The sequence below is a fragment of the Conger conger genome, chromosome 14 (genome assembly GCF_963514075.1).
Source record: "Conger conger chromosome 14, fConCon1.1, whole genome shotgun sequence".
In the NCBI taxonomy this organism is placed as follows: domain Eukaryota; kingdom Metazoa; phylum Chordata; class Actinopteri; order Anguilliformes; family Congridae; genus Conger; species Conger conger.
In genome coordinates this window covers 5006012-5075277 of record NC_083773.1, presented here as the reverse complement: position 1 = coordinate 5075277, position 69266 = coordinate 5006012, and the positions used below count along the sequence as shown (strand labels likewise).

Genomic DNA, 69266 nt, shown 5'->3' with positions numbered 1-69266 from the left:
GGCAGGGAGGTATAACATTGGGTTGGGAGGTACAGCTTTGGGGCAGGTACGTACAGCTTTGGGGAAGGGAGGTACAGCTTTGGGGCAGGGAGGTATAACATTGGGTAGGTACAGCTTTGGGGCAGGTACGTACAGATTTTGGACAGGTACGTACAGCTTAGGGGCAGGGAGGTACAGCTTTGGGGCAGGTACGTACAGCTTTGGGGCAGGGATGTACAGCTTTGGGGCAGGGAGGTAGAACATTGGGTAGGGAGGTAAAGCTTTGGGGCAGGGAGGTATAACATTGGGTTGGGAGGTACAGCTTTGGGGCAGGTACGTACAGCTTTGGGGCAGGGAGGTACAGCTTTGGGGCAGGTACGTACAGCTTTGGGGCAGGGAGGTACAGCTTTTGGTCAGGTAGGTACAGCTTTTTGGCAGGGACTTACAGCTTTGGGGCAGGGAGGTAAAGCTTTGGGGCAGGGAGGTATAACATTGGGTTGGGAGGTACAGCTTTGGGGCAGGTAGGTACAGCTTAGGGGCAGGGAGGTACAGCTTTGGGGCAGGTACGTACAGATTTTTGGCAGGGACGTACAGCTTTGGGGCAGGGAGGTACAGATTTGGGCCAGGTATGCACAGATTTGGGGCAGGTAGGTACAGCATTGGGGCAGGGACATACAGCTTTGGGGCAGGTACGTACAGCTTTGGGGCAGGGAGGTATAACATTGGGTAGGGAGGTACAGCTTTGGGGCAGGTACGTACAGCTTTGGGGCAGGGAGGTACAGCTTTGGGGCAGGGAGGTATAACATTGGGTAGGGAGGTACAGCTTTGGGGCAGGTACGTACAGCTTAGGGGCAGGGAGGTACAGCTTTGGGGCAGGGAGGTACAGCTTTGGGGCAGGTACGTACAGCTTTGGGGCAGGGAGGTACAGCTTTGGGGCAGGGAGGTATAACATTGGGTAGGGTGGTACAGCCTTGGGCAGGTACGTACAGCTTAGGGGCAGGGAGGTACAGCTTTGGGGCAGGTACGTACAGCTTTGGGGCAGGGAGGTACAGCTTTGGGGCAGGTACGTACAGCTTTGGGGCAGGGAGGTACAGCTTTGGGGCAGGGATGTACAGCTTTGGGGCAGGGACGTACAGCTTTGGGGCAGGGAGGTACAGCTTTGGAGCAGGTACGTACAGCTTTGGGGCAGGGAGGTACAGCTTTGGGGCAGGGAGGTAGAACATTGGGTAGGGAGGTACAGCTTTGGGGCAGGGAGGTATAACATTGGGTAGGGAGGTACAGATTTTGGGCAGGTACGTACAGCTTTGGGGCAGGGAGGTACAGCTTTGGGGCAGGGAGGTATAACATTGGGTAGGGAGGTACAGCTTTGGGGCAGGGATGTACAGCTTTGGGGCAGGGAGGTACAGCTTTGGGGCAGGGAGGTATAATATTGGGAAGGGAGGTACAGCTTTGGGGCAGGTACGTACAGATTTTGGGCAGGTACGTACAGCTTTAGGGCAGGTAGGTAGAGATTTGGGGCAGGGAGGTACAGCTTTGGGGCAGGGAGGTATAACATTGGGTTGGGAGGTACAGCTTTGGGGCAGGTACGTACAGCTTAGGGGCAGGGAGGTACAGCTTTGGGGCAGGGAGGTACAGCTTTGGGGCAGGGAGGTACAGCTTTGGGGCAGGGAGGTATAACATTGGGTAGGGAGGTACAGCTTTGGGGCAGGTACGTACAGATTTTGGGCAGGTACGTACAGCTTTGGGGCAGGTAGGTACAGCTTTGGGGCAGGGACGTACAGCTTTGGGGCAGGTAGGTACAGCTTTGGGGCAGGGATGTACAGATTTGGGGCAGGGAGGTACAGCTTTGGGGCAGGGAGGTAGAACATTGGGTTGGGAGGTACAGCTTTGGGGCAGGTACGTACAGATTAGGGGCAGGGAGGTACAGCTTTGGGGCAGGTACATACAGCTTTGGGGAAGGGAGGTACAGCTTTGGGGCAGGGAGGTATAACATTGGGTAGGTACAGCTTTGGGGCAGGTACGTACAGATTTTGGACAGGTACGTACAGCTTAGGGGCAGGGAGGTACAGCTTTGGGGCAGGTACGTACAGCTTTGGGGCAGGGATGTACAGCTTTGGGGCAGGGAGGTAGAACATTGGGTAGGGAGGTAAAGCTTTGGGGCAGGGAGGTATAACATTGGGTTGGGAGGTACAGCTTTGGGGCAGGTACGTACAGCTTAGGGGCAGGGAGGTATAACATTGGGTAGGGAGGTACATCTTTGGGGCAGGGACGTACAGCTTTGGGGCAGGTACGTACAGCTTTGGGGCAGGGACGTACAGCTTTGGGGCAGGGAGGTACAACATTGGGTAGGGAGGTACAGCTTTGGGGCAGGTACGTACAGCTTTGGGGCAGGGAGGTACAGTTTTTGGGCAGGTACGTACAGCTTTGGGGCAGGGAGGTAAAACATTGGGTCAGGAGGTACAGCTTTGGGGCAGGGACATACAGATTTGGGCCAGGTATGCACAGGTTTGGGGCAGGTAGGTACAGCTTTGGGGCAGGGAGGTACAGCTTTGGGGCAGGTACGTACAGATTTTGGACAGGTACGTACAGCTTTGGGGCAGGTAGGTACAGCTTTGGGGCAGGGATGTACAGCTTTGGGGCAGGGAGGTACAGCTTTGGGGCAGGGAGGTATAATATTGGGAAGGGAGGTACAGCTTTGGGGCAGGTACGTACAGATTTTGGGCAGGTACGTACAGCTTTAGGGCAGGTAGGTAGAGATTTGGGGCAGGGAGGTACAGCTTTGGGGCAGGGAGGTACAGCTTTGGGGCAGGGAGGTATAACATTGGGTAGGGAGGTACAGCTTTGGGGCAGGTACGTACAGATTTTGGGCAGGTACGTACAGCTTTGGGGCAGGTAGGTACAGCTTTGGGGCAGGGACGTACAGCTTTGGGGCAGGTAGGTACAGCTTTGGGGCAGGGATGTACAGATTTGGGGCAGGGAGGTACAGCTTTGGGGCAGGGAGGTAGAACATTGGGTTGGGAGGTACAGCTTTGGGGCAGGTACGTACAGATTAGTGGCAGGGAGGTACAGCTTTGGGGCAGGTACGTACATCTTAGGGGCAGGGAGGTACAGCTTTGGGGCAGGGAGGTATAACATTGGGTAGGGAGGTACAGCTTTGGGGCAGGTACGTACAGATTTTGGGCAGGTACGTACAGCTTTGGGGCAGGGAGGTACAGCTTTGGGGCAGGGAGGTATAACATTGGGTAGGGAGGTACAGCTTTGGGCAGGTACGTACAGCTTAGGGGCAGGGAAGTATAACATTGGGTAGGGAGGTACATCTTTGGGGCAGGTACGTACAGCTTTGGGGCAGGTACGTACAGCTTTGGGGCAGGGACGTACAGCTTTGGGGCAGGGAGGTACAACTTTGGGGCAGGGAGGTATAACATTGGGTAGGGAGGTACAGCTTTGGGGCAGGTACGTACAGATTTTGGGCAGGTACGTACAGCTTAGGGGCAGGGAGGTACAGCTTTGGGGCAGGTACGTACAGCTTTGGGGCAGGGAGGTACAGCTTTGGGGCAGGGAGGTATAACATTGGGTAGGGAGGTACAGCTTTGGGGCAGGTACGTACAGATTTTGGGCAGGTACGTACAGCTTAGGGGCAGGAAGGTACAGCTTTGGGGCAGGTACGTACAGCTTTGGGGCAGGGAGGTACAGCTTTGGGGCAGGGAGGTATAACATTGGGTAGGGAGGTACAGCTGTTGGGCTGGGAGGTATAACATTGGGTAGGGAGGTACAGCTTTGGGGCAGGTACATACAGATTTTGGGCAGGTACGTACAGCTTAGGGGCAGGGAGGTACAGCTTTGGGGCAGGTACGTACAGATTTTGGGCAGGTACGTACAGCTTAGGGGCAGGGAGGTACAGCTTTGGGGCAGGTACGTACAGATTTTGGGCAGGTACGTACAGCTTAGGGGCAGGGAGGTACAGCTTTGGGGCAGGTACGTACAGCTTTGGGGCAGGGAGGTACAGCTTTGGGGCAGGTACGTACAGCTTTGGGGCAGGGAGGTACAGCTTTGGGGCAGGTAGGTACAGCTTTTGGGCAGGGACGTACAGCTTTGGGGCAGGTACGTAAAGCTTTGGTGCAGGGAGGTACAGCTTTGGGGCAGGGAGGTATAACATTGGGTAGGGAGGTACAGCTTTGGGGCAGGTACGTACAGATTTTGGGCAGGTACGTACAGCTTTTGGGTAGGTACGTACAGCTTTGGGGCAGGGAGGTACAGCTTTTGGGCAGGTACGTACAGATTTTGGGCAGGTACGTACAGCTTTTGGGTAGGTACGTACAGCTTTGGGGCAGGGAGGTACAGCTTTGGGGCAGGGAGGTATAACATTGGGCAGGTACGTACAGATTTGGCGCAGGTACGTACAGATTTTGGGCAGGTACGTATAGCTGTGGGGCAGGTAGGTACAGATTTTGGGCAGGGACGTACAGCTTTGGGGCAGGGAGGTATAACATTTGGTAGGGAGGTACAGCTTTGGGGCAGGGACCTACAGATTTGGGGCAGGTACGTACAGCTGTGGGGCAGGTAGGTACAGATTTTGGGCAGGGACATACAGCTTTGGGGCAGGGAGGTATAACATTTGGAAGGGAGGTACAGATTAGGGGCAGGTAGGTCCAGCTGTGGGGCAGAAGGGGCAGGGAGGTCCAGGTTTGGGGCAGGTACGTACAGCTGTGGGGCAGGTAGGAACAGCTTAGGGGCAGGGAGGTCCAGCTGTGGGGCAGAAGGGGCAGGTAGGTCCAGGTATGGGGCCGGGAGGTCCAGTGCTAGTGTTTTGGGTTAATACTCTTCCTCTCCTTCCTCCCGCTCGTACTCCACAAAATCAGTGGCCACCTCCTCGTAGTCCTTCTCCAGGGCGGCCAGGTCCTCCCGCGCCTCGGCGAACTCCCCCTCCTCCATGCCCTCCCCCACGTACCAGTGCACGAAGGCGCGCTTGGCGAACATCAGGTCGAACTTGTGGTCCAGGCGGGCCCAGGCCTCGGCGATGGCCGTGGTGTTGCTCAGCATGCACACGGCCCGCTGCACCTTGGCCAGGTCGCCCCCGGGAACCGTGGTGGGCGGCTGGTAGTTCATCCCAACCTGAGAGAGAGGCAGCACATTGAACGGCCAAATATGTCACTGTTTCGGCTTCAAATACTTTTGTGTGCTCGGTTGACCTCGCCTGGTGCAACTGAGGCGACCTAGGGGGCCAGAAGGCGGGGGTTTCTCTTCTTGAGAGTATTCCATAGGTTCCAGTACACACGAAAGAAAGACAGACAGACGGACGGAAAGACAGAGACAGACAGACGACTCGCCTTGAAGCCGGTGGGGCACCAGTCCACAAACTGCACGATGCGCTTGGTTTTGATGCTGCTGATGGCGTCGTTGACGTCTTTGTGCACCACGTCGCCGCGGTACAGCAGGCAGCAGGCCATGTACTTCCCGTGGCGCGGGTCGCACTTCACCATCTGATTGGCCGGGTGGAAGCAGGAGTTGGTGATCTCGGCCACGTTCATCTGCTCGTGGTAGGCCTTCTCGGCGGAGATTATGGGCGCGTAGGCGACCAGGGGGAAGTGGATGCGGGGGTAGGGCACCAGGTTGGTCTGGAACTCCGTCAGGTCCACGTTCAGCGCCCCGTCGAAGCGCAGCGAGGCGGTGATGGAGGAGACGATCTGGGCCACGAGCCGGTTCAGGTTGGTGTAGGTGGGGCGCTCGACGTCCAGGTTGCGCTGGTAGATGTCGTAGATGGCCTCGTTGTCGACCATGAAGGCGCAGTCGGAGTGCTCCAGGGTGCTGTGGGTGGTCAGGATGGAGTTGTAGGGCTCCACCACGGCCGTGGACACCTGGGGCGCCGGGTAGATGGAGAACTCCAGCTTGGACTTCCTGCTGTACTCCACGGACATGCGCTCCATCAGTAGAGAGGTGAAGCCGGAACCAGTTCCCCCGCCAAAGCTGCGGAAGATCATGAATGCCTGACGACCACAGGTCTGCTCGGTCTGAGAAAAAGGAAAAACAACACCAGCGTTTTATCTCGGTTTCCGTTTCAGCAGAAAAGGTATTTCTCCCAAAAAAAGTCCTACATTATTCAGTCTCCCTCCCTCCCTCTTGCTCAACAAGAAACTTTCTTGTTGTTTTTTTGTTGGTGATTTGACTCGGTATGACTAATCTGATTTTACACTACGGCCCTTCTTTGACGTTTAGTTAATTCAAGGGTTTTTTAAGTCATAGTCAATCCCCAAATGATTGCGTGTGCTCCCGTTTGTTTTGACAGGTAGTATATCACCGCACAACCGGAACGGAACGACTGCACGTCGTCACTATTCAGCGATTGTGAAGTATATGCGGTGTGTCGGAGACGCAAAACGGCTAATATCACTCACCAGTTTACGGATGCGCTCGAGGACTACGTCGATGAGCTCTGTCCCGACCGTATAGTGTCCTCGCGCGTAGTTGTTGGCTGCATCTTCCTTGCCCGAGATGAGGTGATCGGGGTGGTACAATCGCCGATAACTTCCATTCCTGACTTCATCTGTCAACGAAAAAAATATGAACTTGCAATCACAACTTTTTAAGACGTGAAAATTTACATTTCTGAGGACTGACTTTTCAGCCCATTTGAATTTTAAGTTCCGTTCCGAATTTAAGACTATAGACTATAGACAGTATATTTAACGTTCGAGCTAACGTTACACTAATAGCAATAATACTAATAATAATAATAATAATAATAATAATAATAATAATAATAATAAGCACTAACGCAATTTAACGTTAGTTAATTCCTGTGAGATTTAGAGTGACCAGCTAAATGGTACATACCCACGACTGTGGGCTCTAGGTCCACGAAAATAGCCCTGGGGACATGCTTTCCAGCCTGCGTCTCGATGAAGAACGTTTTGGAGGAATCGTCCGATCTGCCAGCCACGGCCTCGCCCGGTATGGTTCCATCGGCCTGAATGCCGTGTTCCAGGCAGTAGAGCTCCCAGCAACTATTACCGATCTGCACTCCTGCCTGACCGATGTGAATGGATATACACTCACTCTGCAAAACACACACGTGGTGGATGAAACAGACGGGGATGGCCAACTCCAGTCCTGGTGCGCGGGAAAATGGGCAATCATTTTGCCGAAATCCAGAAGCAGATTCGGTCCGCCTTGCTTATGTCAATTTCTAGCTAACTTTACAATACTTCTGTCGTGTCCGCGATATGTGGTCACGTAAACCTGTCGGCAGAGCTACCGGTAAGTGTTAACTTACTCGCGAGATGCAACAAAATTAACTTACAGGTTGAAATAAAACCCCCCTAAGTTTAAAGGGCGCTTACCATTTCCTCGCTGACATCTCTTCCAAATAAACAGTGTGCTGGAAATAAGTTCTGTGACTAAACTTTTCGTTCCTGTTGCTTAAATACATATTTTCTGCATTCGAAATACCTCACAGCACTCGAATTATGAAATCACTGCGATTGGTTAGACAGGACAGAATCTTCATGAACTCATCATAATAGACCAGACACGTCACAGCCATAGCCACGACCCTTCTTGGGGGTAAGAATTACATTCCGTGAATAGGATATTTTATAGGATATTTTTTATTTTATGTCGGATTTTGCTATGTCTTTTGACAACAAAATCCGATGATTTTTAACATGTCCGACAAGGTGAAAGTATTTTGAGTATTTCAGTCCCATTGACATTTTTACGATGAGCACTTTTTGAGAACGATTGCTTTGTTTGACACCTGTGCCAGTCTCTAACGTTAGATAGCTAGCTAGCCCCGTGTCTTGTATATAATTTGTATAGATCAAATTAATTTATAGATAGAAAGAAAGAACCAAGCGAACCAATCCACTTATACAATTATATATATATACAAACCTGTAAATGTCTGCTAGGCCTATATACTATCCAATATGTGTATTAATAAATAATCCAACCTGTCAGACCTGTCTTGTAATTTATTAGCTATAAGTGATTTCATACATATTCATACAATTTAATTAATTTAATTATTATATTATATTATATTATTATTATTATATTATTATTATTATATATATATATATACACACATTTCAATAGTAAAGCCTGGAAACTGATGAGATTTGTGTCATGGACAGAACCATTTTTTATTTATTTATTTTTTTACACTGATTTCTACATATTTTTTTTAAAATGTTGCACAAATAATCTGATACCTCATCAGTTTCTAGGGTGATCTTTATTGTTTAAAAATGATATATATTCAACATTTTTTGGGAGGTTTTAGTCTGTATGAATAAATAATCGCAGAAGCAGTAGAACACCAGAAGCTGGTGGTGTTCCAGCCAGTCTTCAAAGCAGCATTGTGCTCTGATGAGAAGCACTGGATTCTGTAAGCATCTATCTCCAGCTTAGCACCGGCACTTCAGTTTTCCAAAAAGCTTACAAAATAAACATCTGAAATGTGCCTCAAATTGTGCTTATGAATATTATTCATAAGTCTCCCTTCAACACAGATAGAAACTTTAAACAGCCTTTTGGTGTATTGTGTTTTGCTTACATTTGTTGATTGTTGTTTTCAATGCAGCCAGGGCAAAGCACAAAAGCAAATGTCCAGAAATGGAGAATAACATTTCCTATTCTATGAAAAATAACAAAGCCAATGCCTCCGATTTTAGTGAATTTGAATTTTATTCCAGTACAGATGGTGTTACACAACATGAGTTCATCAAGAGGTGAGTAGCTTTCTCACTGGTGGGAGTGGGGCCGCGGGGGGGGGGCTGAAGTTCTTTGTTTCAGTCAAGGCTAATAAGGGAGTGCACCAATGCATCATTACAACAAAAGCCATGGGCTAATGTTACATCAGCAATAAAGTAGCGACACCCATGCACACATCCCCTTATTCCCCATATGACAAACACAACCTCCTTTTATCCAGGGTATTCCAAGTTATATATTATAATCAGTTATACGCACAGATACGTTTAATGCACTTCCTGGCAAATTTTCTCAAACGGGTTCCATTTTCTGCTTGCAAAGCTGTCAGGGCCAGGAGAAACCCAGAGGGATGATTTCTGATTGGACAGTGCCAGGCCCACTCGACAGACGAGTGGTGCTGCCCCCTGCCAATCATGCACAGGGGGGAGGGGCAGTGAACAGTGACAGGAAAGGTACAGACACAAAGGCTAAAATCAGAAATGCAGGCCAAGAAACAGGGTTAGTTACTGGAATTAATTTCAATTAATTTCAAATAGAGAATTGTAAAAAAAAAAAAAAAAAAAGGAAAGCCAGTCAGTCAGTTAACGCCTTTCCTTAAAAATGGACGACGGTTTACGTGAAATGTAAAAGCAGCAGGCAAAGGTCCTGCCCGACAACCAAAAGGAACAGGAAAGAACACCTCGAGTCCATCAGCAAATCACAGGGACACAGGTGGACCCAGCCTAACAAATCCCCGCCCCCCTGCCCAAAAAGGATTGGCACAAGATCTTCTCTCGGGGGGGGTCCCTCATTCTCCACTCTCATTGGTGCCGCCCGCTGTCCGTCAAGCGTGGTTGACCCTCTCCAGTGCTACGTAGAACCTCTTCTTCTCGTCCAGGCAGTGCCAACCAATGGGCCCAATCTCACAGTCCGCGCAGATCAGGTACTTGACCTTGCCCACGTCCTTGGTGAAGCCCACGTTCTCGAAGGTGTACATGTCATCCACCAGCCAGTGTGACGTCAGTGTGTCCCCATCCACGGTCCCCTCCCCCTGGGTGATGCCAGTCTTCTTCCGCATGGAGGGCAGGAACAGCTGGTTTGGCACAATGGACTCAATGAACAAAAATGCCATTCATAAGGGAGACCCTATATGCAATCAATGCATTTTTATTTGTATTGAGACATGAGACGCCTTACAGAGTAACAGAAGCGCAAATGCCATAGCAAGCACATCAAAACCATAAGGGTTAGTAGTTATACACAAAGAACCAAAGGAAAGGAATACTATATTTAATGGTTTACAAAAGCACCATACTTTTAACCAATCACCGCTATGTCTAGCCTATGTGCTACCCAGTGATGAAATTATAAATAACTTGCGGTTTTTATTCATATGAATAAATAAATTCAACCCTGCGAATGAGGAGTTAATCTTACGGCATTGAATGGAAACATTGACATGTTTATAAATTGGGGGTCATTCACTTTTGTCTTGTATCTTGAACACTAAAGAGGAAACTGATTGTACAGGGTAAATAATAGCACAGGACTATCATCGCGAATATCCACTTGTCCTGCAGATAAGACGACAGTTGTAGAGCCAGCAGATCGCATTTCGCATTTGGCTAGAGCTACAGTAAGCAAGCTAAATCTTGCAGAATTACAAACTGCCACTTTACACAGTCAAATAACTTCAAGATAAGTACAAAGACAGTTTTCACATTGTGTTTTTAACAGAACAGCGAGATACAGGCAGTCTAGCGAACTGGCTGTACCCACCTCCTTCTCAGCAAGTACCGCCATTCCCGGACACAGCACTTTTGAGCCACACCGCTGGCACAAAACAGACTTGGCATTTTTCCCGTCCTCAGACACCAGAGTTGATAAGTCGACGTGCCCGTCATCAGCCGGAATGTTTTCACTGTTTTCCATTTCAGTTTGCGTTGTTTATCGATGGGTAATTATAAACGCCAACCTTTTTTATTCAAGGGGAAGAACTGCAGCTGCCCGGCTAGCTAGCTAACGTTAACCGAAACCGACGGCGTTTAGCTCTGGCTATTTCACTAATAAGTCTGTCCCGGTCAGTTAAACCGTATGTTCGAGTTAAATGCTGCTATATACAAGCACTGCACTACATCTCAATAACTTTCTGGTTATATTTCATACAAATATATATGCCGTTTCGTGCGTGGAGCAGCATCGCTAGCCTGGCTGACTGAACTATGCTAGTCGGTCTAAAAAACGCACAGCTCTTTCCTTCCGTCTGGAAACGAATCCTATTTTATTATCGGTTCCGCTGTGGTGCCCTCCACTTTAGTTTCCAATGGAAGCACACCACATTGATTTGTCCCGAGAGCGAATTATAAGAAATACATTACACCTTGTGCAGTGCACTGTATATTGAATACCACACTCCGGATGTTCTATAGGTAATAAAAAAATGCATTGGTTATAGGGCTTGTTCATAACCTTATTCTATGGTCATTGCGGATGACCACAATTACAGCAACTGCAAAAGAGCCACCCAAAGCATGACTGAAACCAGAACACAGGCATTTTACTAATGCGTTTCACATCCCCTGAAGGATCTGTCTGAGGGTCTGGAAATACTTGGAACAGGAGCAACTATATCAGGGGCGCACAGCCATGGCCGACCAGTTTCAGGATTTTGTACTTCTGCTCTTAATGATTTCATTAGCTAAATGTCTTCAGTAGACATTTGTATATGGACCAGCTACAGCTGTAGACTGCGAGCGTATCCTAAAGATTGTACTGTGCTCAAGTACAACAGTGAACCAACATAATTTATAGAGCGGTCAGAAAAATAAATGTAATTGGTTGGGAGAAAAAAAGCTTGCAGACCGGCCGTCCAGGACCGGAGTTGTGCCCCCCTGAACTATATCAAGTAGTGACCTTTCATTGGCTTTTTTATGCTGGCAGGTCCAGATTCTGTGGTAGAATCAATCTAACTTCCATTCGAGCGACTACGACGGCAGGGAGGATGCGTACACTGTACTGCAATAGATCATTTTATGGTACGCCTTTGGTCAGAGAAATGTAACGGACCAGTCCTGAATATATGGAATAGAGTATGTATGCATAATCATTGTGCACTGGCGCCCTCTAGTGCTTGGATTGACATGACACCGTCATCATTTATAGCTCATCCATTTTACATTACATTACATTAATGGCATTTGGTACACGCTCTTATCCAGAGCGACGTACAGTTGATTAGACTAAGCAGGAGACAATCCTCTCCTGGAGCAATGCAGGGTTAAGGGCCTTGCTCAAGGGCCCAACTGTTGTGCGGATCTTATTTTAGTTGCAGGGGCATTTCATTTGAAAAATAAACAATAAGAATTCAGACTGACATGAGTGGCTGTGGCTGTGATTGTTTTTTTTTGGTTGTTTAAAAAAAAAATACATTCCATGCATAGCTGGCTGCCCAAATATTTCCTAGGAACAGTTTTTTTGCTCGGTCTTGTCCTTTTAAGGCTGGTGGTGAAGACGATGCAAAGACTCGTGAGAGGCACATTTTTCACACAGCGTCACCAGATAGTTTCCCAGTTTTGCACTGATAAATATTTATTATAACATAGTACATTTAAGTGAACAAGACTTTGATATATGACTGTGCAAAAGGACCCACTCAAATGTTTGATGCCTTTGCCAACACCCAACCTAAAGCAAACAAACTTGACACACTGCAATTGAAAAAATTCTTATTGATGAGGTTGAATACAATTGACCCCGTTTTTGTGCCAGAGTATAAAAGGATAAAAAAAAAAGGAATGAAAGAGAAAATAAAAGTTTAAAACATTTTGGACCTGGCTGTTACAATATTAACCCCCTCCCACTACCACATTTTTATTATTCTTTTTTTAAAAGCTATTTCTACTGGCCTGAGTAATAGGAATCTTAACAGAAATAAATATTTATTACATACTACATGAAATAAAACTTGCCAAGACTTCAGCCATTTTGTTCATCGCTTCATTATATTTAATGATACATAGTCATAACTTCACTATGGATGAGCTGAGCAGAGAGGCATTCAGAATTACAGTATAATGATGATGTCCATTAAACACTACTACTGTGCATATGCACAAGAAAATCTTAAAATCTGTCAAATCTGCTAAAATATGTAAAAATCTTCTAAAATAATTATAATGCCAGATTAGTGTGACTTGTGCCAATTCTGACCTCAAGTTTAAATCGGACAACATGAGCTTATCATTTCACAATACTCGCTTCTCCACACAAAATGGAGTCCCTCCCCTACACAAGCTACTCGTGGGTCCTGGCTCGCATATTACCGCTCCGATACTCCAGAACCCGTCCACACTGCCCTCAGGACCGCCACAGTGAAGCGCATTAAAAAGGATGAAGGTTTTGGACCGTAAATGACTCTGAACTTTTTGGCAGGTTAGAGGGCCAACCTTTGTGTCGCCAGGCCCCCAAGCAGGAGCTGGGTCGTTAGAGCTGGGTCGTTAAGAGGGCGTCTCTCATTAAGACCGGTCAGTGCTGCAGGAGCTGGGTCGTTAGACGCCGTCTCTCACCAAGACCCGTCAGTGCTCTGCATTATTCAGCAGAGGTCCGGGGTTTCTTTACAGAGCTCGTATTTCACATATTCTCATTTTCCACCACTCGATATTTACTGGAGGAATATTGCCCTCAGCACCGGGTCCCACCAGTAACTGCAGTTCCCCATGGACAATGCCACTCCTTTATGTCATCTTACCTACGGCGATGGTATTATTATTAATAATAATAATATTGTTATTATTATTATTATTATTATTATTATTATTGTATTACCACAGGCCTCTAAATGCTGTGTGCACTTTCGGGTATGATCACTTAATCAAAGACCCAGTGCAGTGATTTTTTTAAGACCACTTTTAAAAGTTTAGAATAAAATGAAATAAGATCATGTCAGTCAACAGGTGCACACGTGTACAGTAAAGGTGCTTGAGGCGGAGCAGAACGAGCTCAAAAACACGGATCTGAACACCACATCAGTACGAAGGGCCGGGACATTCCAGAGAACCCTCGGCCCGTCCACGCCAGCAACAGCACGAGCGCTGTCTTTTTCACCGGGCTAAAACCGAGACAGAGATTGTCATCTTTAATCTCCACGTTAAAGATCTCTTTGTTAAAAAGCGAGAGAAAATGTCAGCGTCCTTTAGAAAAACACCTTTGCCAATAATGCGTCACCCTAACCGGCATTTTACTGCACAAGGACTCTACATTTCAAGCCTATCTCGTCCTCCTCCTCCACCTCCTCCTCCTCCATAGGGTGAACCAAACGAGAATTTATGTAACAGGACACCTGGCTTTGATGGCTGAACACCCAGCCCTTTCCACCACAGGAAGGTGCAAATGCGTCCGCTCAGGAGCACGTTAACCCTTTCCGCTGATCGGAGATCACAAACGCGCCATCAGAATTGCCCTTACCCGAACATTCTGACGCTGATGTCACAATCACTGCTGGTGACTGAGAGCAATGGAGTTTTAGAACACTGACTTAGGTTAAAAATTAAAAAGAAATCCAAATAAGGGTTAATGTTTTCCCACAACAGCTGTACAATGGTTGTGGAAATGGTTCTGGATAGACCTGGGGTCGGCAACCCTGGCCCTGGAGAGCTGCAGGATGTGCTGGCTTTCGCTGTTAACTCAGCAACTTAACTGATCGATGAAAGCAGTTGATCACACAGTGAACTCACCTCACTTATAAGGTGAAAACAAAAACCCGGACACCGTGCGGCTCTCCAGGACCAGGGCTGCTGACCCCTGGATTAGACTGATCCGGGATCAGCTGCTGAGGGCAGAAGGCTCATGGCCCCCCCTCCCCCGCACCCCCCACCACCACCACCACCACCGCCACAACATAGCTGCTGCTAAACTACTCCTGCCTGCCCGGGGTCACCAGCAGTTCGGGGGTTAACCTTACGGGTGGAGTCAGATAAAGCAAGTCCGTCTACAGCCCCACCCCCACCCCCACCCCCACCCCCACCACAGGAACTACAGCAGAGAGAGAGACTTACACCCGCACACACCTAATCCTTATACACACACATTTATATACATTTACATAGCAACAACTTTAGCTCCGTTTCCCCCCCCCCCGTGTTTGACAATCAGTCCCCTTTATTTGATTGTCCCGAACCGACGGGGTGACCCCCGGAGACCCCGGTGCCCTTCTTTCCCCCGAAAACTCCCCCCCGCCCCTCCCCACGGCCCCCCCTCCCTTAGAGCAGCGTGTCATCCGTACAGCCCCCTTCCAGCCCGTAGCGGAACTCCTGCAGGTTGGAAACGCCGTAGAAGTGAATGAAGGCTGCAGCCACCACCAGCACATGGAAGATCTGGTGAGACTGGAACTAGGGAGGGAGAGAGAGAGAGAGAGGGGGGTGAGAGGAAGCGGGGGAGCGAGAGAGAAGAGAATGCAGGGTCAAACAATATGACAATGGTGCAGACATACAGATGGCAGAAATACTTGTATTGTATTGGGTTACACTCCAGTAAACAAAGGGAAAAAAACATTTCAAAACTGTACATCACATCAATTCCATACAAGTTGAAAGAAAAAACTGTATCGAAAGGTCATAATTCCAAACAATACAATTTGAAAAAAAGGCCCAACAACCCCACAGGCAGACGTGCCCAGGGGTATTATCACACACACGCGCTCACACACAGACACACACACACGCGCGCTCACACACGGCAGACGTACCCAGATGTCACACTTGCCGGGGAAGTATCTCTCAGGGATTCTGGCGGCGTACAGCCCGGCTCCAGTGATGTACATGGCGCCCATCAGGTAGAACCAGCCCATCTGCCCCACCGTGGTGGCCTTCACAAAGCCCTCCGCGATGGTGAAGTGCATCGTGGGTACGATACCGCTCAGCCCCAGGCCCATGAACACTCCTGTGGACAGGGAGGAGAGGTGTGGGGTTACAGTGTGGGGTTACAGGGAGGAGGGGTGTGGGGTTACAGGGAGGAGGAGTGTGGGGTTACAGTGTGGTGTTACAGGGAGGAGGAGTGTGGGGTCACAGGGAGGAGGAGTGTGGGGTTACAGTGTGGGGTTACAGGGAGGAGGAGTGTGGGGTTACAGTGTGGAGGAGTGTGGGGTCACAGGGAGGAGGAGTGTGGGGTCACAGTGTGGGGCTACAGGGAGGAGGAGTGTGGGGTTACAGTGTGGAGGAGTGTGGGGTCACAGTGTGGAGGAGTGTGGGGTCACAGTGTGGAGGAGTGTGGGGTTACAGGGAGGAGTGTGGGGTCACAGTGTGGGGTTACAGGGTGGAGCAGTGTGGGGTTACAGGGAGGAGTGTGGGGTCACAGTGTGGAGGAGTGTGGGGTTACAGTGTGGGGTTACAGGGTGGAGCAGAACCGCAGCAGAACCAGAGAGGAACCGCAGCAGAACCAGAGAGGAACCGCAGCAGAACCAGAGAGGAACCGCAGCAGAACCAGAGAGGAACCGCAGCAGAACCGCAGCAGAACCAGAGAGGAACCGCAGCAGAACCAGAGAGGAACCGCAGCAGAACCGCAGCAGAACCGCAGCAGAAGCGCGGCAGACGCCTGAGACTGACCTGCGCGGGTGGGCCTGTGCCGCGGCGTGGAGAAGCGGTCCCACTGGGCCACCACGATGGCGGCGATGCCCAGCACACACACGATGCACAGGTAGATGAGCCGGGGCTGGGGCGAGCAGTAGAAGGAGTAGTAGAGCCAGGGCACAAAGGAGCCCATGATCAGCAGGGCGATGCCAGAGTAATCCAGCCTGGAGAGGGGAGGGGGGGTCAGTCTGGAGGGCCACAAACACAACCAGGGCCCCCTGGGGGACCCTCGATCCCGACCGGAGCATTTTAGTCATTTGGCAGACGCTTTTAATCCAAAGCGACTTGCAAGTGCATAGGTTCTTCCACAAGTTAAAGCAACACATCCATAACTAAGCAACACATCCATAACTATACCTCCATATACACTCACCGAGCACTTTATTAGACTTATTTTGTAGACTTCTACTGCTGTAGCCTATCCACTTATAGTTATGATGATGCGTTGTGTGTTCAGAGATGCTCTTCTGCATACCACTGTTGTCATGTGTAGTTATTTGCGCAACTGTCATCTTTGACCAGTCTGGCCATTCTCCTCTGACGTCTCCCATTAACAAGGCGTTTCTGACTGCAGAACTGCTGCTCAGTGTATTTTTCTTGTTCTTGTTTTTTTGCACCATTCTTTGCTAACTCCAGACTAGTGTGTGTGTGAAAATCCCAGGATTCAGCCGTTTCCAAGATACTCAAACCACCCTGTCTGCCAACAATCATTCCACTGTCAAAGTGACATTTCTCACAGTGTGGTGTGTGCAGGTAGCCCCTGGGTGTGTGGGGTGTGCGGGTAGCCCCTGGGTGTGTGGGGTGTGCGGGTAGCCCCTGGGTGTGTGGGGTGTGCGGGTAGCCCCTGGGGGTGTGGGTGTGGTGTGTGCGGGTCTCACTTGGAGAAGGTGCGGGACACTTTTTCGGAGTGGCAGTAGACGGTGTGGAAGAGCCAGGAGAAGCTGAGGCAGAGCACTGCGCTCAGGAAGAAGGTCCCGAACACCACCTTCTCCTGCAGGGGCGCCGTGAACGACATGTTGGGCCTCAGCATGGTGAGAGTGCCCAGGAACAGGAACAGCACCAGCCCTGTGGACACAGCAACACACACACACACACAGCGTTAATCACACACAGCGTTAACACACACAAACACACACAGCAATACACACACAGCTTTAACGCACACAAACACACACAGCAATACACACACAGCGTTATACACACACAGCGTTAACGCACACAAACACACACCCACACACACAATGTTAACACACACACACACACAAACAGGAACAGGAACAGGACCAGCCCTGTGGACACAGCAATACACACACACAACGTTATACACACAAAGCGTTAACGCACACACATGCACACACACACAACGTTAACACACACATGCACACACAAACAGGAACAGGAACAACACTAGCCCTGTGGGCACAGCAACACACACACACCCTCAACACACAGAGCTCACATCCCAGCATGCACCTGGACCAGTGCCTGCTATGTGCTCAAATTCTATAGCGCCCTTCCGTATGAACTCAAAGGCAGTGCACTGCAGCATCTTGTGTGTGTGTGTGTGTGTGTGTGTGTGTGTGGATAATGATGAGGAACAGAAAGCCTGATAACGCCTGCTTCATTTCTGTGCTTCAGCCTTCTAAAAAATTTGGGGGCCATAAAAGTTGCATAAAATCCTATTTATAAATGGCCATAATTCGACGAGCAAACTGCCAAATCATTTGATAGTTGGTATTTTGGGAGTCCTTGGCATGGTAAATTCAAAACAGGTGTCAGAAAATATTAATCTCTTCTCATTTTGAAGATATTGGGCCTTAAATGTGATATTTTGTTCCCATCTCAAAAAACACATTTTTATTCTCAATTTTTCTTTGGTGTAAGTCTTTTGAGAGACCTTTCTCCTAAAATTCAAATACATCAGGTTATTAACAATGAAGATGCAAGTTATGTATTTGAATTAACTTTGGATATGTTGAAAACTCCCTCAACATCACCTTTCTTGGAAAAAAAAGGTCACAGTTTGTTTTTTATGGTAGCTTCAAAAACCCTAACCTCATACATTTGTATGTGCCGTACCAAACAAGAGGAAATGGAATAGTCAAAAATAACTTTGGAAAAATCTTTCTGTCATATTCCCAACTCACCGAGCAGGTGTGTCCAGATGTTCCCAGTCTCCGTGTGGATGCGGAAGATGCTGCCGAAGCAGGCTCGGAACGAGGGCATGGGCGGCCGGTGTCCGTGCAGAAGGTAGTCGTTGTCCTTCAGCCACTCGGGAAGGACGTGGTATGGGATCACCCTCCAGCGGCCTTCCCAAACCTGGAACGCCAAACACACAGTCACCTTGCTTCCCAAACCTGGAACGCCAAACACACAATCATCCTACTTCCCAAACCTGGAACGCCAAACACACAGTCACCTTGCTTCCCAAACCTGGAACGCCAAACACACAGTCACCCTGCTTCCCAAACCTGGAACGCCAAACACACAGTCATCCTGCTTCCCCAACCTGGAACGCCAAACACACAGTCACCTTGCTTCCCAAACCTGGAACGCCAAACACACAGTCAACCTGCTTCCCAAACCTGGAACGCCAAACACACAATCATCCTACTTCCCAAACCTGGAACGCCAAACACACAGTCATCCTGCAAATTCCCTCCAGCATTCCCACCTTGTACACAAACTCCTCCATCTTCTCCATGGCGTGGTGAGCCTGCAGGGGGAGAGTCATCCCTCGCCCACCTTCATCCTCATCTTCCTCATCATCAGGGAGGACAGGAGCCTGAATGATCAGTGCCAGTAAAACAGAAATAAACCAGTACCCAGTACTGACCCCCTCCCTCACCCAATCTCACCCCAGTACTGACCCCCGCCCTCACCCAATCTCACCCCAGTACTGCCCCCCGCCCTAACCCTAACTGAGCCCAGTACAGACCCCGTCCCTCACCCTTACTCAGCCCAGTACTGCCCCCCTCCCTCACCCAATCTCACCCCAGTACTGACCCCCTCCCTCACCCAGACCCACCCCAGTACTGACCCCCGCCCTCACCCAGACCCACCCCAGTACTGACCCCCGCCCTCACCCAGACCCACCCCAGTACTGACCCCCTCCCTCACCCAGACCCACCCCAGTACTGCCCCCCTCCCTCACCCAGACCCACCCCAGTACTGCCCCCCGCCCTAACCCTAACTGAGCCCAGTACAGACCCCGTCCCTCACCCTTACTCAGCCCAGTACTGACCCCCTCCCTCACCCAGACCCACCCCAGTACTGACCCCCTCCCTCACCCAGACCCACCCCAGTACTGCCCCCCGCCCTAACCCTAACTGAGCCCAGTACAGACCCCGTCCCTCACCCTTACTCAGCCCAGTACTGACCCCCTCCCTCACCCAGACCCACCCCAGTACTGACCCCCTCCCTCACCCAGACCCACCCCAGTACTGACCCCCGCCCTCACCCAATCTCACCCCAGTACTGACCCCCTCCCTCACCCAGACCCATCCCAGTACTGACCCCCTCCATGAGGGGCCCCAGCTCGGTCAGCTCCACGTCCTCCAGGCCCTGACCCTCCTCAGAGATCCGGCACTCTGCATCGCTCGCCGACCCGTTCCGGGCTGACATGGGCCCCGTCCTCAGCCCCGTGTCCCGTCCCGCGTCCCGTCCCGCGCTGAGGGGGCGTGCACGCGCACACGCACACACACACACACACACACACACACACACACACACACACACACACACACAGACACAGAAACAATGTTTAAATCAGGGACCGAAAGCCACATTTGGACAGTCTCACACACACACAAGCACACACACAAGCACGCACGCGCGCACGCACACAGACACACGCACACAATGTTTAAATCAGGGACCGAAAGCCACATTTGGACAGTCTCACACACACAAACGCACGCACGCGCGCACACACGCACACAATGTTTAAATCAGGGGCCGAAAGCCACATTTGGACAGTCTCACACACACTGCACACACACACACACACACACACACACACACACACACACACACACACACACACACACACACACACCACCGCACACCACACCACGCTCTCTCTCACACACACACACACACACACACACACACACACACACACACACACACCACACGCATTTAGATTTGGGACTGCCATCACGGGACAAAGCCGAAAAGCCACAATCAGACAGACAACCAGTCACACAAACATGCGCACACACCACACCACACCACACCACACCCCACACACACACGGCGCGCGCACACACACACACACACGCGCACACATACCTGTGAAGGCGTGACGATGTTCCAACAAGTCTCAATTTGGACCACGTGGGTAATCCCGCCCCTGAAGCAGAATAGACCAATCCCACAGCGATCAGACACGCCACGCCCACCGCTCACGGCTACTTCTGTTGTCAGATTTTATCTCCACAGCTCCACAACACGGAAAAGAATTCCCACTGACAAACGAGCTCGTCCTTTAGGATCGTGGTATAGTCAGCTAACGATAACAGCAGGGTCACCGGGATCTGAACGGTAAATGCAGTGAATGGGAGGTAACAGCATAACCTTTCTTTAAACGATTCAACACACACACACTCCCCATCCCTCCCTACCTCCCTGTGAACCTTAATTGTTGTCTCTGTGACTTGTGTATCAGTATTTTAGTTGGCTAGGTAAGCAGTGTTTGGATAGTTAACTTTGGTGACTTTTGCTCTGTTTGTTTGTTTGTTCAAAAAAAAAAAAAAAAAAAAAAAATGGCCCTTGTCCTTATCTTTGTTGTACAGGTAGCAGTTGAAATTGTACTTACCTCTAGGGTCTTTCAGCGAACTTATCCCTGGTTATGGGTATGCACTTTGTTGTACGTCGCTCTGGATAAGAGCGTCTGCCAAATGCCAATAATGTAATGTAATGTAATGAAGATCCACAAGGAATCTGAGTCAATTGGAGATGCAATTACATATTTTGGAGGCGCTAAATACCACTTGAACATCAATGGAGTCACATTTTATGCCTTTTTAAATACATTTAAGAAAACAAAGAAACATTTTGATTAAGGACACCAAAGCTGAGGAAATCTCTTGCGTTCACAATATTAGAAAAACGAAAAGCAGAAGGAGCTTCTTGGAGACCCTTCTTGTCTACTCTGAAAAAATTGAAGTGGCAACCTTGAACTAATTTTAACAATCAATATTTCTGCTCCCAAGAGTCAACTCTGTGATTCTTACAGTCCCATTAAGAGAATCCACTGGGACCGTCTGGGTAGAAGTAGCATCAGTTAAATTGTTTTTTTTTCTTCCTTTTTTCAAAAACGTATCATTTTATGACAAGAACAGGCCATTCTACTTGACATTTAAATCCTGAGCTACATTAAAAGGCTAATTTGTCTTCATAAACAGCCAGTCCACGGAGTGCAGTAGCCTGCATGATCTATTACGGACAGGCATCTTTGTTTACCCTCAACGACACCTGTGTCATCTCATTGCACTTGGTGTCCTGTTACAAACCTATTCTATTGTTGTGAAGCCAGTTTATTAACCCGTGACGACTGTTTCACTGATAATCTGAAATCAACTTTTTTTGGGGGGGCACAAACAGGACATTTTATTGAAGATTCTTTGGGAGGTTGACAGACAGTTGTGTCTCCTTGATGCACTGGCTTGGACTCGCTTACCTCACCTAATTGTATGGTTCTGTGTACAGGGGAACAGGTGTGATTGAAAACAGAGGTCCACATTCATGAAAAATGCATTGCTTTACTCGAAGGGGTCAAAATACCCAGCCGTATCAGTTTCTACTAGTAGTAGCCCAAACATCACTTTTCACCGAGAGGTCAATGCATTTTCCTCGAATAAACACCTCCTCGTTTATGCCATTGGGGCTTTAATTAAAACTAAGAATAACTAGTTAATCTTTAAAAACGAAATAAGCATATGATAAACGTACAGCTATCGGAAATTGACGATGGCGCCTCTTGAGAGCCCTTGTTGATGTTAAATACAATTGATAGCAATAGCTAGCTCACGTTAATATCTGTGAAGAAGTTGCAAAAAAATATGCAGCTAGCTGCGATAGCTAATATGTTACTGATGAAAACCTAAATTCTGTCAGCCAAATGCCTGTCTAACTTCAATCTGTCCGATATCTGTGTACGTGCCAATACACATTAAGCGTCGAGGGTTTTACAGCTGGCTAATTAAATGTTGTTTTTTTATCGTTTCCGTTTTTATGAATGATGTTATTGGGTAAGTTCAAGGCAGCTAAAAAAACCTTTTAAACAACAGCAACCATGATATGCGCAAGCTCTCCTCTTGTCTTCTAAAATCTGCCTCGTTATCCCTGAAGTCGGTAATACAAATAAATGAAAATGTCATTTCGGGCTATAATCTCAACGGCTCCGTCGAGAAAATAAAAAAGCTTTTTCAGTCGCTCTTTGTCTGTTCCTGTTCCGCACTTGAGAACATGTACATTAGCAGCTAGCTGGCTAACCAGCTAAGCTAACGGTAGAGAGCGACCGAGCTAGCGGCTATAATTACTCATCAAAAAGCCTCAATCAAACCCGTCTGACAAGTGACATTTTAACTATTTAGAATCAATGATGTTTTAGTGTTTATTACAACAACCTGTCCAAACTACCGAGGCTTTAAACGGGCCAGGCTTACCTTTTCAGATCCCACCCGATTATCGCCGAAACACAAGCGTCTGGTCCCCCTTTTCCAGCTTCCGATCACAGGCGAGCAGAAACGGGTTTCCTCTGCTTTTTGGATGTCTCGTAAACAAAGACCCAGCAGCCCCATCTGCTGGTTAAAAGCGCCCACATCAGGTTATAAAATCAATGGGGGTTCTGTTTGTGCAGGAAAAAAAAGCTCGACTCAATGAATGGAAAGATTGGGTGCAACTTTCAACAAGCTTCCAGTTCTTAATGCGTGGCAGTTATTAATTCTGTATCTTGCGCGTTCATTTATAAAAACCTCGGCCGTTCTCACATCGCTGAAATGAAATGGGGCGGTGAATGGTTCAGGTGAATGACTGGGACACCCAAGGTCCGTGGTTCTAATCCCGGTGCAGCCACAATAAGATCCGCACAGCCGTTGGGCCCTTGTAAGCAAGGCCCTTAACCCTGCATTGCTCCAGGGGAGGATTGTCTCCTGCTTAGTCTAATCAACTGTACGTCGCTCTGGATAAGAGCGTCTGCCAAATGCCAATAATGTAATTTAATGAAACTGACATAGCCTTAAAAATATGGTTAATCTAATTTGAAGATGCAAAAATGAACACTTTGAGAAATGTTAATTTCGGACGGGGAAAATGTGTGCAGGATGCATGAACACTCGAATATATAGCCCCAGTCTTTTTGTACATTAGATAATGCAGACATCATAGACAAGGAGACTGCCTGTCAAACGCTCTGCGTGTAAATATAAGCCCCTCCCCCCGTTTTGATTGACTGCAAGAAGGCAATCGCAGGATGTGAACATTTAGCAAGCCCAGCACCATGACCTCTGCTAAACGCTACGTCAGCATCTCTGACCATTACCCGCAAGGTTAACCCGCAAAGGACACCAGCCACTTTAAAAGATGGCAAATTGCTTGTGTGTTGACTTAGCACTTATAAATGTAACATGTATGGTCCAAGAGTATGCCTGTAAGATAAGATGATTTTTTTCTATAGAAGGTAAAAAAACAGACCTCACATTAGTATCTGATGTTTAGTTTGACAACCAAGCTGCGTTTACCCTTACAGTGTGACGTTGATTAATAAAATGAATGGGGAAAATACATTTTCTTAATGTGTTTAAAGTGCATCAGTCTGACCAGATTGTCTTCTCTGTGATATTGCTGGCGTCCATTTGGAGCCGATCATGTTTCGACATGCGTGTTTCAGCTCGGGAGGGGGGGGTTTAAAACCGGCTGGCTGGAGTCAGTGAGGCAGGGACATCCTCATTCCTACACAAAGAGCTCCCAATCGCCGGCCTAATCCTACTTACAAAGGTCCAATTGTGTCCAACGGTATAAAATCCAGGGCCCGCTACCTCCTCCCGTAATAATAATAATAATAATAATAATAATAATAATAATAATAAAGAACTTTATTTCATACAGAGGTGCAGCTCAAAATGCTTTGCACAGTGCAGCGACATTCATGTTTAAAGGAAATAAAATCATTGAATGTGAAAATAAAAATTCATAAAATAGCATGATACTGAAAGGCCTCCTGTGTCTACCAACACGACTGTACTGTACAGTGTCTTCGTTCAACACAGCAGCACTTATCCCTGTGAGCGATACAGGTTCATATCCACAATGACTGGCCTGCTTACAAACCCTGAAACACAGTACCCCAGATAGGGCCGACTTTCAGCAAAGAAACAACGCCACGTTGTACCTTACGGGGAGCTTCCGGTAGCACACTCCAGTAATGAACAACCCGTACATTCTTGCTCACTGCACACGGAGTAATGATGAGGCTTACCAGCTTTCCTCATGTTCACTGCAGTTATAATGCTAATGCTACCTCACTAGTCATTATGATTGTGCTATGCTAAATGACTAGATGTAATGATAGCGCTATGCTAACTCAATAGTTATAATGCTAGTGCTATGCTAACTCACGAGAGTTACACTGCAAGAAAGCTCATTGGATAATGAGAAGCTGTTGCATGCATGAAATTCCACTGGGGAAGGTTTAATCACACAGGCAAGTTCAGGCAGACCTGGGGACTCTGACGAAAGGAAAAAGGTGAACTGTTGGTTGGTAGGTAGGTATATACACAATACAGAAATCAGTCGGCATATATCTACAGAGATAAAGTATTGAAAGAAAAAGTAAAGAATTCACAGCGAGACTGTGTCAGAACTGTGACGTTTTATTGTGTTTCACCCGAAATATATACACACTGAGCAGGCAAGAGCGAGGTCTATGTTCATCTGTCACAGACACAAATGCTCTTTCGCGCACAGCTCTCAAAGCAGCGCCACAAAAATCAAGCGACGCACTCAATCAAGTAAAGCATTGCTTCTTTGAAAGGTGAACGTGATCCACTGTTTTTAACAGAACTGGAAAGCAGTCTTAAGCACAATGCAGTCGAGTAATAAATATAACGCAGTGTCACACACAGAAGGCACGTCATTGGTTTCAACTGGAGCAGTCGCAACACAAAATTGCATGTGGCCTTTAAATTCAAGTGCAAACCGAATGTCATTATATAAATAAGCTGAAGAGCAGCCCCTTCCATATGAACACCATATTTTGATGCAGTTGAATATACAGATAGGCAAGAAAACAAGAAACACGGATTGTCCCGCTCATACTTTGGATACAGATTTATCAAACAGAACTTAAACATTACCGTTTAGAACGGAAGCCGGACACAGCGTAAAGTTCAAAGCCTGCATAACAAACAACATTCATGTACATATGTGAAAGTGTGCTAGTGTTTGTATTTATTAAAAAAAAACCAAAAAACAACAACAACAAGCAAAGCATACAAAGGCATAGCTGCCAACTCTCACGCTTTCGCCATGAGACACACGCATTTGCCTGTTTTCACACGCACATGCAAATGCGTGTCTCACGCCGAAAGCGTGAGAGTTGGCAGCTATGCAAAGGCCCTTGCAGATAATAAGACAGGGGTGTCAAACTCCAGTCCTGGAGGGCCGCAGTGTCTGCTGGTATTTGTGGTTTCCTTTCAATCAGCAGCCAATTAAGGCCTTGAGAACAAGGTGTGTTAACTCTTCAGCCAATGAAAAACTTTGAAATGTATCTCTTGTGCTGAAACACACCAAAAACCAGCAGACACTGCGGCCCTCCAGGACTGGATTTTGACACCCCTGATATAAGACAAACCCAACCCAGATGGGCAAACATTTGTGAGAAGAATGTCAGTCTAAAAAAACAGTTTGACAGGTGACTGCATATGCTGCAACACAAGCATTAAAGAAATGAGCACAGAGCAGTAACAGTGTCTGCCTCTCTGGGACAATTCTCAGACCAGTGGTCACCAACCCTGCTTCTGGGGATCTATAGTCCTGTAGATCATGGACCCTCAGAAAGGGCTGGTGTGGGTGCAGGCTTTTGTTCCAACCAAGCAGTTACACACCTGATTCTACCAATCAACCACTGGAGTCTTTGCAAAGGACCTTGATTAGTGGAATCAGGTGTGTAACTGCTTGGTTGGAACAAAAGCCTGCACCCAGACCAGGCCCTTCTGGAGAAGATTGAGTATGCTGTAGGTTTTCACAACAAACCTAATTTGGCACACCTGATTCTAACCAGTAGCAGCTTCAGGAGATCTCTAACTGTTGAATGAGGTGTGCTGTGTGAGGGCTGGAGTGAAAACCTACAGGATGGTAGATCTCTAGCAACTGGGTTGGTGACCGCTGAGTTAGACCTGTGTTTCTTGGCTCTAGTCCCCAGGACCCACTTGCCAGAAGGTCTTTCTTGTAATCAGGAACGCACACACCTGATTTAATGACTGAACCGATCAAACCACCAAAAAAGTCCTTGCTTATAAAAATCAGGTGTGTGAGTTTCTGGTTACAACAAACACCTTCTGACAAGTGGGTCCTGAGGACGATAGTTGAGAAACACTGAACTGTGCAGGAGAATTCTACAGGCAATCAACTAGCCAAGCCCTGCCAAATTTCCACATTTTTAAACACCCAAATATTTAGGATGGCCCTGTTGATAGGTTAGTAGCTGAAGCGATGGCTCTGTTGATAGGTTAGCAGGCCAAGCGCTGTCTCAGTTGATAGGTTAGTAGCTGAAGCTCTGGCCCTGTTGACAGGCGAGTAGGCTATGCCCTGGGTCGGTTGATAGGCGAGTAGGTTCAGCGCTGGCCCTGCTGATTGGTTAGTAACTGAAGTGTTGGGTCTGTTGATAGGCGAGTAGGTTCAGCGCTGTCTCAGCTGATAGGTTAGTAGCTGAAGCTCTGGCCCTGTTGACAGGAGAGTAGGCTATGCCCTGGGTCGGTTGATAGGCGAGTAGGTTAAGCACTGGCTCTGCTGACTGGTTAGTAGCTGAAGCGCTGGCCCTGTCGGTAGCCCAGCTTGTCCAGGTTGGGGTTGCAGGCGAACTGGATCATGGGAGGAGGCCCACACATGAGCACCAGGCAGTCCTCCGCGGGCGGGGGGAGGTGCTCGCTGATCATATCGGCGCTGATGAAGCCCTGACTGTAGGCCCAGTCTGCCAACGAGAGAGCAGAGAGGCACCGGTGAGGGAGGGTGATGTCATCACACACTTACGCCGTTTAAAAGACCATGCAAGTAGTCCTGTGGCCCTGTGGTGGAAGGCCATATGACTGTATTGAGATTTGAGACTGGTAAATGGTAAATGGCAGGCATTTATATAGCGCCTTTATCCAAAGCGCTGTACAATTGATGCTTCTCCATTCACCCATTCAGACACGCACTCACACACCGACTGCGATTGGCTGCCATGCAAGGCCCCGACCAGCTCGTCAGGAGCATTTGGGGGTTAGGTGTCTTGCTCAGGGACACTTCGACACAGCCCGGGCGGGGGATCGAACCGGCAACCCTCCGACTGCCAGACGACTGCTCTTACCGCCTGAGCCATGTCGCCACTGTATTGAGATTTGAGACTGGAGAATCGAGGCACACAGGACCCAGACGCGCTGTACCTTCAGGAGCTCGGTCCAGGGTGAACCACAGCTTGAAGCGGTCCGGGTGCCTCGCCTGGGCCTCCTCAAGCTCATCCCTCAGGAGAATGTCCTTCTCCGTCTGTAGGTCACACACAATATACACAAACAAACTCACACTCACGAACGCCCAATGCATGTGCGCACATACACACAAACAGAAACTCAAACTTCATTCATTTCTATAGCACCTTTCAAACTGACACAATGCAGGCATACAAATGTACACAGTGCAAGTAAACACACAGTCACACAAATAAACAAACTCATGCTCACAGGATTTCACACTCCACGGCAAAGTTAACCATCTGAACATTATCCCAATAAACAAAGCACTGGGAGTGTGCAATACTAACCCCCAATCTCATTACCTAACAACCAGTCATTCACAGAGATGGGTTCAGAAGTCGGACCTGTGTTTAGTTAAGCGTGTGTATTGATCAATGATTTTCTCGAGCAGGCGGGGCTTGGTTGAGCAGGCAGCCCTCCAACTACCAGACGACTGCTCTTACCGCCTGAGCCAATGATCTTCCCGCTGGCGTGACATTCAATAAACCTTTACTTTTCTCCAGTGAGGCGTTAGCTGATTTGGGTGAGCTCGTGAACTGCCCTGACTCTGAACCCACTGAGAGAAGCTGGGTCTTCTGAAAGGAGGGGTTACCCCGTTTGCAGCTCCAGTGTAGCCACGATAAGATCCACACAGCTGTTGGGTCCTTGAGCAAGGCCCTTAACCCCACATTGCTCCGGGGGGGGGGTTGTCCCCTGCTTAGTCTAATCTCCGGGTAAAAGCGCCAGATAACCATAAATGTAATGCGCTACACTACAGCCCTGCAGGCTCACCTGGTTGGCAAACAGCAGGTTACAGGTGGTCTGGTCACTGGGGTCCTTCAAGATGGCTCTCACCAGCTGCAGCATGGGGGTGATACCTGCACAGGTACAACAGGTGTACAGGGTTACTGTTACAGGTAGGCTGCAGGAGCCAGATCGTGCAGAGAAATCCCCGTTGTATGACTAGACAGAACGCTATGGCTAATTATGTACCGGTGTCGCATAGAACACTGGCCCCCACATATGGAAAAGTGACCCCGCTGTGAGTTTGTATTCAATTTCATAGCCCACATTCCTTTAATTGCTATGGAAATTTGTCTCCAATTTCAAAAACCTACATTATAATACATGGGTCATTTTTCCCCATAAGGGGTCAGTTTTCCATAAGATGCCAGGCTGCAGCCGGCTGGCCTGGATACAGACTGCACTGGAACAGTCAGTGCCCACTCCAGCCCATAGGGAGTGCCACTACACTGAACCATGAAGTCAAAATGACAGAGCATATAAAAAAAAAAAAGGTATTAGCGATGCAAATTAAACACAAACATTCATTTGACACATAATTATCCGATTATGGTAATCGAGAAAACAGAATAATTCCTGGCAGGACCGCACCTGTTCCACCGGCAATGAGGCCCAGAGAACTGGCAGTCTTAATTTCCCCTGGGGACTTCTTATCAGGTTGCACTGAAAACGTCCCTGCAGGGGGGACGGGGGACAGGAATTAGGATGACACACAGTCACAACAAACACTTTTACACCCTGAAAACGAAATGACTTTTGCGACTGACACCAGCTTTATTCTCTTTGATTTTACACACGGAGACGGGATGCAGCTCCTATGCTTCGAGACACACACAGGACTCGACTGCAAAACCTGCAAGTCAGTGCTTAAAATATCACCATGCACCGTCACACACAGTCCATTCCACCGCAATATATCACCATACCCTGTTACACAAGCTCAACTTCAGTGCTGTGTCATGGCAGACTCACTGTTCTCTTGGCCGGTAAACACAGCACCAGCAGCCAAAGGCTCGTTTTAATGCCACAGTAGGTCACCTTACACATGGAAGTGTTGGTTATCCATTAGTAATGTCACCAGAACTAACTGACTGGAGCACAGCTCGTACTGTTCATCTGGGGAGAGAACTGCCCGACAACCTTTAAAGTTCAAGTGCCTGAGACGCAGAGAAATCCAACAGAAGCCTGTTCTCCATAGGCATAACTGCAGATTTTGAAGGTTCAGGGGAACCTTCAAAATCCTTCTTATGCGTCCATCTTGTGTGTCTGCCTACATGCATGGATTTCACATTCCCAATAGGTCAAACTGTTGTACCAATAACAATAACAAGCACAGGCAACCCTGGTCCTGGAGAGCCACAGGGTGTGCTAGTTTTTGTTTTCACCTTAAAATCAGCAACCGATTCAGACCCAAAAATCCAGGTGAGGCGAGTGAACTAATGAACTGGTTCAGTTAAGTTGCGGAGTAACAACGAAAACCAGCACACCCTGCAGCTGTGCAGGACCAGGCTTTCTGACCCCTGGGCTAAACCTTCCTGACCTTTGCCCTTGTACTCCAGGAGCCCCCCCGGCCCTCTGAAGTCCACCGTCTCCCCCACGCTCAGGCTCTCCAGGTACTGTGACATCTTCCCCCCCTCGGGAAATTTAGGATGGACGTTCCTGAAGTAGATCTGTGGAGCGAGAGAGTCGAACATCAGAGCTCACTCTCGCACAGAAAAACGTGTTTCCATCCAGGGACTCGCTGGTGCAAAATAAGTTAGTACCTTCACCACCAAATCCACAAACCCGTGGTCATCGTCACTGGAGACGGGCGTGTACGGACGCACCACGAGGTTGCCATCGATACGGGCCGACAGGTAAATGTGTTTCCCTGGAAGGGAGAGAGAGAGAGAGAGGTTCAACTTTCAACACCGTACACTGGTCACACTAGGCGCTGACATGGAGTCCACAACAAAGAGGTCATGCTTTGTCTGTCATATTTTTATGTTTTTAGTTCTGCTTAATTTTCCACACCATTCACCAGATTCTGGACCACCTACCAAGGGACAACAGATGAAAATGAGCTCTCGAGCCAAATCTGGCACTGCATGCATTGTCATGACAACTGATTTGTTTCAAAAAATAAATAAATAAAATGCACGCACACACACACACACACACACACACACACACACACACACACACACACACACACACACACACACACACAGAAAGGTAGCAGTCTGCTACAGCCCAGCACAGACAGACCTGGCGAAACGGTCAGAGAAAACTGAAAGGATTTGAATTTGGCCTCAGTGTCACTCATAAGGGTTGTCATGGCAATTCAGCGTTCTACTCATCTCAGCTTGCTGATGACCCTATTTATTACAGAATTACAGCATGTAAGCCACTCTACCCATTTTACACCTGCCTGCTCTTGACCTTAAGAAAGGGGGAGATCGAGCAGGGAGCTCCGTCTTCTAACCAAATATGCATTAAAGTGTAAATCATTTTCAGAATTTGATTGATGCCTGTCGGCGGTACCAAGTGGGTTGGCGTCGGGACGTACCGACTGGAAGGCCCAGTATGTGGTCCGGGGAGGGCAGAGCGAATCGGAACCGGCGAGTGTCGTGACTGATCACCTGCGGGAGGAGCCAGCACAACAGTCAGGAGGTCCAGACCGAAGCAATCGGACACAGCACGCTAACAAACTGCCACAGCACGCTAACACACTGCCACAGCACGCTAACAAACAGCCACAGCACGCTAACAAACAGCCACAGCACGCTAACAAACTGCCACAGCACGCTAACAAACAGCCACAGCACGCTAACAAACAGCCACAGCACGCTAACAGACTGGCACAACACGCTATGCTAACAACTAGTCACAGTATGGCAACAAAAAGTATTCACATTTGTTTTGTTGTTGCCGAAAGACGAGTAGCAAGTTTCACATTCAACCACTATGTTACTCTTTAAGATGCACACAAAACGCAAATTTAAGACTTTGCCAACAGCTCCCAATATTTTGTTAAAGGGAGTTACAGCGACTGGACCCAGAAGGGCACATATGATGAAAAGTAATAAAGTAATACAATTTCACGCATTCACTTTGAAGCACCCCATCATAAGCAGGTACACTGTCCGTCAGCCTACCTCTTTGTCGATGAGTCTGAGTGGGTACTTCACAGTGGGCTCCAGTAGTGTGAGCAGGGGAGTTTTCTTCTTTCCCAGGAAATAGGCGCCCAGGATTACCACTGTAGAAAGCAGCACCACCCCACCAGCCACCACCACAGCCGTGGTTGTCTGAGCAGAGATGAGAGGCGAGATCAGAAACACTCCAACAATACAGGAAAGGTACAACAAAAAAAACAAGGAACATTGAAATAAAAACCCCAAAACCACTCCAGTCCACCTGCTTACAGAAGCACCTTCTCCTGTGGAAGTCCTCACCTGGGTTTCCGACAGGTGCACAGGATTATACAATAAGAAATGACACCTGTGCAGACCAGCGCCCCCTACTGAGCGCAGAGGGACATAACATGCGCATTACTCTAAAGTTGCTGCATCCTTACAAGCACTCAAAATGTTTAACCAGTATAACATCTTAATCACAAGGATCCAGAGTTGGAAAGTCCAGGGGTCAGAAAGACCCTTGGTTGGATGGATTCATTCCACCCAATTAACTGATTTATTGACTTCTTAGCTCTGCCTCCGAGCTGAAGAATTGTGTTAGCATATCTCGGTGATTTGAACAAAATACAGGAAGGACCTTTACTTTCTGAACCTGGATTGTCTACCTCAGCATGGGTCTGTCTGGATGGGAGAACCTTGCAGTGGTCACACTAGTTGTGGGAGCATGACAAAAACAGTATCTCTGGTGTGTAGACCATCACTTCAGTGCACAGAGCATACAAGTGGATTAACTTTCTCTTCACGAGGCTATTATATTTATGTATTTCCGATACAACCCAATAAACTAAAGCAAGATATGAGCTTCTGGTATCATGCCTCACCTGTACATATTCTTAGGAAGATTCCAAATTCGCAGCGGATGTACAGAATCTACCGCCATTGTTGTAGCATTGAGTGGTCAATTATTTTGTGGAGATCATGTTTCCATAATCGCTATATTTCGCAATGACCATGATGTTGCACGAGTTAAACAGTACGCTGCAATATGATCAATACCGGTTAAAAGCCAATAAGACAACTATGGAGGAGAAGTAGACGGGAAAATGGACACATATGCTATTTTTGGTGCTTGTGGTTTATGGAGAGAGTGACTCATCAGGCCGCTCCCGGCTGCAGCACTTTGGACCAACAAGTCCGGCGCACTCAAACCTAGACTAGCGTTAGCACATCCATGCTTACCAGAAGTTAATTGTTTCCCTCAACTATCTTACACCAGCCACTCCAGCAAAATGAGGATCATCTCAGAGCTCTACACTTTGAAATCAAAAGGTTGTACTGCACGTTCCAGTTTTGGATACTGGACTGTTAACGTTTAAGATCGCAAGGTTACTCTGACAGCGGTCTCCATTTTTGTAGTAGCTAATTTGGCTAGCTAGCTAACAATTGCTACACAAGGACATGGATGGAAACCAACGTTAAGTTCGCTTGATAGTATTCGACGTTAATTTCGTTGTTATTAGCTAGCTATAGTCTTTTTTAAATCTTTTTTTGTTGTTGTAAAATTTGCTTGTTGGAAAGAAGTCATGATTATTATAAAAGGAAATTTATTTCAGATGCATAGGCATTCGAATTATAAATCAATCTGTCACCTTGGATGACCTGTTAGCGCTGCAAGCTAGCTAGCTTGAGCTAACAATGTAATCAATTAAGTTAGCAAGTGACAGTTTGCAGACGAACTTCGTGTAACTTACAATGAACCCTAGCCACCATAGACTAAACAGTAATATTTACTGAAAATTAAGCAAATTATAGTATTTGCACATGCATTCCCTACATCTGAATCACGTAAATGACACAAAATCGGTTCTCAGTAACTAAAACCGAAAGGTTCCAGTTGTAAAGCTACAAACTCGAGCTAACTAGCTAGCCTAAGGCACATTTCCGCTGCCTTCAAGCGCTTGTCTTGCTAATGTTAGCTTGCTACTGACACCGTCTGTAAAATTACTAGGTCCCAATTTTACATTCGGTCAATTTATAGCTAACTAATATGATGCTATAAAGCTCAGCATTTTTATTTTATCGGCCAACTGGTAAAATCCTGTTTAAGCCAATGAGCGATTAGGTAGACAACACAATTAACTTAACTAGGCGCTAGCTATTAGCAAGCATACAAACTACAGCACGCTAATTAGCTAGCAAGCTAGACACGTCTCTACTCCAACTTAAAATTATGGAACGCTTCATTCTTTGCTAAAATAACTAAACCACGAAACCAAAAGCTGTAACGTAAATTAGCTTACCATAGTATATACCATGACGATGTTCAGCGTTTCTTAGGCAATGTGAAATATATTGTAGTGGCAGAGGTGTGGCACCTAACCCCAGATGTTTAGCTGTGGAATACCGTCAGGACCGAATGTAGCATAATTATCTGAGGAAATAAGGAGATCTGCGACTAACGGCTCTCACTACACAGGAACTCCAAGAAAGGTCTGTATGCGCCACCAAACGGCGATGTTTAAATTACACTTGCAAAGACATGGACCCCCCCCATGTGTCTTTAAGTATATTCTCATAACTACCCGTGAATCAGAATTATGTTTTATAACTTTATATCAAGACATTGATGGCGCTTCATATGTACGTGGTTTATCAAAAAATAGGCAAATTGCTGAATATTTGTATGCTGCATGCACTAATGCTTCCAGTTATTTGAATATAAAAGTACCAGTCAGCACAGAAAAAAGAAATGTTCATACCCATCTTAGAATTCCAACATGGCTTTAAATCTAATGTTAACAAGTCAATTATGGGGGCATTACGGCATTTTCATAATGAGTAATCTTGGTAAAAGGTATTAATCTTGAAAATTCCAAGAACGCCTTGAAACAAATGCTACCTTATCAAACTGAATACATGGAGCCACTGGGTTCCTACAGAATTTCCGTATTGCAAAAGGGCCTTCAATGATAATTTGATGAGCACCTGCAATTCACAATCAGAATTTCCTTAAATAGGTTTCCCTGACCTATAATTTACAATTGAAATTTACAGCACCACACTGCAACCCAGGTTTATATGGAAGTTGCTTTGGAAATCAGATGCTAAGCTAAAAGAGCAGTTATACAAATCTTCCACCCTCAAGTGCAGCACAGTGTATGCAAAATACAAGCACTTACAAAATGCATGCATTTTCCCTGTTCAGAATCCAACTCGTTCAAGGTGTCCAAGCACCAAGTGGCTACCCCAAGTTCACCAAAACAAATATTTCTATTTCCAGACATGATTCACTGGCAAAGCAGAACTGCCATGGCACTCACAGGGACGACAGAAAATCAGGACACGGGACTCAAGCATGAGAAATCATTTTCCATTTTATTGGATACGTTACACCCCAACATTGCCATGGAAATGTGCCTTCGTGAATATAAAATGGCGGTTCAGCCGGAGTGCGTCTGGCGGGCAGGGTAAGCGCGCTGCGCTTTGTGTGTGCGTGCTGCATTTGGTTTCCTCGGCAGCAGTCAGACGAGGATCTTCTTCACGTAGTTGCGAACGTTGGCGTGGAGCTGTTGCGAGGTGGCGGAGAATATCTCTGTGGCCAGGGCTCTGGTCTCCTCCGACCCACTCTGCAGAGCTCGATACACAGGCAGCGTGTACTTCTGCTTCCCCTGAGGAACCAGGGCAGTGGAAAACAAACAAAAAAACAAACTAACATTCAGTACAAAAATATTCCCACTTCATAGGTACAGACACTGATGAAATGAAGATGAAAAGGTACATTTAGGTACAAATGAAGAGCATGGCACTAGGATTAAAAGACCAGCTAAAATGGTTAGAGCAGCACTAGCTGCCACGATATGATGTATACACAAGTGAATTTCTCAAGGGAAGGGAATACAGTTGATTAAGCAGGGGCCTTGCTTAAGGGGTCCACAGCTGCATGGATCATATTGTAGCTACACTGGCGTTTGAACCACCCCCCCCCCCCAGACACTTTCCCCTGCTCTGCTGACCTGGGAGCGGAGGAAGGTCCGGACATGGGGGTATCCGGGCCGGTACTGGTTCTTCACCACGATCAGGGCCCAGCGCAGACGCAGCTCTGCGTTGCTGGAGTTGACGATGTGGGGGTACTGCTCCACCAGCTTCTCCATGTTGCCTGAACACAGACAGACAGACGGACAAACAGAAGCGGCTCAGAACAGAAAGCCTTTCCTCAGACTCGCCACCATTAAAAGCTACAATCGGTAATTTCGGACTTTGAAAGGTCAAGAGAGGAATAGCAGCAACAGACACCTTCAAACCACAACACAAACACCCTCCCCCCCTTCTCTGTAAACGCACTGATGTTGAAATGCCATTGGCAGTGGCAATTAGAACCAATTTTCAACGAATGAGCTTGAATTATTGTACAGTTATACAATGTTTTGGGACAGAGTGTGAAATTATATATTTTGAAACCCGAATTTAAGGACTATAAATACAGGCAAAGGGCGAGTCAAAATGTCAGTGAGCCTTTTTCAATCATAGGAAGGGATTTACAATAGTCTTGTAACAATGTTTTAACACAAAAATCTTACCTATTGTACATTTACCTTTACCTGCGGCCAGAAGTAAAACCGAGGGCCTGTCAACTTCACATGCTTAGTACTGGACTACATTGAGCTCTGTAAAAATTTATTTAGTCTAGAACTAAGCTTAATCTGTGTCTGTGAAACTGGCCCAAAATCCATCTAATCCTGTTTAGCATACCACCCTAGACACTGCCCCCTTTAAATAAATAAATCAGGCTATAATATCCTTGGACAGCGTAATAGTAACTAGTTACAGAATTTACAGACAATTTCCACTTATGTGAAAAATGCTATCGTTTACAGAGGCACGATCCGTTTGCAAAATTTCTAAAAATGCAAGTGCTATAATTTGAAAGTGAACCCTGCGTCAGTTTCCTGCTCTGATGCTCAGAAAGTCGAAGTGGGCCACAAACCCTAAAATAAATACATTAAATCTACAGTCTCTCACACAGGAAAGTGAACCCTGCGTCTGTTTCCTGCTCAGGTACTCGGAGACTAGAAGTGGGCCAGTCAGTTACAGTAGCAGATGGGGGGAGGTGGATTCACAGGTCGATCATTTATAGGTTAGGCTTTCCAAAATATTTTATTTTAATTTTTTAAACTTCTGCAAAGGATGTGCTGACGTTTCCTTGCTCAAATTAAATACTGACAGTTCCTAACTTCTACTTCTAGCTCCTAGAAGGAACATTTAAAGGGGTTGGAATGTCCTTAAAGCTTGTGGACCTTGATCGTTTTCCAGGGTCAGGAGCAAGTAAAAAGATAAAGAGAAAAATAAGCGGCCAGGAAGAGGCCCCATGTTTCCAGCTCTACCTCCAGGCAAAGGGGACAGTTCCGTGATCTTCTCCAGGAAGTACACGGTCTGGTAGGTCCTCCAGGGCCGGATGTCCGCCTTAGAGATGGCGCCCAGATCCAGGGGCTCGGCCCCCCACAGGCTGGCCAGCCGCTCGGCCGGCTCCATGAGGTCCTGCCCAGCGGAGAGGTCCGGCAGGTAGGGCGGCCAGCCCGGCACAGTCAGCCACTTCTCAAACTCCAAACCTGGGTTCGCCACAGGGGCAGTATCTTTGATTGGATGACTCATTTCACATACACATTAAAACAAGACTTTTTAAAACACCACCATAATTCAACACGGAGCGAGAGAGCGCGTCCAAGGCGGGATCCGCACCCGGGCCTCGCACTCGTCCAAATATTTGTCGGATGAACACATCAGCCAGTCAGCCAAAGACGAAATCGTTGCCCCTTGGTTAGAGCCAATGTTCTTTTGAATTTGATAAATATAGCTACCGCCGTGTATAGATTTCCTGTCACACACCGTGCAGAAACAACAACCAGCTTCTTGCACCAAGCGTTAAGCGGTTGCCCGTCAAAATCAGGGAGCGTGGTCACGGTAACCATGAGCCTTTGCTTTCCTGCACTTCACTGTGCTTACTAGCGAACTAGCCAAGCTAATCCTGCTACACTCACAAAAGTTAAAATCAACAATCTCACACACAGGAATGCCTCCTTCAAACTTATCGAGGGGTGCAAATCACGCCCAAAACGCATCATATCTGAGCCGACGGTACCTTCGATTTTATGGACTCCCTTCTTTTTCAGCTCAGGGAAATACTCCAAGTAGAACCCCAAGGCATCCTCTGCGATCACGCTGCAGAACTTAAACTTGTCAACATAGGCCTGAAGAAAACATTTACACAATACAACATCAGATCAGCCTACAGGTATATCACATATCATTAGACATATAGCAGACACTCTTACCCAGAGCAACCATTTTATTTTTTAAATAAAAAAAAGCTTTCAGACGAGAACAAATACATTCTCAGTCTGGCAGTCGGGGGGGTCACTGTGTCAGTGTCCCTGTGCAAGACACCAAACCCCTAAAAAAATAAAATATGCTCCTGACAAGCTGGTTGGTGCCTTGCATTGCAGCCAATCGCCGTTGGTGTGCGAGTGTGTGTGTGTATCAATGAATGAGAAGCATGAATCGTACAGGGCTTTGGATAAAGGTGCTATATAAATTAATTTACCATGAATGCAGTCCATTCACCGTTCACCAGTGTCATACCTTGAGGAAGGCGTCGAATCGGCTCTGACTCCCGGCCAGGTGAGCCAGGTAGGACACGAAGCAGAAGCCCTTCTCATACGGCGTCTCGTTGTATGTGTCGTCAGGATCCACACCTGCAGAGAGCGGAAGGGGGGGTTTAAATATGAAACGCCGCAAAGGACAAGGCACAAAGACTAGGTGGAAAAACCACCCCAAAATGTTCCTCCAACATTTAAGACAATTCGCCCCTGCACCCCCATGTGAAGTTGATTGGCTGGCAGGCTTGGGTGACGGATTGGCTCACCCGGCTCGATTTTGACGCGCAGTTTGTTGAGTGGATGATCCTCCCCGGAGTTGTCCATATGCTGACGCAGCAGCGCCATCCCTGTAGCGGCTTCCAGGCAGGTGTATGCTTCACCTGAGGGTGCACACACACTTCTTTATGATGACTGAAAGGTAGGTAATAGGTCATTTTGGACTAACGGTCAAGAGAGGAATTGCAGCAACAAACCACAACACTTTATCCCACCCCTTCTCTGTCGTTGAACCCTCGCCCAGCCATTGGCTGTGGCAATTTTCAACCAATGAGCTTGAATTATTGTACAGCGATACAATGTTTTGGTAGAGTGCCGGCCCGTCAGCTGCATATTTTGAAAACCGAATTTAAAGACTATAAAAACACAGGCACAGCTGGAGTACAGAGCCAAAGGCTGCTGCTCGTGGGGCGAAAGGTCGTTAGCGGGGGGGGGGGGGGCGTTAGCCGCGGTCGCCGAATCCCGGGGTTCCTCACCGTGGAGCTCCCTGCAGACGCGGCGCTGGGCGTACATGGTGAAGCCCTCGTTCAGCCAGAAGTCGCCCCAGTTGGCGTTGGTGACCAGGTTGCCGAACCAGCTGTGGCAGATCTCGTGCACGATGACGTCGGCTAGCGAGCGGTCGCCGGCGAGCAGGCAGGGCGTGACGAAGGTGAGGCAGGGGTTCTCCATGCCGCCGAACGGGAAGGAGGGCGGCATGAAGAGCACGTCGTACCTGCGTCACGAACGCCAAACGGTAAACGGCAGGCGTTTATGCTGCGCCTTTATCCAAAGCGCTGTACAACTGATGCTTCTCCGTTCACCCGTTCATACACACACTCGCGCACCGACGGCGATTGGCTGCCATGCAAGGCGCCGACCAGCTCGTCAGGAGCATTTGGGGGTTAGGCGTCTTGCTCAGGGACACGTCGACACAGCCCAGGCGGGAGATCGAACCGGCAACCCTCCGACTGCCAGACGACTGCTCTTACTGCCTGAGCCATGTCACCTCACTCACTCACTCACTCACTCACTCACTCACTCACTCACTCACTCACTCACTCACTCACTCACTCACTCACTCACTCACTCACTCACTCACTCACTCACTCACTCACTCACTCACTCACTCACTCACTCACTCACTCACTCACTCACTCACTCACTCACTCACTCACTCACTCACTCACTCACTCACTCACTCACTCACTCACTCTTACCAATACACTCACACCGAAAAACACACTCACCATACATCTCCCTCACACATACACACAGCCCTGTGTCACTACAAAATAAAAAGACCGGCCAAAAACACCGGCCTGCATCTCTCTCACACGCACGCACACACCACCACAGCCTTTCTGAAAATCACACACACACTCACACGCTTATCGGAACACACACCGCCCTGCGACACATGCACACACGCACGCACGCACGCACGCACACCGAAGAGCGGAACGCCAACTCACCTTCCCCACACATACGGTCCGAACAGATTCTCAGCTGTGGTCAGGAACTCCTCGATCACCCCATCATACTCCTTCTTGGCATCCTGCAACAGGCATGGCTCCGTCCACACCCGAGTCCTGCAAGCGATTCAAACACACGAGTCCTGACTGCTGCAAGAGATTCAAACACACAAGTCCTAACTGCTGCAAGAGATTCAAACACACGAGTCCTAACTGCTGCAAGAGATTCAAACAGACGAGTCCTGACTGCTGCAAGAGATTCAAACACACGAGTCCTGACTGCTGCAAGAGATTCAAACACACGAGTCCTGACTGCTGCAAGAGATTCAAACACACGAGTCCTAACTGCTGCAAGAGATTCAAACACACGAGTCCTGACTGCTGCAAGAGATTCAAACACACGAGTCCTGACTGCTGCAAGAGATTCAAACACACGAGTCCTGACTGCTGCAAGAGATTCAAACACACGAGTTCTGACTGCTGCAAGAGATTCAAACACACGAGTCCTGACTGCTGCAAGAGATTCAAACACACGAGTCCTGACTGCTGCAAGAGATTCAAACACACGAGTCCTGACTGCTGCAAGAGATTCAAACACACGAGTCCTGACTGCTGCAAGAGATTCAAACACACGAGTCCTGACTGCTGCAAGAGATTCAAACACACGAGTCCTAACTGCTGCAAGAGATTCAAACAGACGAGTCCTGACTGCTGCAAGAGATTCAAACACACGAGTCCTGACTGCTGCAAGAGATTCAAACACACGAGTCCTGACTGCTGCAAGAGATTCAAACACACGAGTCCTGACTGCTGCAAGAGATTCAAACACACGAGTCCTGACTGTTGCAAGAGATTCAAACACACGAGTCCTGACTGCTGCAAGAGATTCAAACAGACGAGTCCTGACTGCTGCAAGAGATTCAAACAGACGAGTCCTGACTGCTGCAAGAGATTCAAACAGACGAGTCCTGACTGCTGCAAGAGATTCAAACAGACGAGTCCTGACTGCTGCAAGAGATTCAAACAGACGAGTCCTGACTGCTGCAAGAGATTCAAACAGACGAGTCCTGACTGCTGCAAGAGATTCAAACAGACGAGTCCTGACTGCTGCAAGAGATTCAAACAGACGAGTCCTGACTGCTGCAAGAGATTCAAACACACAAGTCCTAACTGCTGCAAGAGATTCAAACATGAATTTACCAGGGCTTAAAGCAAGAATTCTGTGCCTGAATGTATTATTCGCAGACCTGCCACATTAGTAGTAAATTACATTATCTCAGCCACTGATAAACAGAAGTGCACGGCACTGTTCGTTGACCTCTCTAAAGCCTTTGATACAGTTGATCACTCCATTTTACTAAAGAGACTTGTCGACATAGGCTTAGATGCAAACGCTTGCAATTGCAATTGATTTCAGGATTATCGATCAAACGGAACGCAAGTTCTAGTAATTGCCTCTAATCTTACTAACTAATGTTCATGTCTATGCCGATGACACGGTACTTTATACAACAGCACCCTCTACCAGTGAAGCAGTCCTGCTACTTCAAACAGCCTTCAATTCCATTCAATACTCACTAGCCAGTCAAACTGGTTTTACAGGCCAATAAAACTGATTTTTTTTTTTAATATCCTGCCAATTATTCACTATGGCTACAACCGGTACATGCACGCCTCAGTCACTATCCTAAATTCCCTTGACCCCATTTATCAGTGCCTTAAGTTTCATCACTGACGAAGGGTTTAGAACCAGAAACATAACGAGCTGCCATCCCTTATTCCCCTGCAAACACAAAGAAATATTAGCTGACACCTATGGGACTGTAGTTTGTAATTGCATCTGATTGCTCTGCATCCGTTTCATTTGCTTACTGTATATTGACAACTACTGTACTTTGTCACTGTATTTTGCACTTTTGTATTGTTTTTTTTACTACTGTATGTGTTTGTAAGCAGGGCACGTCTGTGAAAGAGCGGTCTCAGTATGTTCTTCCCTGTCAAAATAAATCTATCCATCTATTATTAAATGTATTTTTTTGCAAGAATATTATTTTGTGGGGGGAAAAAAAACGTCCTGACACCGGAAATCCGGCACCGTGCCGGAGAACTTTAAGCCCCGATTTACTTTCAGCGTGAAACTGCATACACACTTTTTTGTTGAAAAAAAAAAAAAAAAAAAAAATGATAATCTGTGCTTGCTCTTCTGATATGACTGGAAGCCTCATTACTGTAACCCGCACTGGTTTCACATTACAGCACCAGTTCAGGTTACTGTAATGTGAAACACGGACATACAGGCCTCAGCACTGACCAGTACAGCCAGAGAAATCCCAGCTACTGACTGGCTCCAGAAGGTGCATCCCTGGTAAAACAGTGCACAGGGGGGGCAGCCATGCCGCTCCATGACAGCCTGGCCCCATCCGTGGCCCGGTGAGACGCAGAGACCGTGGACCCGTCAGCACTCACCTGGGTCCCACCTCAGCGGAGACCAGGTCCCCCACCGCCAGGGCCACCAGGTAAGAGGGGATGGGCCGCTCCATGGTGAACAGGAAGCTGTTGTCCGTCTTCCTGCGATCCCACTTGTTGGCGCTCATGACCGCGGTGAAGCCCTCCGGCACCTGCACCGAAGACGCACAACGCAGTCAAGCCGGCGACAGGCCTGCTGTCGCAGAGCTTTTAAAAAAATAATAAATAAATAAATAAATAAATAACGTCCGACCCGTCACTGCGCGCGGGATCACAAAAATGTGCGAGAAGAATGTCCTTGACCAAATGTTAAACATTCTAGAATGTGGTTAACTGAACACTCTAATGCCCATGTCAGGATCACTACTGGTGACTGGAAGCAGTGGAGCTAGAACACTGATTGTTTATTCATTCATTCATTATCCTAACCCGCTTATCCTGAACAGAGTCGCAGGGGGGCTGGAGCCTATCCCAGCATACATTGGGCGAAAGGCAGGAATACACCCTGGACAGGTCGCCAGTCCATCGCAGGGCACACACACCATTCACTGACACACTGTAACTAACTTGCATGTCTTTGGACTGTGGGAGGAAACCGGAGTACCCGGAGGAAACCCATGCAGACACGGGGAGAACATGCAAACTGCGCACAGAGAGGCCCCGGCCGACCGGGATTCAAGCCCAGGACCTCCTTGCTGTGAGGCCGCCAATTGTTTATAAAAAATAAAATTAAAATGAAGAAGTTCCCAGAACCTGGCTCTTCAAAGGTGTGATCCCTGCACACACACAACACTAGACCCTGCTGCTCTCTGGCCTCTTGCTCCAGGTGCTCTGGCGGTGGGGCACTGCTCACCTTGACGCAGGCAGAGTAGGTGCTCTTTACCGCGGGCGTGTCGAAGCAGGGAAAGAACGAGCGGTTCAGCACCGCCTGTCCCTGGGTAAAGACGTAGGGTCTGGTTTTCCCGGCCGTCTGCTCGGGGGCGAGCCAGCACACCTGGGGCAGGTGGAGAGAGAGCAGAGCCCGGGTGAGCGCCTGGGTTACCTGCACCGCGGCCGAGTAGGTGCTCTTCGCCCGGGGCGTGTGGAAGCCCGGGAACACGCTTCTGTTGAGGACCGGGAAACCACAGGTGTACAGGAACGGCTGCTTTCGCTCCGATGTCTGAACCGGTTCCAGCCACGACATCTACACACACCGAGGGTTTTACATTCCTTTGGAAGGAGGTTACACGAAAGGAGGGGACCCACCAACGCTCATTTCAAATCAGCGGGTAGAAAAAGCTGACGACGCAAATGCATGGCAAGCTTGGAAAAAAAACAAATGCCATTTTGCTGAAGTGGAGCCACTTCCTTAATTTGAATTTGCTTACTCAAACTACTTTTTTTTCTATAACGCATTTATTCGCTTATATGATTATGATTATATATGTATATCATATAAGCGAATAAATGCTATGATAATATTTGTTTGCATTTAGTTTCGTTTCGCAACACTTCGAAAATCCATAAGGAGTTCAGAGGTCTCAATAAACTGAAACTGAAAACGGTGAAAGTAGACACGTTTACTAGCACTAACAATTACTATAAATATAATTTTGCTGATATTCGTTGTCGACAGTAAGTTAAAATGTTGTGGGTTTAAGAACCGGAGAAAGCCGTTGTTCTTACCCCGGGTCCGTCCGTAGCCTCATACTTGATCGATACGCGGAATTCATCTTCGCTTTTCCACGGCGAAAGGAATTTAACAATCAGTGTCGAGCCGTAACTTGAAAAATCTCGTGTAAGAAACTCCACTTTCACCCATTCCGACGAGTCTTTCCCGTGACTGAGCGAGACTTCTTGCACCCCAAGTGAGGGGTGAATATCAAGCAGCAGCTCTTTCTGTGAGTCCTGGATGCATTTCAGCTGCAACGTCTGGGTTCCCCGCAATTTTTTCTGCTGGAAATCGACGTCCAGGTCGAGGTGGAAGTGTGGGAGCTGGAACTGTCGAAAGCTGGAAGACGTGGCCACATCTTCGGCACTATCGGACAACAGAGGCAGGGAATTATCCATTTCCAAATACAAGAAACGACCGCTAGAATTTCAGGGAAGCTTTGGATTGAAGGAACGGCGGCGTCAAAGAGTTTATGTATCTCCTCAGATTGTGCACTCCCCACTTTACGTCAGCGACAGTGACACGCCACGCACACCGTCACGTATGGCAAGCCGTTTTAATATTTAATCATTTTTCTTTCTATCAAAATTCGTTGAAATTTGATATCTATTTTTTGTTGTGTCCGTTTAAGGATTTTTTTTAAATATCAAATTTCGGGTTCCGATCAGACAGGACAGATTGTTTATAACTAGCAAGTGTGTAGGCTAGCTGTTGGCCATCAGCTAGCGAGTTAGTATAATACTAGCAAGCATCAGTGATCAGGACACCGTACCAAACCAAACCCATAGAATGATGCATTTTCCGCAGAACGAACAGTTCGCAAAGCATGACTACTGAGATGGCTTTGGTCGGTGCGTAAAAGAGAACACCTGTTTTCGTGAGAATGGCAACCACCTAGCTCAGATAGCTAGCTAATAAATGTTAGTATAAATCTGATACCTAGCTAAATAGCGCCCTCCTGTGGAAAAACGCAAGAAAAGCTTACAGCACCTGGTATTCCCAGGCGGTCTCCCATCCAAGTACTAACCAGGCCCGACCCCGCTTAGCTTCCGAGATCAGACGAGATCGGGCGTATTCAGAGTGGTATGGCCGTAAGCGATAGATTGACGAGCTAAAACCATTTAAATAGGCAAATAAAAATCCAGGTGCTGGAGAATCCCCGTATATCCTGAGACCAAACGGTTTAAATCGTTACCGTTGAAGGCAATGGAATCGGCCTTAAAAAAAGTTGCACCATTTCAATTTAGCTATTCAAACCTCTGTGAACCTGGTATTCACGGTGAATCGATATAATGTGAATATTCCCCAGTAGACGTAAGCATAGAGGTGCTAACCATTTCAAAGCCATTTTAAATAACTATCATAAGTGTTGGGCCGATTGATCAGTAAAAGCTCCTCTCTTCATGTTCACTGAAAGCAGGTTACTCATGAAACGGAACACCTCATGTTGACAAACCAGCTCACTCTCGTAACCCTTTACACAACAGAAGCTACAGAAAAAAACCCGAAGAGCGATTCAGGCATAATCATTTTAATTGATAATAAATATGAAGAACCCTTAATAACATACAGTGGTTAACCCTGTGCACCAAATCTGTGCAGTACTTGTACCGGGTAGTTGTTCGGATATCGATACAGCTCAAAAACATGTTTAGAAATTCTAGCAAATTAATTAAATCAAAAACTGAGATCTCATTTGTGTAAGTATTTCGACCCTTAATTTAGTACTACAGTAGAAGCCCCGTTGAAATTACAGCTCTGAATCTTCTTTGGCAAGTGTCTACAAGTTTTGCTAACCTGGATCTGGGCAGTTTATCCCATTCTTCCTGGCAGATCCTCTCAAGCTCCGTCAGATAAGATGGGAAGCATCTGTGAAATGAAATCCTCAGGTCTCTCCGCAGACGTTCTATGGGGTTTAAATCTGGGTTTTAGGTTGGCCACTCAATGACAGTCAGATGCTTGTGCCGAAGCCACTCCACTGTTATCTTGGCTGGATGCTTTGGGTCATTGTCGTACTGAACGGTGAACGGTTGCCCCAGTGTGAGGTCACATGTACACTAGAGCAGGTTCTCTTTTAAGTTTTGTTTGTTTGTTTGTTTTGTGGTGGTGGTGGTGGTGGTGGTGGTTCCAAACTTCTTTCATTTCACATTGAGGCCACTGTGCTCCTGGGAACACTCAAAGCTTTAGAAATGCTTTTATGCCCTTGCCCTTGCCCTTGCCCTTGCCCTTGCCCTTGCCCAATTTTATCGTGGCAGTCTACAGAGTTCCTTGGCCTTCATGGCTTGATTTTTGTCCTGACATGCAGTGTGAATTGTGGGTGCCTTTCTAAACTATGTCCAATCAATTCAATTTGCCACAGGTGCACTCCAATCCAGTTCTATAATTAAAGCAAACAGGATGCACCTGACCAGAATTTGTGTGCCACAGCAAAGGGGCTGAATACTCATGTAAATAAGAGATTTCAGTTTTAGATATTTAGTACATTTGCAAAATTTCAAAAAACAAGTTTTCACTTTGTCATTATGGGTTATTGTGTGGATATTTATGGACAATAATGCCTATTTTATCCATTTAAAATTAAATCTACAAGACAAAGTGTGCAAAAAGGTGAAAGGGTCTGAATACTTTCTGAAGCCATTGTACACGATTCAGTGAAATTAAAAGAATAAACGTGCAGTGATATATTCCAAGCAAAGGACTTGTTTTGTTCAATGTCATGACATGGCTCAGGCAGTAAGAGCAGTCGTCTGGCAGTCAGAGGGTTGCCGGTTCAATCCCCCGCCTGGGCTGTGTCGAAGTGTCCTTGAGCAAGGCACCTAACCCCCAAATGCTCCTGATGAGCTGGTCGGCGCCTTGCATGGCAGCCAATCGCCGTCGGTGAGTGAGTGTGTGCATGAATGGGTGAATGGAGAAGCATCAATTGTACAGCGCTTTGGATAAAGGCGCTATATAAATGCCTGCCATTTACCATGTCAAATTTCCCATGGTTTAGATATTTTTCTTGCTGGCAAAGTAGACATATTTCCCCCCCACACACAGTGCTGCTTTTAAAGAATATACGCAATCACAATCGCGGTTGTCGAAGGCAAGAAATCACATTTCAGTTAAGGCTAACTCATAGATATTTTATTCCACAATTTTATTTGTTAGTTGCAACATGGGATATAAAATGCAGAAACGATGTTTGTGGCACACTGGCTGTATTTCAATGAGCACATCTGCTACCTTGTCATCAAACCAGCCCAGCCAATTGCACCTTAGAGTTACCAGGCTGTAACAGAGCGGCGATTGTTTTCATGAAGCATCTCGGAAAATAACTGTAGATTTAGCATCAGATCTCCCCGTCCGCACCAGCCTACTGACGTTTCCATTGCGAACGAAAAGGCTAAATCCATTCTGCATCGACACCCTAACGGCGAGACGCTTCACGAACACACGCCACGACAGTGTTTATTTAAAATCATGCATTCACATTTCATTGATAACATACAATCAGCCAATACATTTTTTTTTAAAGATAATTCATTAAGATCACATCTGCACTTTAATTTGGCAGCCAGTGGGTCAGACCCAGCGCAGGTCGCAGACGAGGGCGATGTGGTCGGAGGGGTGGGCCACGCTGGGCAGGGCCTGGTGGGTGGTGACCTCCTGGTGGCTGGGCAGCGGGATGACCTGCTCCACGCGCAGGGCGCGGGGCTCCAGCAGCACGTAGTCCAGGCAGCCGTGGAAGCCGCCCACGTAGTTGGTGTAGGCGGGCTCCCTGCAGGCGCTGCTGAGCTGGAAGGGGCAGTGGAGCTCCAGGGGGCAGAGCTCCTCCGGCCCGCTCGACGCCCAGTCCGCCTGGTCCTCGGCCACCGAGCCGCGGCTGAGCAGCTGGAAGACCCCCGAGGAGGGCGTGCTGTTCAGGTCGCCCGAGAGCAGCAGCGGCACCCCGGGGTGCTCCTCGGACGTCACGCGGCGGAGGTGCCTCAGGGCGACGGCCGCCTGGAGCAGGCGGATGTGTCCTCCTGCACACAGCCGGGGGGCGCAGTGAGGGGCAGCCCCGCAAAAAACAGCGCTAGCGCGCTAACATTACAGTGCGCCAAGCTCTGTCAGTGCAACTACAGACACGGCGAGCCTATCACAGCTCTATCAGTGGAACTACTGACACGGCAAGCCTATCACAGCTCTATCAGTGGAACTACTGACATGGCAAGCCTATCGCAGCTCTATCAGTGAAACTACTGACATGGCAAGCCTGTCGCAGCTCTATCAGTGAAACTACTGACATGGCAAGCCTATCACAGCTCTATCAGTGAAACTACAGACACGGCAAGCCTATCACGGCTCTATCAGTGAAACTACAGACACGGCAAGCCTATCACAGCTCTATCAGTGAAACTACAGACATGGCAAGCCTATCACAGCTCTATCAGTGAAACTACAGACACGGCAAGCCTATCGCAGCTCTATCAGTGAAACTACTGACATGGCAAGCCAATCACAGCTCTATCAGTGACACTACAGACACGGCAAGCCTATCACAGCTCTATCAGTGAAACTACAGACAGAACGAGCCAATCACAGCTCTATCAGTGAAACTACAGACACGGCAAGCCTATCACAGCTCTATCAGTGAAACTACTGACATGGCAAGCCTATCACACCTCTATCAGTGAAACTACAGACATGGCAAGCCTATCACAGCTCTATCAGTGAAACTACAGACAGAACGAGCCTGTAGCTGTTCTGGAGCAGAGCTGTGAGAATGACACTCAAACATATGCTGCATTTGGGGTGAATGTAACCCTCTCTGAGCGCTAGCATGCTAACATTACAGTGCGCAAAGCCTGACAACCAAACAACCATTTTGAAACACTTTGTGCCAGTTTCAACTAACACAGATAAAGCCAAGTTCCCTGACTAAATTTTATTTTGGTCTAATTTCAGTTTTCAGAACTAAACCAAATCCTTGTCTGTGAATCCAACCTTTTATTCTGTTAGATAACAGAAATATTCCAGTGGGTTACTTATGAAATAAAATGGAAATGTCAACACCCACAAATATTGGAAACAAAATTCTCTGTTCGTGTTTTGGCTTAGTTGCTTGATGTCTCAGGGATCTACGGAAAGTTATTCAAATTTGACTGTTGTCTAAAGAGCTACAGTATTTCAAACACTTATTTCAAACAGGTCTTTTGTGTCACCATCGTCAGCTAGCTAAACTCCTGGCTCATATTAGCAGCAGCAGAATTCCACAAGCATTTCTGATAGATGTTACGTCCATACATTCATTTTCAATGTGGATACACCTGTATACGGTATCTATGCTGATGAATTACCTTTGGGGTGCCAGTATAAGTGGGTGTTGGCAACACAAAGCTTCTTGGAGGGGTCTTTCACAGACTGCAGCACACTCACCTGGGGGAAAAGAAGCAAAACAAAACGTATACAAACTGCACATACAGTGAGCTCCATGATGTTTGGGACAAGAAAGTATTTTTTCTTGATTTAGTTCTGCGTTCCACAATTTGAGATTTGGAATAAGAAAAATCACACATGGTTAAAGTGCAGATTCTCATCTTTTATTAAGGTGTATTTTTATGCATTTTGGATTCACCATGTAATAATGACAGCACTTTAGTAACAGCTGAGAATGTGCACTTTAACCGAATGTGAACCACGTGTGAAATGTTTGATGACAAGTCTAAAATTGTGGCGTGCAGAGCCAAATCAACAAATATGCCTTTGTCCCAAACATTATGGAGCTCACTGTACATCTGTTGCTCCAGTGTGCATTCATGTTGCATGGTGCTACAGTCTTAGTAACAGCTTACACTTTGGCTGTGTAATTTGGGTTTTGTCAGTGAATTTTTTTGTGACTTGATCATACAACATGGCCCCCCCACTGTGTCCAAATGAAGCCTCATTTCCAAAGCAGAATGTTGTTATTTGAACATTTGGCTCAGTGAGGACCGGTGGTGACAGAATGGGCCTCAGCACACACTCAGACAATGGAATTCCATAGAAATCATGCTTCTGAAACCCGGGCGTCATACTACGATACACCCACAGGGGGGCGCTGTTGATTAATGCTTTACAGCTCATACACTGGTCTTCATGCATCACTGTACACCGCTGCAGCCCCCGCCCCTGCCCCCGCCCCCTACTGCCCCCCCTCCCAAATAACAGTCAGTCTGGAATGTAGGGATAAAGTCACGTAAACTATCCTAGTCGGGACAAAAGGAAGCAGCAGTGCACACAAACATTGCAGCTTGCTGCAGTAACAATATTGAACCACTAGAGGGCACAAGGGCATGTCCAGCAAAGCAGCCACAGCCTATAAGACAGGTGCCTGTTCAGATCTTTGAGGGCTCTCATTTAAAGGGGGTTTGCCGAATTTTGTAATACATATACTGAGCCTCTGCAGTACAGCTGCAGATGATGTGTAAATTGGTGCTTTATGTTAATGCATGAAGCGGTGCGACTTCATGTTAAACTTTGTGATGAACACTGTGTATTATCGCACGACTGTTCTTACCGGATTTAATCATCACATTTTTCTGACTAGTGAATTTACAGCCACTTTTTGAACGTTTCATTCAGAATGCACTGTAACTGCACAACGGTAAACTGTAGATGCTTCTCATAGCCACAATGGCCGCTGTCAGTTTAGGAGGGTTCAAACACACACACACACACGCATACACACACACACGAATACACACACACACACACACACACACACACACACACACACACAAAATTCACCCAAAATGTGTACAACAGCCCTGGAGAACTCCCAATCAACTGTTATGGAGAGACCCTGTCAAAACCCTCTCTCTCTAAGCATAGCTATGGCCAATCATGCACCCAGAATTATCCCAGGCATGGACAGGACCTGATCAGGATGGCATCAAGCAGCAAGAGAAAGACTAAGCACACCATCAGTAAAACATGATTGAGTATACCAAAATCAGAAACATGAATGATTTTTAGTGTATGCTTACAGTGTACATTTGGTACTACTTAAATGAATAAAATGTCAGTGTATATTTTGTTTGATAGGGTGTAACATTTTGTGTACAATTAAATGACCCATTCCTTAGTCAAAACATGAGCAAAGATTCCTTAAGACAGTCAAAATCCGAGTTTAAGGCAGGTCAGTTATAAGAGGAAGAGAGATGATCATTATCTATATTATTATTATCAGTCACGTGAAGAGAGGTGAAACATGTATAGTATATGTATAGTATAATATCAGAAAATAGCCTACAACTGTCATTCTAATGGCATTGCATTATGAAGCAAATGACATTGGAAAAGCGTCGGAATGTTGATAATATTGAATTAAATGGGTCCACGGGTGGTCGGTTACTGCTGTCAGTCTGAAAAAGAATCTAATTAAAAGGGAAACCCAGGTATCCTTCCACAGTAGGACTGCTGAATCACAAGAAAATACTATACATACCTGTAAGCCAGTAGATCTTTGCATCACCTTCTCCTTCAAGGTTGGATTGGCAGATATTTTATCCAACAGCTCACTGTGAATCGGATCTGACATCAAAGCTTCCCTCAGCGTTATGTCATGTTGGCTCAGCAACTCAAATTTGGACCTCCTGAAGAAGGTCGCCAAGCCCTCGTGCTGTTTCTCTTTAATTCTGAAGACACCGTCCATGTCAAAAGCATCGAGGGCCGGCGTCAGGCTGTCACTGAAAACTCCCTTGTCCACTTCCTGGAGACAAATTATGTCAGCGTTATAGCCGGCCAACTCTTTCTTTATCAAGTTCTGCCTGTAGTCGAGTCCCAGTGCATACGGCGCGCAGTACGGATACAGGGTGGTTTTTGAAAAATCAGTTTGCGCATAAACATCAGCTAAAATGTTGTAGCACACAACTCTGACAGTCGAGTCGTCCGTGACTTTGCTGGTGTACATATGCCGATTGTCAAAGGTGCACGTTCCTGGTCCCGCTTCAACTGCGGCAGTGACCAGTTCTTTAGCCACGCCGCATTTCGTGCCATTTCCAGGAATACACCTCAGCTTCAACTTTAGCCCAATATCAGAATTCGACGGCGTGAACACACGCTCATCGCCTGCCTCGTCCCAGCAGTCCTCTCCCCCCTCATTCCCCGAATCGCTCTCTCGGTACCACTTGAAAATACAGTGCTTCAGCTCCCCGAACTCAATTGCCAGGTTCGGGCACACGGGGAAACCGGCCAGAACGGACGCAGGGAGCTCCGCGAAGGTGAAGCTCGGTGGGTTCCTCTCAACTTTGTACTTACAGTCCCCCACGTGCAACACTGCCCCGTCTTGCCAGGCGTCGGCATTCAGCGCATCCTCTGCTACGAAGTCGCCGTTGTAGTATAACCTCACGACCGGTTCCACGACTTGCGTCTGCTCGGTTTTGTTCTTCTTGGACTTTCGCGCTTTGCCCTGGCCCTTAATGATGGAGTTTGAAATTCTGCCCAATGCTTTGCCAAGTTCTTCTGTTTGGTCCCGCAGCATGTGTTTATGACTGCCTTCCAAGGTAAATGCAATTGTTAGCTTGGGTTCGCAAGGAACGCATCGCACCACCGCCCGCTCCATTCTCCCGTAGAACCGACAGGTCAGATTGCTCGGACGCCTCAACGACCTCGTGATTCCTAACCAACTGGACCAAACGGTGCTACTGGAAAACTGTGTTGCGAAAATCCAATATCTATACATGGGCGCCGGTAGAAGTAACGTTTGTAGGATGATGAGGTTACAGCTCAGTCGTAAGGTAAATCAATACACTGTTTACGAGCAGCACTTTCGACACAGTTACATTATTTAACAACGTTTTCGGAATATAATTTACCAATGTCATGACCTGCTATCGGCTAAGCAACATCTTACGCAATTAAAATGGAAATATACAGTTTCTTAGTTTTACCCAGTAAGAATTTAGCGTGCGAAAATACTGATAATCGAAAATAATTTAAGCGTGGTTCCAGCGATGACCAGCGATTCACATTCCACTAGAAGCTCGCAAACCCCAGTGATTGCCGGGGGTATTGCAGTCTATTAAAACTACGAATTTACCCTGGCGAAATTATAGTATTTTGGGTAGTACCTTTAAATTCTACAACTTCTTCACACTGAGCCAATTACTCTCTTTTTTTCTGTGCAGCACAGAAGACATTCGGTTTTTAAAACACCCATTCATCCCTTCCTGTTTAGGCGCCCAGTGCGCATGCTCTGGTGCCAAAGGAAACCCCACAGCGCATGCGGTGGTGCCCAGTTTCAAATATGGCGGCGTCCCTGAACTGGCTTCATGCGCCGTCGAACTGCTTCCATAAGAATCCATGTTAAAAGTATATTTCCGACAGTTAGCGGAAACTGTCTCCATTTTTTATATATCTCGATGGTGGTAGCCTATGACGTAAATCAGTTATTTTGTATGAATTTAGCTTTTTGCTTTATTGGCTTTTTTACAGTGATCTTTCTGAACACAACGGTTTTGATTAAACGATGAGCGGCGATGAGTCAGGCCTATATCAGAGTGAAATGAGAACAATGTATAATACGCGCTTTGATTGGTTCCAAAACAGTGACGTCTCGCAGTGGCACCTCTATAGACATCTGAGCTGTTTCGATGTACCTTTGTGTAAAGACATGGTAACAATGTTGTCAAATATGTGGCCTAGCCTTACAATTGTTGGAAAAGCACTTGCGGATAATATTTCTGCACGTATTATAAATGTGTTTTTTTTTTCTGTACTGAAGAGCAACTCCAACATTCAATAAATCAAAAATAGTCTAGTACAGAAATGTAATTTACAGATAAGTTTTCGTTCAAAAAGCAGGAAACATCGTTAAGACGTTATAAAATGCTGTGAAGGTACAATATTGTTTTTGTCCTTGAACATGATGATTTCATAAACCGAACATAATTCATCATTTTCATTCTCTTCTTGGAACATATTTTAACAAACACACAGTTCAATCTGACAATGGTTTATTTCTTCATTTACAACAGTTGATCAATGAAAAAAATCATTTTCCTTCAATTTATACATTATGATAACGACCAATATACATTGCACAATGCTATCCATCAGAGTACTGTATGTGGATGTCATTTATACTGTAGCCACTGGCATGCTGTATGTTATTATGCAACATTAAGGTGATGTTATTACTGCGGTTATTTTGGTCTCTTGAGTGTATTAATTAAATGGCTGACTTATATATGTCAAGAGACTGCTTTCTTCTGTATTTCACTTTACTTAAAAGTAATTTCAAAGGCTTAACTATTTGTAGAACACAGAAAAAACATTGTAAAAACTCAAAACATAAATATAAGTTTATACAAAACCAGAATTCAGATACAGTATTATTTTCACAAATTTTCATAACACAAGTATTTAAACACCTGTCTGTTGTAACTGCTAAAACACCTGAATGTAACAAATGTCCAAATGAGTCCCGTCGATGAGTCAAATAAAGAATTAAGCATCTACTGTATATCCTCGATGGTGTGACATTAAGATAAAAATAAAACTTTTGTGACTGGTTTCTACCAGTATTTATTTGACTATAAAAAAAAAACAAAGAGTGCAAATACTGGAAGTTACACATATGGGTGCTAATACTTGAATTTAATTTCATGGTCTTTTTTTTCTTTTTTCTTTTTTTCTTTCCTCTTGTTCTTCTCTGGGTAATTCGCAATGTCTGGTGGTCCCTTTGGGCAGTCTCCACATGTGCAGTCTGTATGTGGTCAGAGTGCGTATTGGCAGATTTGATTGGTAATCCTTCGATTTCAATTCTCTCCGAAAAATCCGCTTGGTGACGCCGAGCCGGGGCGTGGCTCAGCCCAGACCGTATTGTTAAACGGAGAGGCCGGCATTCGAGCAGCCTGCCCCCCAGCAGCTGTACCCCCATCTCGCAGGGGGACGGGGGTGCATGTCCAGCCAAAGTCTGTGCTTTTATTTGAGGTGGGGTGGGGGTTGGGGGTTGGGGGGGGGGTGGCTGGGTGGAGGAGCGGCAGGTTTTTCGGGGGAAGGCTGGGCCACTATTCCAGAAGAACCAGCAAAAGTAATTCACTGAGATATTACGGAACTGTCTGTCACTCCGACGGGAGGCGGGACAGTTGGTTTGGGGGGAGGCGGTGGGGAAGCGGGCGTGGGGGGCGGGGGTGGGGGCGGGGTGACCTCGGGGGGGTCTCTACAAACTGTTCTTGTCCGTGCATTCGGGCTCGGGGCTGCGCGGGAAGTACACGGTGGTCTTGTGCTCTTCGTAGCGGTCGATGTGCTTGAGGTGCACCACCATGTGCAGCGCGTAGGCCAGCACCAGCAGCAGGATGAGGGAGGTGATGAGGCCCATGAGGATGGCGGGGGTGAAGAAGGTGGCACAGTCGCTCGCCGAGGCAAACTTGTTGGACTGCACGTTGAAGGCCTGGATCTGCACGCACACAAACGGACACATACTCACGGGTCAGTGTCATGAAGAACCCGAATCCTCCTCCTGCTTTGTGGGCGACATTGGCTCAGGTGGTAAGAGCAGTCGTCTGGCAGTCGGGGGGGGTGCCGGTTCGATCCCGCCCTGGGTGTGTCGAAATGTCCCTGAGCAAGACACCTAACCCCCCAAAATGCTCCTGATGAGCTGGTTGGTGCCTTGCATGGCAGCTAATTGCCATTGGTGTGTGAGTGTGTATATGAATGGGTGAATGAGTTTTACCATTTACTTTATATGCCACCAGAGCAGTTCACCAAATACTGTAGAACAACAAAAAATATTTTTTAAGTGAGTTATGATCATGACTTTATGTGAGATTTTTCCAATCATGTAATCTTACACCATGCAGCAAGAATTCGGGCCATGGCAGATGTGCAAGACAAATGCTTGAAAGCATTGAAAGCAAGTCCATCAGAGTGGATACGCTTCTTAAAAATGAAACCTAGGGAAGTGTTTAGCTGGATATAATTCCATATTATTGGGTAGATGGCAAAATCAGCTACATTGAATTTATATCATCTTGCAAAACCACCATAGGAAATGTAGTTTCTAATTTGCATTTTGTATTCCCCAAGAGCTAATAGACAACCCATAATGTGTCTCTCAGTAGCAACAGGATACGACAGCTGCATCTATTGCATTAAACTTGGCAGTATTATGATCATAAAAATACTCCACGTTTTAGCATATAATGCTTTCCCCCAAGCAAACAATCTAATACATTTCAAATGGTTCATGCTCAGCTGATGCTTTTGATTATGTCCATTTCTGTGTTGTGTACAGGGTCAAACAAAAACAACTCGCGTTCATTTTATATTTTCCTCATCAAAGAAAAATACAAGGCAAACACAATTCCTGCCTTTGTTTCTGATTTCCGCGTATGTTTCTCTCCTTGTAACACAGCTGTGATGAATCACGCCGCGGTGTGTGGGAGGAACGTGAGCGTAGGACACAGCGACGGAGAGCCAATTCCGCCTTCAAATCACCGTCTACAAATCCACACTTTTCACCAATTACCGCACTTCTCAGCGGCCAAATGTGACCACGTCTGCATCTGCTGCACAATGTCTCAAACATAAGTACAATGCAATCTTTGTATTTTATGATTTTATGATTATTATTATTTTTTTGTCACATTGTGCTAATGAGGGGGGGGGGGGTGCGGGCTAACGGACGGGCGGGCTTACCTGGAAGTCGGTGAACGTGATGTGCCAGTTTGCGGAGCTGTCACTATGGGAGCTGGGCACGAGCAGGGTGTCGTATTTCTGAAGGCTGCTCACGTGCTGGCAGTGGTAGGAGTAGGTGGACGGGGCGTAAACCTCCGTGGCATTGAAAATAGCCTCGTGGGTCCAGTTGTAGTGGATGTGGACGCTGTCCAGGGTGAACCAGTTCTGGCCCGCCGACTCGTAAAATGTGTTCGACATCTGTAGCCTGGAGTGGCGCGGGGGAGAGGATGGGGAGTCGGTCATTGTCAAAAGAGCACAAGAGTAGGTCATTCGAACATTTTACAATTATTTCCTTAAAAAGACATGATGCATTTGAAGTGTTCATGAAGCCTAAAGATAAAAATGTATTGTACTTCTTGTCCATATTTATAAACAGGGATACAGAACTTCCTTTTGATACACATATTTTATTTATACACCCAAGAGATGTATCCCAAGCGGTGACACAGTGGGTCTCTTCTCTATGGGTATTCCTTGTAGCGTAATGGTTAAGGTACATGACTGGGACCTGCAAGGTCAGTGGTTTGAATTCCGGTGTAGCCACAATAAGATCCGCACAGCCGTTGGGCCGTTGAGCAAGGCCCTTAACCCTGCATTGCTCCAGGGGAGGATTGTCTCCTGCTTAGTCTAATCAACTAATCACTATGGATAAGAGCGTCTTCAAAATGCCATTTAATGTAATGTAATGTAATGGTTACCAATACCAAACTCCCCTGTAATTGCCAGTATAATAACTTATTATTTATTATATATTATTTATTTTCAGAATAAAAAAAATCTTAACTAAATAAAATGCCTTTTTAATTTTATTTATTTAGTTCTTTATACAGGTATTTAACACTCTTGCCTGTGAATTATCATAAGGGGAGTGGGTATGGATTTCAGTGTGTCGGATGAATGATTAATATTCTCGCCAGATCGATTATCAGTGTGCACATGATAGACACAGCTGTTCACTTGTATGTATTAGCATGATCTTGCCTTATTGGATTCTGGAAACTAAAATTATCGGAAGGATGAAACCAACAAATATACTTAAGCTCTGCACGACAGAATGAATAGGCAATCATTGGCGCCCGTGTAAACCTTTTCTGAAGAAAGGAAGCTGTCATGACCTTGCATAAACATTAGCTGTTTATTGAAACATATTTTTCTTCTGACTAAACAGGAATCACCTCTTACTGAAAGAAGATTGAAAAAAATAAAATCAGGGTAATGAACACATTTCATTTCCGCCATTCCCCCCAGCAGATCGGCCTATTCGGATAACAGACGATGCATTAATTGGTTTTTGTCTACAGTGCGGAATAATGCATTTAACCAGACAATGAAACAACAATCTCCCGTTCGATGCAAGCTCATCTTTAGGCCTATTTAAGTTCATTAGGTTTTGAGAGAATGAAAACAGCCTATTTATAGGCTATTGTCCGTGGACTCACAGCCGTACTTTGCAGCGCGGAAGACAGCAGCAGCTGACTTGAAATGAAATGTCTCATAAGTTTTAGCGCATCGTCACATTCACATTAGCTGTGTGAATCTCTCCTGCAGGCAGTTCCTCAGTGCAGCGTTGGTCCCACAGAAATGGCTGCCTTATGCCCACTGAGCCTAGCAGCCTGCTGGAGGATGGTTTGGGCTGATAGTGCTGATAAATGGCTGTGCTATTGAGACAAAATACCCAAAATGCATATTTGAGCATATCAATGAATATTAACAAATACAATAAAACTAGCCTATATATGCTTTTTTTTTTTTTGCTGGTCAGAATGTTTGGCAGGCTTTAAATTCCCTGGATCAGTTTTACCAGCCAAAAACCAGCCATTGTTGGCTGACACATGCTCCGTACTGTAGACTGTAAATTTTCTTCTAAATCCCACAGTTCACTATGTGATTAACTGAGTCAGATATTTACGTAAGTGTTTCACAAAACATTTTGTTTACTTCAGTCTATACAAATGTCATAGCATCATGACATTAAGGTAACAAATGCGATTATATCCAATGAAATCATAGCCATAAGTTAAATGTGCAATGCAGTTAAAATGTCAGATGTCAGGGAATGTGTTGGAGACTTTGAGAGCTCACCTTATGGAGAGGCGACTCAGATCTTCTACATCCCCAAACCGGAGAGAGAGCCTGGTGACAAAACAGAACTCTTCATTTCCAGGGGAACACAAGATTATCTTAGAGCAGTCGTCTGGCAGTCTGAGGGTTGCCGGTTCAATCCCACCCATAGGGTGAGTCGAAGTGTTCCTGAGCAGGACACCTAACCCCCAAATGCTCCTGATGAGCTGGTTGGTGCCTTGCATGGCAGCCTATTGTCATTGGTGTGTGAGGGTGTGCATGAATGGGTGAATGAGAAGCATCGACTGTATAGCACTTTGGATAAAGGCGCTATATTACATTGTTACATTATTGGCATTTGGCAGACGCTCTTATCCAGAAGGACGTACAGTTGATTAGACTAAGCAGGAGACAGTCCTCCCCTGGAGCAATGCAGGGTTAAGGGCCTTGCTCAAGGGCCCAATGGCTGTGCGGATCCTATTGTGGCTACACCAGGATTAGAACCACCGACCTTGCGTGTCCCAGTAATTTACCTTAACCACAACGCTACAGGCCGCCCCATAAATGCCAACCACCAGAACACCAGGTAGAGCGTAACTGTAATCAGCATAAACCTAAGCCCTTATACTGACAGTAGTCATGGAAATCTGAGGTGATTTCATAATCAGTGCTAAATCTCCATCAGTGCTCAATGACATATTAGTGTAATGTCTTCCCTTTTGCGAATGCACCACGTGATGTCAGCATAGATGGTACTGTGGTACCCTCAGAGTGCTATCTCCTGTTTATGCTTTATTCACTTTCATAAGTGGTCAATTAACCAAAGTGCTGTACAATTGATGCTTCTCATTCACCCATCCATACACACACTCACACACCAACGGCGATTGGCTGCCATGCAAGGCGCCGACCAGCTCGTCAGGAGCATTTTGGGGGTTCGTTGTCTCGCTCAGGGACACTTCGACACACCCGGGGTGGGAATCGAACCGGCAACCCTCCGGCTGCCTTATCGCCTGAGCCCCATCATATTCATCTTGTGTTTAGAGCCACAGAAGGAGAAAGGTGGCACATACAGTGAGGCAGTTTTTTATCACTTGATAATGAATAAATAAATACATCTTCAGTGGCGGGGGGGGGGGTCTTACGTGGCTTTGTCTTTGCTGCAGGCCGAGCCCTTGGTGTCCACGGGGGAGTTGGGGCCAAACGCCTTCTCCGTGAGGTCCACGAAGGTGTGGTTCTTGTACCTGATGGCCAGCTTCTTGGCCCGGAAGAGGATGCACGTCTTCCCGTTGTAAGCCACGTTCAGGGGCGAGTGCGGGAGAGAGGCGGAGGATTGGAGCAGCTTCCGTTTGGTCCGGGGCGGGGAGTGCAACTGCCAGCCGTACGGCTGCAGGCGAGAGGGGGGAAGCCACACATTACATTACATTACATTACATTACATGTCATTACATTACATTGCATTACATTACATTACATTACATTACATTTCATTACATGTCATTACATTACATTACATTACATTACATTTCATTACATTTCATTACATTTCATTACATTACATTACATTTCATTTCATTTCATTACATTACAGGCATTTAGCAGACGCTCTTATTCAGAGCGACGTACAACGAAGTGCAGATCGAACACAGGGACAAGTGCGATGAGGACCCGAGAGGACAGTACGGTTCCGAGTCCTAGCGTGACCCATACAGATACAATTGGAACAGCTGCTTGAAGGAGATATAGAATGATTCATTCTACCCCCCACCCTCAAAAAAAGGAAAGACAGTCATCATAGTGTTTAGTCAGTGTTGAGGAGGTAGATGCTTTTCAGTTTCCCCCACCCACACACACACACACACTTCAAAAGTATTTTTTAAAGTAATATAAATTGATGATATACGTAATGTGGGATTTATTCACTCGTGTAATCTGGGGCTGTTCAGCCTGACTCGGGGTGCTGGCAGACATACAAAACCCGGAGGTCATACAGAACTCTCAAAAAACCCTTGCAATGAAGATGTGCTCGGTACAAATTCAGAATTATAAACATAATTGGCGTCATGTGTTTGGCTGAGAGAACAGGTGTTTGTGTGGGATTAGTTCTGCCTGGATAGCAGTGAAATCCTCTCCCTGACATACGAGCACAGGTAAGGTACACGCTGGTGTTCCCAGACGCCACAGCGCATTACCTGCAGAACTCTCCTGAGCGGGTTTTCTGCTCCAGGTAGATCGCTTCCTCCCAGCGAGGCACTGTGGCTCCGAATGGCCACCGCTTCTGACGCGCGTGGGAGGGGCGGGAGAGGGAAAACACACGTTTGTCACGTGCTACACGTTACATAACTTCATCCTGCTGTACATGTGAAGGCAACGTTTAGCGACTAAAACGAAAAAAAAAAGACATTCCATTTATCAACTTATTATAAATGAAATTGTATGCTTGCAAAAAAAAAAAAAAAAATTCATTGGGTTGGGTGGTATTGACCATGTTGCCTAGAAACAGTATTATTTAATGTACACAGCTATAGACTGCAGTGCTTTGCGTTCATTGGTAGACTATTGGCATCCGGCTCGCATCAGTAATCCCCAGTAGAGGTTTTGTGTCAGAACATACCATTTCTAACTCTGAGGGCCTGGAATGGGGGTGCATCTGAGCTGTAAACAGAAGAAGAAGAAGAAGAAAACAAAACAAATTACTTTTTTAGAACACAAGTAGCAGGCAGGTTGCAAGTGAAGAGGGGGAGCGGGAATTCTCCTAGCCTTATGGATGTAGGATTGAAACTGGTACCCCAGATAAACAAACAAACTTTTACTGCCGCTGCTGTTGCGTTTATTTATTTTAGCTCTGCGCTCCAGCTTGCTCTCTGCAGCAGTAGGGCCGGGGCTCTGAGGATTACGCTACGACACACACACACACACCGTTTAAACATCTAATCACTGCCATAATGCTGGATGAAACGAGCTTAGCCAAGGAGATTCCAAGGCCTGATTATCAGGCTCCGAGGCGGGGCCAGCTGTTCGGCTCAGGGCAGCTCGCGGTGTCTGTCCACCTGTCTCGGGCAGGCGGCGGAGGCCTGGCAGACACGAGGTGTGTCAGCGGAGCTTCAGCCGTGCCAAGGGCCGGAGCAGTGGGGGAGATGACCTTGTGCACAAACGCCCCGCCCGGCACACCTGCACCCTGTGCTCGGCTGTGCTGCCGGCTAGGCTCAGTTTCAGACGAGCGGGCAGAGGCACCGAAATGAGTGTGCACTATGTGTGTGTGCACTATGTGTGTGTGCACTATGAGTGTGCACTATGTGTGTGTGCACTATGTGTGTGTGCACTATGAGTGTGCACTATGTGTGTGTGCACTATGTGTGTGTGCACTATGTGTGTGTGCACTGTGTGTGTGTGCACTATGTGTGTGTGCACTATGTGTGTGCGCACTATGTGTGTGTGCACTATGTGTGCACTATGTGTGTGCGCACTATGTGTTTGTGATATGTGTGTGTGCACTGTGTGTGTGCACTATGTGTGTGCGCACTATGTGTGTGCGCACTATGCGTGTGCGCACTATGCGTGTGCGCACTATGCGTGTGCGCACTATGCGTGTGTGCACTATGTGTGTGCGCACTGTATGTGTGCACTATGTGTTTGTGATATGTGTGTGCACTATGCGTGTGTGCACTATGCGTGTGTGCACTATGCGTGTGTGCACTATGTGTGTGTGCACTATGCGTGTGTGCACTATGCGTGTGTGTACTATGCGTGTGCGTATTATGTGTGTGTGCACTATGTGTTTGTGATATGTGTGTGTGCACTATGTGGTTGTGATATGTGTGTTTGTACTATGTGGTTGTGATATGTGTGTTTGTACTATGTGTGTGCACTATGTGTTTGTATTATGTGTGTATACTATGTGTGTGTGTACAATATGTGTGTGCACTGTGTGCGTGTGTGTGTGTGTGTGTGCACTGTGTGTGTGCACTGTGTGTGTGTGTGTGCACTGTGTGTGTGCACTGTGTGTGTGTGTGTGTGTGTGTGCACTGTGTGTGTGTGTGTGCACTGTGTGTGTGCACTATATGTGTGTGCACTGTGTGTGTGTGTGTGTGTGTGCACTGTGTGTGTGCACTGTGTGTGTGTGTGTGTGTGTGTGTGCACTGTGTGTGTGTGCACTGTGTGTGTGTGTGTGTGTGTGTGCACTGTGTGTGTGTGTGTGTGTGTGTGTGCACTGTGTGTGTGTGTGTGTGTGTGTGTGTGTGTGTGCACTGTGTGTGTGTGCACTGTGTGTGTGTGTGTGTGTGTGTGTGTGCGCACGTATAGTCCCGCAGCTGTTCTCTCGTGGCAGTAAGCAGTGCAGTGTTGTTTTTTCACTCTGATATTTTTACTCTTGGGGATGATTATAGTTTGGTGACTCAGAAATTTATGCGGCATGTTTTACGCAAACTATTTATAGTGCATATGTGTGCGGAGATTACTGCAGGTGCAGATGCTTTTGTCATGAGCATCCAACATCACGGCTTCTGGATGAGCCTATTTATTGGCTTTTTCCACGACGGTTTCTGATAATTACTCTCATTCAGACCCCATCTGCGACGGCAAGCTCAAACGTTGAAGTGATGTACAGTAAGTATACATTTGGGAGTTTACAAAGGCTCCTCTCCCAGCTCTCTGCGCTTGTTTGGAAGCAGATGCTTTTGATACGTAATTAAACGTGGCAAAACACAGAGTAATCATTCGTCTGAACGGGAACATCAACTTTAAATCGGTATCGGAGCCACACCGTGGATCAGGGGAAACAGGACGAACTGAAGCACCGAAACGGCACGCGTGCTTACGGCGGACGGGGATTGGGACACTCTGGAAAATCCCTCAGCTCTGTGCCTAACGGGAGTTTACAGAGATGGCCTCAGCGCTGCACGGCCGCCATTGGCTGTACCTGGATGTGGGGCTTGCCATTATATAATCAACCGACCGGCTCTCTGACACACCTTCCTCTGCCGCGGCGTGGCGCTTTATTCGGGGATAACAGAAACAGATTAAGAGTCTGAAGCCTTTGTACGGTTGTTCCTTGGCACAGCACCCCAGTGCTCCTCCGAATAAAATCTGATGCGATTAAAAGTCTATACTGATCTACGTGGTTCCACTTCGCCCTGCTTTGCCCTGGCTGCTGTACGGAAGGACTAAACCGACCAATGCCCTTGAGGCATTACAGTATGTCTCCGATTACGAATACAGATTTCCTTTTGCTCCTGAGCATCTCTCACAAGTGCCCAGCATTCCTAGCGCACATCCACAGGGTTTCACAGGTACCATGTGAAAACTGTCACCGTGCGAAAATTATATTTGGATACTGCTACTATGTGCATAAATCAGGGCTCGCAAACCCAACCCCTCTTCAACAGGGACACGGTTTTTGGTGTGCATCCCGACACCCCTTTGCAGTACATTACATTACATTATTGGCATTTGGCAGACGCTCTTATCCAGAGCGACGTACAGTTGATTAGACTAAGCAGGAGACAATCTTCCCCTGGAGCAATGCAAGGTTAAGGGCCTTGCTCAAGGGCCCAACAGCTGTGCAGATCTTATTGTGGCTACACCAGGATTAGAACCACCGACCTTGCGTGTCCCATTCCTTTACCTTAACCACTATGCTACAGGCCACCCCCCTACTAAACTGACTCCCGATTGAAAAGAAACCTCAAAAAACCTGTGGAAACTATATTCAAGTACGGGACACCATTGCAACAAAGCACGTGACAAACCGGTGATCGGAGTGTCGTTACACATGACAACAGGGCTGCACAGCTCCAGCCCCCGCCCGGAGTGCGTATGGCTTCTGTCCAAATAATAATCCTGGCTTAAATTCCAGAAACATCTGTAAAAGCTGAGGCTGGTTCATTCCAATATTGGACCACACCGTAGTAACACATTGTCACCGAAAGGAAAACGTGCCGTCCACAGCTGTAGCCCACGACTACGTAAAAAAAAAACGCAAGATCAAGTGATGAATGGACTGAATTAATAACTATGAGCAGAAGTTGGCAAGAAATCCTAACAAGGATCGGCCCTGGTTGTGCACCCATGCATTCAAATGAGGCCATTGCTGGATAAAGGGGCCATTTCTCTCATAAAGAGATCCCGATTGTTCTTATTGCACTCCAACAATCTGTTTTTGATCATTTGAGACTCTTACACAACGTGGTTCACAGTACTGAACATTTTCTGCGTATTATTTTGAGAAATGTTGCAAATTCCTTAATAGGTAGTCCTGAACAAGCACACTAAAACCCAGCTACATTAAAATGTTGTCAAAGTAAATTTTGAAGCCCATTATTTTCCAACAAATTTCTCAACTTCGGCTCGCTCAACAACCTCCTTTTAATGAATAAATAAGGATTTTGACACCTGCAAGGAAGTCCTGGAGGAAAGCACACAAAAACAGACAGAAAAAATTAATTAAAATTCAAAATATGTAGTTCCCTGAACTAGAACATTCAAATAATGTCCTTTGGCAAAACCACCTGAAAATATACACCCATCTCCCATATTGTGAAGTTCCTGAGCTCCATGTTCTCTAGATTTTCTTGTAAATGTTGTCATCAGTTTGCAGTTCCAGTAATGTCATTATGATCACCAGGGTATCTATTTGCATGCGTCATAATGAGTAACATGGTGATCAAATTTATCACCTGCCTTCTTCAGTTTTTATTTTACTGTTCTATAATTGATAAAAAACAGAATTCAGCATGTGAAATATTTCCCAGATATTATATCGGAGGGTTGTTTAAAAAAAAAAAAGCATGATATATGCACATTTATACTGCATGAGTACACTCATACACAGTCAACTCTCACATGGATCACTCTTACATAATCAAACAAGAAACAAGATGTATTCCACCATCTTTTTTTTCAATGTCTGAGTCACTCACTCAAGCTGTAGAATGAGTATTATGAGAGAACAAGCCAAATGGTGAAACTTGAAGCAGGAACTCATTTCCTATCGCAGTTCCATCTCGGTGATACATCGTGCTTAAAGGGTACAGGTTACTAAAATATCATACGAAAGCATTCACCATCAATCAGATACACTGGAACTTGACAATAAAGTACAAAGAATTTTGGGGGGGGGGGGGGATTTCATTATTTTTGGCTTCAAGGCACCACCTACTGGTAATCTGAGTAATGGCAATCTGCCATCTTGTTTCTGCCTCTGAATTCTAAACCTGAATTTTTTTTTACCACCAGAGATTTCATTCATTTGAAAACAACAAGCAAATTCGGTCACCGTCCTGCCAGAGTTCAATACGTTCTAGCCAAATTAATAAGCACAAGTTCAATGAATTAAAATAAAAAAACTACCAACAGGACGGCAAATATTTATAGATTTCACAGCGATTCCAGGTGACAACACATTGTGATTTTTCTTTTAGCTTTTGCAACTTTTCAGCGCATTGCATCATGTGATGCTCAGTGTAAGAGTGAAATCCGCTTCGTTTACATCCCTACTGTGAGCCCCACGAGCAGACAGCAGTGGGATCAGCGAGGACTGCCATTTCCTGATTCCACTATGCGTGTAGAAAACGTAGCAGCCCACTGAGACTGCATTCATGGGAATGTCCATATTTCAGCAGTGATGTGAAGACCATGGCCCCTCATACTCATACACGTGACCGCGCTGGGACAGGCGAAATGTCAACAGATGAAGAAACAATAGTTAATGGCCAAGTTCACCCGTCTCCACTGTTCCTGTGATCGAGCTGAACAGTATTATTCCAGGAGATTTTAAACTTTAGACGTGCCGAAACTTTCATTTTACAAAAGAAATGTAGAGTAGAGTTAATAATGACTTTTCTGCTAATTTGTTGTAATAATGATAATTTATCAGTTATTGTACATTATCTGTATGTATCTGTCATTTCAAGCAAATCAAGGGATTTGAAAATGTATACAAAATAAATTAAATGCTTTTTAGTCTTTCAGTATTAAAATGCATTTAATTGATCATTGCACTAAAAGTCCACATAAGGTTCATTGGGACACCAAATAACATTGCATTGTTATCAACAATCAAATCGCAATAACTGGAATATGTACTACTGGGTTAACTGACATTTTTCAAATGTTGCTTTTTTACAGCGAAAAAGGTTCATGTTTAGGTTATGTTTGCATGGTTAAGTTGCAGGTGACGATCTAACTTGGTTAAAATATACATCCATATTCATAATTGCCATTTACCATTTACCATAATAAATACTGCATATAATATAAAATGTAGACATTTTCTATCATTCATTTTATAATCTCACAGGGGCATCGTGGAAATAAAAAGCTCAGGCCTAACTTGTCATGTAACTATTAAATGTTACCCATAAATATTATTAATTAAAAACATATTAATAATAATCCTCAGTGCAGCTGAAATAATTAGTATTACTTCTGTTCAAACAGTAAAATAGCATCAGCCATACAATTAGTTCGCCATCCAGAAATCAATTAAAAACAGCACTGTGCCAACAACCTCAAGGGTTTGATTTTCCAAAGCACATTAACATGTCAGGATGACCTGGGAAAGCACAGGGAGCAGGAGTCTGGCTCAGCACAATCCCGACTTTCAGCCCTTCCTATTTCTGTAGCACATATATGGATCTGCGCTGTAAACGGATTCCTATAGACCAACACTGATGGATTTTCTCTTGTGTTTCATTGACAGGGAGCCTGGCTCAGAATCATCGCAGAGTTTCGGCGAAACTACAAGCAAGAGAACAGCATCGGATGAATAGAAAGCCCTTCGGTTACGCAGTCTGACCAACAGAGGCAAGCTTGGGTCTTTATAGATTCAGAAATTCCTTTTTTTTCCCCAACTGTACTTTCTTTTCCTGATTTGTTTACTGAGGTCTCTAACAGGCATTGAAAGACTCCGCACAGCATCCACACAGCATCACTCTCCTCATCCACACACACAGTTCACAATTTGCCCCACTTACCTGTTCTCCACAATAGCAGGCACTTGATCATAGGATAATGAGAGTTGAAGAAAAAGGAAAAACAGTAATGTGAAAAACAAAAAGAGCTTGTGTTTAGCCATGGAGACGACCAGATGAGGCTGCTACAGATGAAGACTGCTTCATAATCTGCTTTGATAACACAGCCGAGACCAGAGCTCAGTGATTGACAAACGCGGCAACCAATGGACGGAGAGGGGGTAGATAATCATGTGTCACAAGCACACCCACTCCCTCCCCTCCCCCCCCCCCCCTTCTCTCGCTCAGGCAGACAGAGGCACACACACACACACACACAGAGCGCTTGGCAGCACAGAAATATACCCTCACTTGATTTAACCTCCTTCCCCAAAAAACCCCCGGGTTTCTAAAACCAATATCCCTATCTAAAAAACCAATCAGCCAATGATCGGAAAACACTCAAGGTCAGAATAACGGGAGGCTTTTCTTTACATTTAAGACGGAGAACAAAAAAACCCCCCCTGATAACGTGACCTAGATTTACACTGAGCTGCCTCAATAATTGAAATTAATTCACAGGAGAGATGTGTGTTATCTGCAGAAAAGCCCCGCAGCTGAACAAGATTGTCTAATGAAGCAGAATGTACGTGTGACGAAACAGACACAGCAAACCAAAGGAATTACATCCCCGATACTCCCCTTCAGCCTTTTCCATGGACCCAATAGGTGCCTTCAGTAAATGTATGTGCCACGCTGCCAGAATGAGCCCAGGAATGCAGCATTGTCACATACAGTGAACTATCACCCATTCGACTATTTTACAAAGTGCACAAAGGGGAAACGTAATGTGAATTGCACTTGTCATAAATAAGATTTATGCTGGCAAAATGAACAAAATAAACCTCATGTACAAATTATATTACATATATAATTATGTCACTCCTATTCAATGAAACTGAATTTTTAAATTACAGGATGAAATTAATTGTATGTACAAATGTATATATTCACAAATGAATATCTCTCTCTCTATATAAATATATATATATTTTATAATTATTGCCACCCTTCATAAAAATTAAAAGGCACTTTTTAGTTAATAATAATCTGGATGTTATGTTCAAGCATATAGGAAAACTATATCACT

General features: G+C 46.5%; 7 protein-coding genes and 1 non-coding gene across 13 annotated transcripts; all 8 read right to left on the bottom strand.

Annotated features, from left to right (window-relative positions):
- Positions 1 to 4791: 4791 nt before the first annotated feature.
- Positions 4792 to 7519, bottom strand: LOC133110082 (tubulin alpha-1B chain-like). Its single transcript, XM_061219957.1, has 5 exons — positions 7514 to 7519; positions 6811 to 7033; positions 6372 to 6520; positions 5307 to 5987; positions 4792 to 5091 (listed from the first exon to the last, which is right to left on the bottom strand). The coding sequence occupies exons 1-5, from the start codon at positions 7517 to 7519 to the stop codon at positions 4792 to 4794; spliced, it is 1359 nt and encodes a 452-aa protein (XP_061075941.1).
- A 1126-nt stretch (positions 7520 to 8645) lies between these two features.
- On the bottom strand, positions 8646 to 10936 carry rabif (RAB interacting factor). The gene is made up of 2 exons (XM_061220341.1): positions 10450 to 10936; positions 8646 to 9763 (listed from the first exon to the last, which is right to left on the bottom strand). Exons 1-2 carry the CDS (start codon positions 10600 to 10602, stop codon positions 9515 to 9517), a joined length of 402 nt encoding a protein of 133 aa, XP_061076325.1. The 5' UTR covers positions 10603 to 10936; the 3' UTR covers positions 8646 to 9514.
- A 3981-nt stretch (positions 10937 to 14917) lies between these two features.
- adipor1a (adiponectin receptor 1a) lies at positions 14918 to 23107 on the bottom strand. 3 transcript variants are annotated; one of them, XM_061220046.1, is made up of 9 exons: positions 22964 to 23107; positions 20586 to 20830; positions 19798 to 19962; positions 18967 to 19078; positions 18440 to 18611; positions 17171 to 17357; positions 16269 to 16456; positions 15413 to 15606; positions 14918 to 15056 (listed from the first exon to the last, which is right to left on the bottom strand). In XM_061220046.1, the coding sequence occupies exons 3-9, from the start codon at positions 19914 to 19916 to the stop codon at positions 14928 to 14930; spliced, it is 1101 nt and encodes a 366-aa protein (XP_061076030.1). In that variant the 5' UTR covers positions 19917 to 19962; positions 20586 to 20830; positions 22964 to 23107; the 3' UTR covers positions 14918 to 14927. The 3 variants fall into 3 exon arrangements, with proteins under 3 accessions (XP_061076030.1, XP_061076029.1, XP_061076031.1); XM_061220045.1 differs by having other exon boundaries at positions 20586 to 20646; positions 22964 to 23093; XM_061220047.1 differs by having other exon boundaries at positions 18967 to 19077; positions 19809 to 19962; positions 20586 to 20646; positions 22964 to 23089.
- Positions 23108 to 25152: 2045 nt separating this feature from the next.
- On the bottom strand, positions 25153 to 34439 carry LOC133110539 (NADH-cytochrome b5 reductase 3). The gene is made up of 9 exons (XM_061220725.1): positions 34227 to 34439; positions 31948 to 32097; positions 31359 to 31431; positions 30574 to 30680; positions 30351 to 30480; positions 29402 to 29485; positions 28799 to 28884; positions 27941 to 28040; positions 25153 to 27486 (listed from the first exon to the last, which is right to left on the bottom strand). Exons 1-9 carry the CDS (start codon positions 34239 to 34241, stop codon positions 27314 to 27316), a joined length of 918 nt encoding a protein of 305 aa, XP_061076709.1. The 5' UTR covers positions 34242 to 34439; the 3' UTR covers positions 25153 to 27313.
- Positions 34440 to 35282: 843 nt separating this feature from the next.
- rnpep (arginyl aminopeptidase (aminopeptidase B)) lies at positions 35283 to 46650 on the bottom strand. 3 transcript variants are annotated; one of them, XM_061220963.1, is made up of 11 exons: positions 46221 to 46650; positions 43626 to 43766; positions 42773 to 42924; positions 40307 to 40423; positions 39332 to 39567; positions 38846 to 38959; positions 38563 to 38675; positions 38063 to 38171; positions 37308 to 37532; positions 35940 to 36082; positions 35283 to 35594 (listed from the first exon to the last, which is right to left on the bottom strand). In XM_061220963.1, exons 3-11 carry the CDS (start codon positions 42898 to 42900, stop codon positions 35448 to 35450), a joined length of 1332 nt encoding a protein of 443 aa, XP_061076947.1. In that variant the 5' UTR covers positions 42901 to 42924; positions 43626 to 43766; positions 46221 to 46650; the 3' UTR covers positions 35283 to 35447. The 3 variants fall into 3 exon arrangements, with proteins under 3 accessions (XP_061076947.1, XP_061076946.1, XP_061076945.1); XM_061220962.1 differs by lacking the exons at positions 43626 to 43766; positions 46221 to 46650 and adding exons at positions 43815 to 43955; positions 44438 to 44937; XM_061220961.1 differs by lacking the exon at positions 46221 to 46650 and adding an exon at positions 44438 to 44936.
- Positions 45402 to 45520, bottom strand: LOC133110778 (5S ribosomal RNA). The gene has a single exon (XR_009704916.1). It is a non-coding gene; the product is annotated as a 5S ribosomal RNA (ribosomal RNA).
- An 877-nt stretch (positions 46651 to 47527) lies between the features above and the next one.
- On the bottom strand, positions 47528 to 53657 carry pde12 (phosphodiesterase 12). Its single transcript, XM_061220817.1, has 3 exons — positions 51874 to 53657; positions 49745 to 49823; positions 47528 to 48430 (listed from the first exon to the last, which is right to left on the bottom strand). Exons 1-3 carry the CDS (start codon positions 53107 to 53109, stop codon positions 47988 to 47990), a joined length of 1758 nt encoding a protein of 585 aa, XP_061076801.1. The 5' UTR covers positions 53110 to 53657; the 3' UTR covers positions 47528 to 47987.
- Positions 53658 to 55567: 1910 nt separating this feature from the next.
- atp6ap1la (ATPase H+ transporting accessory protein 1 like a) lies at positions 55568 to 68294 on the bottom strand. 2 transcript variants are annotated; one of them, XM_061220865.1, is made up of 7 exons: positions 68141 to 68294; positions 61783 to 61823; positions 61361 to 61446; positions 60314 to 60555; positions 59190 to 59240; positions 57069 to 57312; positions 55568 to 55827 (listed from the first exon to the last, which is right to left on the bottom strand). In XM_061220865.1, the coding sequence occupies exons 1-7, from the start codon at positions 68239 to 68241 to the stop codon at positions 55591 to 55593; spliced, it is 1002 nt and encodes a 333-aa protein (XP_061076849.1). In that variant the 5' UTR covers positions 68242 to 68294; the 3' UTR covers positions 55568 to 55590. The 2 variants fall into 2 exon arrangements, with proteins under 2 accessions (XP_061076849.1, XP_061076850.1); XM_061220866.1 differs by having other exon boundaries at positions 61361 to 61443.
- Between the last annotated feature and the right edge of the window lie 972 nt (positions 68295 to 69266).

Bases quoted from the DNA above. Each gene is read 5' to 3' on its own strand.
- LOC133110082 (XM_061219957.1), bottom strand. The intron at 6,521-6,810 runs GTATGTACCATT...TTTCGTTGACAG, and splicing joins CCTAGAGCCCACAGTCGTGG to ATGAAGTCAGGAATGGAAGT. The intron at 5,988-6,371 runs GTGAGTGATATT...CCTTTTTCTCAG, and splicing joins TCGAGCGCATCCGTAAACTG to ACCGAGCAGACCTGTGGTCG.
- rabif (XM_061220341.1), bottom strand. From the start codon at position 10,602: ATGGAAAACAGTGAAAACATTCCGGCTGATGACGGGCACGTCGACTTA. The intron at 9,764-10,449 runs GTGGGTACAGCC...GTGCCAAACCAG, and splicing joins CGGTACTTGCTGAGAAGGAG to CTGTTCCTGCCCTCCATGCG.
- adipor1a (XM_061220046.1), bottom strand. From the start codon at position 19,916: ATGTCAGCCCGGAACGGGTCGGCGAGCGATGCAGAGTGCCGGATCTCT. The intron at 19,079-19,797 runs GATGGGTCTGGG...ACTGATCATTCA, and splicing joins ATGGAGGGGGTCAGTACTGG to GGCTCCTGTCCTCCCTGATG. The intron at 18,612-18,966 runs GTGGGAATGCTG...TTGGCGTTCCAG, and splicing joins TGGAGGAGTTTGTGTACAAG to GTTTGGGAAGGCCGCTGGAG.
- LOC133110539 (XM_061220725.1), bottom strand. The intron at 29,486-30,350 runs GTCAGGAAGGTT...TCCCCCCTGCAG, and splicing joins CCTGGAGTACAAGGGCAAAG to GGACGTTTTCAGTGCAACCT. The intron at 28,885-29,401 runs GTGCGGTCCTGC...GTACCTGTGCAG, and splicing joins CCTCATTGCCGGTGGAACAG to GTATCACCCCCATGCTGCAG.
- rnpep (XM_061220962.1), bottom strand. From the start codon at position 44,821: ATGGATAATTCCCTGCCTCTGTTGTCCGATAGTGCCGAAGATGTGGCC. The intron at 38,676-38,845 runs GTGAGCCAATCC...CGCTCTCTGCAG, and splicing joins GCGCGTCAAAATCGAGCCGG to GTGTGGATCCTGACGACACA. The intron at 36,083-37,307 runs GTAGAGCTGGAA...GTCTGTGTTCAG, and splicing joins ACTGTCCCCTTTGCCTGGAG to GCAACATGGAGAAGCTGGTG.
- pde12 (XM_061220817.1), bottom strand. From the start codon at position 53,109: ATGTATAGATATTGGATTTTCGCAACACAGTTTTCCAGTAGCACCGTT. The intron at 49,824-51,873 runs GTATGTATAGTA...CTTTTCCCCCAG, and splicing joins AAAGATCTACTGGCTTACAG to GTGAGTGTGCTGCAGTCTGT. The intron at 48,431-49,744 runs GTAATTCATCAG...GGCTGTGTGCAG, and splicing joins CTTATACTGGCACCCCAAAG to GAGGACACATCCGCCTGCTC.
- atp6ap1la (XM_061220865.1), bottom strand. From the start codon at position 68,241: ATGGCTAAACACAAGCTCTTTTTGTTTTTCACATTACTGTTTTTCCTT. The intron at 57,313-59,189 runs GTGAGCTCTCAA...GCGCCACTCCAG, and splicing joins CTGAGTCGCCTCTCCATAAG to GCTACAGATGTCGAACACAT. The intron at 55,828-57,068 runs GTAAGCCCGCCC...GTGTGCGTGCAG, and splicing joins TCACGTTCACCGACTTCCAG to ATCCAGGCCTTCAACGTGCA.